The sequence below is a fragment of the Grus americana genome, chromosome 1, assembly GCF_028858705.1.
Source record: "Grus americana isolate bGruAme1 chromosome 1, bGruAme1.mat, whole genome shotgun sequence".
Lineage (NCBI taxonomy): Eukaryota > Metazoa > Chordata > Aves > Gruiformes > Gruidae > Grus > Grus americana.
Genome location: NC_072852.1, coordinates 188,142,877 through 188,208,630, shown reverse-complemented (window position 1 = coordinate 188,208,630; position 65,754 = coordinate 188,142,877). Strand labels below are relative to the sequence as shown.

General features: G+C 41.0%; 3 protein-coding genes across 4 annotated transcripts in view; 2 read left to right on the top strand and 1 right to left on the bottom strand.

Moving 5' to 3' along the window:
- The window catches only part of MED4 (mediator complex subunit 4), a 9,003-nt gene extending 4,214 nt beyond the window's left edge, over nt 1–4,789 (top strand). Inside the window, exons 5-8 of one of the 2 annotated variants that reach the window (XM_054812799.1) lie at nt 183–269; nt 1,031–1,162; nt 4,017–4,189; nt 4,377–4,789. In XM_054812799.1, coding sequence (XP_054668774.1) covers nt 183–269; nt 1,031–1,162; nt 4,017–4,189 — 392 coding nt within the window. In that variant the 3' untranslated portion in view covers nt 4,377–4,789. Of the gene's footprint in view, nt 1–182; nt 270–1,030; nt 1,163–4,016; nt 4,234–4,376 lie in introns of both variants that reach the window. The other variant, XM_054812798.1, reaches the window with a different exon arrangement.
- Nucleotides 4,790–7,431: 2,642 nt separating this feature from the next.
- NUDT15 (nudix hydrolase 15) lies at nt 7,432–13,081 on the bottom strand. The gene is given in 5 exon segments (XM_054823852.1): nt 7,432–9,401; nt 9,805–9,995; nt 10,114–10,361; nt 10,363–10,477; nt 13,077–13,081. Coding segments are annotated over 5 exon segments (705 nt in total). The 3' UTR covers nt 7,432–9,255.
- A 7,976-nt stretch (nt 13,082–21,057) lies between these two features.
- SUCLA2 (succinate-CoA ligase ADP-forming subunit beta) lies at nt 21,058–44,930 on the top strand. Its single transcript, XM_054832856.1, has 11 exons — nt 21,058–21,211; nt 23,206–23,389; nt 33,465–33,564; nt 33,761–33,923; nt 36,641–36,769; nt 37,216–37,354; nt 38,828–38,989; nt 39,071–39,213; nt 41,764–41,884; nt 42,194–42,282; nt 44,133–44,930. Exons 1-11 carry the CDS (start codon nt 21,125–21,127, stop codon nt 44,205–44,207), a joined length of 1,392 nt encoding a protein of 463 aa, XP_054688831.1. The 5' UTR covers nt 21,058–21,124; the 3' UTR covers nt 44,208–44,930.
- Nucleotides 44,931–65,754: the final 20,824 nt, after the last annotated feature.

The window sequence follows — 65,754 nt, the reverse complement described above, 5'->3', positions numbered from 1 at the left end:
CACTGCGAAGCTCATCCTTGCACAATCTAAGAATCCTCTAAGCAGTCATTGCATTTGAAGCATGCTCTTAATGTTTGACAAAATGACATTCCCAATCTTTTCAATGTTAGTGTCCAATATTCTGAAACAATTGAATGATACAGTCTCTTGAAAGTATAGTAACTCTTTGTCCCTTCTTCTAGGTGCTATTTCCTCTGAAGAAATAATTAAATATGCCCATAGGATCAGTGCTAGCAATGCTGTTTGTGCCCCTCTGACGTGGGTACCAGGTAACTTATGTTTATGACAATAGATTTTTTTTTTTTTAATAATAATAAAGCATGGTCAGTATCTGGTCTTGTAATGCTTTTATATAGTGAAAAACAGTGGGGTTTATTAGAGTAACATTTCAGCTGTTAGATCTAATATTGTCAACAAAAATGGATATCCAAAGTTCTGTAGACTTTATATATGTCTTCAAGAGGCTATGAAACTGCATGCTTCCATTAACTGACTGGCCTCCTCTGCTTGCTCTTTTTTTTTTTTTTTTTTTTTTTTACCCTGAATGTTGGCCCCAGTTATAAGTTAGAACCGAGTGTGTTAAAGGCTTTTCTATGTGCTTGCTTGTGTTCCCTCCTGCCCCTTAAAATATTCTTTACAGGGGATGTTAGTCATCAGTGGAGTCAGAAGCAGGGCTTTTATTATGTCAGGTTTCAATTTTGGGAACTATCCTCCTTGTCCAAAATGTGAATGTGTTTTTTCCAATTCCTATCCTTGCTGTTTTGCTGTGAAGTAGCAGGGAGAGTAAAGATATCATCTAAACATGGTTTTTTGTTTTGTTTCTTAAATGTGCTTTTTCTGCCAAATTTGAATGAACAAAGAAAGTCTAAGTGAAAGACACAGACTTGGATTTTAACAAAACAGCTGTGATGCTCATTGCTGATCCAAACAATCACAGTGTGGGCTTTTTTTTGTAAGGAAACTAGGCACTGAAGAAAAAGTTCATGGCTGCAAGACAATTGTTAAATATTTAAAAACATTTATTTTAAAGGGGACCCACGTAGGCCATATCCTACAGATCTGGAAATGAGGAGCGGTCTTTTGGGTCAGATGAACAATCCATCCACCAATGGAGTTAATGGACACTTACCAGGGGATGCGCTTGCAGCGGGCAGACTGCCAGGTAAGAGAAACTGTTTTGCTTTTCTTTATTCCTTGTACAGTCATAGCAATTATACATTTCCCTTAGCAAAGGCAAATCAGAGTTAAAATAATGAAAATGATGGCTGACATTGTTCCCTAGCAGTGAAGATCTAGTAAATAAAGCTAACAATTAGAAATTGTATGATTTCATTTCATGCTAAATCATACTGCAAGCACTGCGACTAAGTCAATATAAACAAAACTCACTCAGTTACCTTAGAATCACTTATTTTAAATTGCTGTAAATAAAGTGATATCAAATCATATTGAAAAGAAGCCTTTTCAAAGCAAACTTTTCTTAGCAGTGATGACAAAGTATGGAATTGTGAAAGCTGTATTCAGAAAAAAAGAGGTTTATTGTCATCCCCTACCTTTCTTTAAGTCTACAGTCTATACAGCAAGACTGTTTGCTTAGTTGTGGATTGAAAAGACATTGCAAAGGACAGCTGGTGAGGTAGTACCTTGAGTGTAGGAATCAAACTTTAACCTCTTAATTGCTTAGTGAAATGGGCACTTCCAGTAATGTTAGTGGGATTCATTTATTCATGCTAAAATGGAATTTAGCTGTAAAATACAGTAACTGAATCAAGAATTTAGTGGTTCTGTACCCATACATCATTAATCTACCATGGTTAGACTAAATTGTGGAAAAGTCCTTAGTTTGGATTCATAGGAGATCTGTAACAGTTCTCACCTGTCTGTTAAGGCTCTTGCAGGTGCTACGGAAAGCTTATCTTCAAAAAATTATACTGAATATATTTAAAACCCCCTGTATTGCGAGAAATAGCAAACTTTGATTTTGTGTTTCCAGTCATCTGTCTAATCCTATTGTCACCTCTTAGGAAGTGACTTAAAGTTCTGCATCATCTCACTTTCTAAACCTCTGGCCTTGAATAAAATGGGTCAGTGAGCTGTATAGATGTGGACCCTCACATCTGTCCATAGCGACCAACCAGGGAAATGCTGAGGATGAACCCATGTATCCTTCCTTTTGAAGTATGGTCAGAGGAGATGTTTTGATTGTGTTTTCCTCTTGGAGTTTGAGCATGTGTTTGCCTAAGTTTTGGTAGAGCCCCTTGTGGTTGCCTCCTCTGCCTTAGCGGGTGCAGAATTGTTCCTTTTACTTTTGAGTGCTGTCTCTGTAAGAACTGAAAGCCCACTTTTTAGGATTTTTCCTTGAGAAGCTGGAAAATGTGGGATTTAAACTCCTCAAGTAAAGTTGTTAACTGAATCTGAGTCTCCTATGTCAGGGGAAATCCTCTAATTACTAAACTGTTGGGTAAAAGGGAAACATCAAAAGAGAAAGTAGAGGCTGCCCCAGCATTTTGTGTAGGGATCCTGAATCTGTTAGTGTGTGGAGGCATGTCCTGAGAATACTAATTATGGGATCTAGTCCTTTTAGAGACTTCTGCAGAGATGTCCAATTACTGAGTCTGCAAGCCAGCCCCTGGTCTGCTTGGTACCCTCAAAAGTTTGAGGCTGCTTAGCACGCACATTCAGCCTGGTTTAATAGTGAACTGGTTCCAGCATTGAAGCATGGCCACAAAATGTAAAACACTGGCTTATGTTCTCAGCTGGTTCAAATAAAGTTGGTTACCTTCACCACAGCTGGGATGAGACCACCTGGTCCTACTGTTGGTCTTCCTAAAGCAGGCACAGAACCGGCATAAAGGCTGCATTACGTTCTTGCATCTGTACAGCTAGGTAATGCATCAGGTATGACTGTGGCTGTAGTTCCTGTGCGGAATCTCAGGTGTCTGCAGACTTAAAGATCAGAAGCTACTATGTGTGTGGAGTTTGTGTGCTTCTGAGTTAGCACCTGAGTGAGAGTAAGTCTACCATAGCTGACTCCCTGCTTAGACAGTGACCTCTTTTTCAGTTCTCAGAGTCCCATGTTGGGGGCTTTTGTTCACTTCTGACTCTGCCTAATTGTTTTTAATTCTTGCTATAAGTGGGAGATAGCTGGTTTCTTCTCTGGGATAGACTAGCTACAGTGCCCGGTAATGAGTGGAGAAGAAGAGCACAGCAGTAGGAGCATAAATTAAAAGGAAGGGAGCAGAAGTGGCATATAGATGTATACTGCAGCTTTGAAATGGGAGCCATTTGGGGTAAGGAAGGGAGGGAGTGGGAAGTGTTGTGGGGGGCGGGTAGGTTGGTAGGGAGTGTAGGGTGAGATGGCTTTGGAAATAGGAGGAGAAGAGAAGAAACAGAGAGAGCTGAGAGAAGTCAGAGGCAACCGAGGCTGGCCTGGCTGAGGCACAGTGGGGCATTCCCACCTCTAAGTATCTCTGTGGCCATGGTTTTGTAGTAGGACACTCTTCTCCATTGCACTTGGTGCACCATATTTGCTGTTGGAAAAATGATAACCGAGGTGTTTGAGCCAAATTTGGATAAAAGCTTTCACTCTGAATTTCTGTGGTCTACCTTAAGGGTTGGGGTGGTTTTTTTGATCTAATGTTTTCATCTATTTTTGCCTACTGACAGAGGGTGACCATTTTCATTACTGCCAGTGGTTGTGAATGTTAAGTCAGTTCAAACTGTGCTTTGAAGATTAAAAGCTCTGTATGAATATATACTGTTTTGAAGTAGAGTGATGAGCGATCAAGAGCTACCTACATAAATAGGCCTCTCCGGCAGAGTAGGCTTTTACAGTGATAGAATGGCTCCATCATGAGATGTTTTCCAGCTGTTACTGGAGGGTTTCATCTGTCCAAAATTCAGGCAGGATTTTAAGATTTGCTTTAATTTTAAATTGGAGTTCTGGTTGAGCTGTCTTGTTAAATTTGTCAATATACAAAGCTGATAGTTTGGTTGATTATGCCCCTTTTTTCCAGATGTGCTCGCTCCTCAGTATCCTTGGCAGTCAAGTGATATGTCAATGAACATGCTACCTCCTAATCACAGTAATGACTTCATGTTGGAGCCTCCAGGACACAATAAAGAGAACGAAGATGATGTAGAAGTTATGTCAACAGACTCCTCAAGCAGCAGCAGTGACTCAGACTAGGTACAAAGGGACAGTATCCCTAGTAGACCTTTCCTGTGGTGAAGGTAGGTTGGATGCTGTTCATCACAAACAGCAATACCCTTTTGTTATGCTGGCAGCCCTGTGTAGGGAGAAGATAACAGCTGACTCAGAAATAGGGTGACTAATTTATAACCATGGACTTCAGAATTTTTTTTTTTCCCATTAGATGTTCAAGTAAAATGACTGGGAGCTTTCTGCTGGAGGAGAGATGCCACACTTCCAGTGATTATGTGAATGTGTATGTTTGCAAGAGATGTGCGTGTGTATATATATATATATTTACTATACATTAGATGACAAAAGTTCCTGGGAAAAAAGGTGTAAGGGGAATCTCCTTGTATGTTTGTTAGTAACTTTACTCTTTTGATGATAGCCTTTTCTATGGCACAGAAATGAGGCATTAAATTTGTAATTTTAATATCTTGTTTTGTTACTGCCTAAATCTGTTCTTGATCATCTCGTGTGTGCTGAGAACAAAAATATGGCAATAAGGTGTGTGTGTGTGTAAAAAAAAAAAAAAGTTTGTAATTATTGTAATATATAACGAATGATTTGTCATAAATAAACTCAGCTTTGATGTAACCCTACGTTTCATTTTGCAAACTTAAATCTTAGATGAGTTACTGTGTAACTTCAATGCTCAGCACATTTTATCCCAGTACGTGGCTGAATTCTGATTGAGTTTCAGAAGTTTGTACTCCATTTTCTCCTCGGCAAAATGCCAAGTCAGTATTAGAAGCAGCTGAGCAGTCAGGAACTGAAAGTCTGTCCTTTCCAGCTTAGCTTTGTGAGGTGCACACATCACTGGGTAGACCCTGAGGCAGTGATGTAAAGCACCCATTCGAAAGGCTTCACCATTACTGTGGTTAAGCATCCTGGGACGCTGGAGATGAGACGCTTGCGGCACGCTGCAGGTTTAGCTCCTTTCGCTTCAAAGTGCTCACAGATTCTTTATTCTTGTCCCCTATAACTTTTTCAGTTCTCTGAACCTGCTAATTGGTTTATTTCAGCAGTTGCATTTTGCATTGGGTCTGGCTGGGATGGAGTTAATTTTCCCCACAGCAGCCCTCGCAGCGCTGTGCTGTGTGTTGGTGGCCAGCAAGGTGTTGGTAACACCCCGGTGTTGTGGCTACTGCTGAGCAGGGCTGGCACAGCACCAAGGCTGTCTCTGAACATCCCCCCTCACCAGTAGGCTGTGGTTGGCAAGATCCTGGGAAGGGACGCAGCCAGGACCCCAGCTGACCAAAGGGATATTCCATACCATGCGATGCCTCAGCAATAAAAGCTAAGAGAAAGGAGGAGGAAGGGGGGGCATTCGTTATTTACAATGTTTTTCTTCCGGAGCAACTGCTATGTGTACTGAAGCCCTGCTTCCCAGGAAGTGGCCGGACATTGCCTGCTGATGGTAAGTAGAGAATAATCTTTTGTTTTCCTTTGTTTCTGCGTATGACCTTTCCTTTTGCTTTATTAAACTGTCTTTATCTTGACCCACAAGTTTTTTTCCATCTTATTTTCTCTTTCCCTGTCTAGCTCAGGAGAGGAGTGATAGAGCAGCTTGGTGGGCACCTGGTGTCCAGCTAAGGTCAACCCACCACACGTTTCCTTCCTCAGCTACAATGTTCTTTCATCTTTCCAAAGACGCTTCCCTTGGCTTTCCTCTCCTTGTTCTGTTTTGCTTAAGGAGTCATTTTATGACAGCTACTTTTATCTTAAGTAACCCTCTGATCAAATCAGAAAACCAATGTGATGTGTTTCTGCCCTGCCATGAGGCTTCCTGAAGCACTGATCACAATCCTCTCCACTTCTCCATTTTGTAGATTCCTTGCAGGAAGTATCCGATAAATCAGGTACTCCCTCATTTGCTCAGTCTTTCAAACATTGCTCTCAGTAATGCTGCCACATATGACCAACAAGTCCCATAAGGATGTAGAAATCAAAAGGACCTCTTCGGTCAGGTTCAATCATATAATGCAGGGCAGTGTTTTTTGTCTTGAGAGACACAGGGAATTTGGTTTTGTCTCAGCTGTTCCTTTTGCAAGTATTTTCAGAGTTACTAAAATTTCACCTCTATTTTTGCCGTCTAAAGTTATTCAGATACATATACATTTTAACCTTTAGTCAGTATTGTCTTTTCCTCTTTGGTGTTTACCCCGTGTCTTTACAGAGAATGGTATTTCCTCTTTAATTCATGTTAATCCCAAGATACCTGCCCTTTCTCAATTGTCCTAGTTGACCTTGCCTAACCCCACTGCAGTTCACACTGCTTTTTCTTAAACATGTGTTTAATACACAATATTGCAAAAGGCAGTTTCCTAATGCTTTGTACCATGGCATTAGTATTTTCTTCCCTAAGCGATCCTCTCAACACATCTTATGACACAGCCACAGCTCACGGGTCTCTGTTTGTCTTCTTATTTATAGGGATGTTATTTTCTTGGAATGAAATACAAATAGAGATAATTAATAGTCATGGAAAGTGTAATGTACAGTCTACCCAAAACTCTTGTATGGCTGGATCATGTGATTTACTAACTGAAATATTGTGGAGGTGGGTGGTTGTTTCCAGACATAAATAAGCATGAACAGAAGCAATGACCACTGCTTTTTCTGGGTTGTTTGCTAGTCAATTAAAGGATTAAGTGGGACCAATGTGTTACATGTAAGAAATAGGTAAGAAAGCTCTGCCCACTGTTCACTTGGTATAAAATCAGACACTGGGTATAAGATGCATCCTAATCAGTTTACATCACTGCTCCAAACCGTATGCTGTTCAGGAGTATTTTTCTCAATTCTGGATAACAATAATGCCATTTTAGGTGAATGCCATTTTAGGTGAATGGTATCTATTGCAAGCAATTTAGCAAACCACAAAGTTTTAACGGCGTGTTTTGTTATTCAGTGGCTTAGATGTGTACATGATAGATTTTCCTATTTAGCAAAAGTACCAAAAATCAAAGTAAACATAACATTTAGTTGAAAGGACTGAGTCTTAGCAACTAAAAACTACTAAGAATCAAATTTTCAGGGGTGGGGGTGTACATATCAAATGCATGTTATTTAAGTTGGGGATTGCCGACAGCTGATTGCAGTAATGCACTGTAGTCATTTAATCAGGCCACTTAGAAAGGATACAGGAACCCTGAGGTATGGAGATACTGTTTGTGTCCTCATTTCAGTAACTACTTGTATATTTACAACAGATAAAATGAATATAACCATTAATGGTAACAAAATATTTATTGCATGACAAACCATTTTACAGTGACCCCTGGTTTTCCATCAAGAGCTAGATGCCTTCTAAAATTTAAAATTGTACTAAATAATTTTAATTTTTTTTCATTATTCTTTGGAACAGATGGGCAGGACATCTGTCAACTCTTCCTACAGTCTCTTTGTTGACAGCTGAATGGAATAATTTTCAGTGTACATATTGCTTTCAGGAACAAAATTCCACTTTTTAATAGAAAAAAGTTTTCTACAAAGATATAGTAGTAAAGGAATTTTCAGTAATATTTCCCATTTCAAAACTGCTTTATAGCATTATCTTCTTTCTTCACTTCAGAGAAAGAATATCTGTCCTAAGGGAAGGTGCACGTAGTTAATACTTCAAATTCTAAGTAGGAGGCTTGAGATCATCAGTAGCATCCTTATACCTCACATCACTCTGCATCTCAGCATAAAAGCCATCTCCATTTAAGAAAATGTATGTGCAAAGTAAGGAAGAGCTTTAAACCCTTCAAACTCATTTCTTTTAAGAACTGACAAGTCAATTTGTAATTTCAGACAATTTGAATCTTTCAATATTTGGCTTACCTTTATTTCTTTTAAATAAAATGTATCTCAGAACATTTTGTACAATGGGTATATCTGAAGGAAACAGACAAAAGAACCTTTTAAAAGAACCCTGAAGAGAAAAAAAAATGAGCCCATTAGTGATTTTTTTAAATGTCATATCCTAAAATTAACTGATGTCCTAATGACTACAGCTGAAAAAGAATCAAATTTGGTTACAGATTCTAGAAAAATTAAAAATAGAAACTTGTTGGTTTTGTACATATTTTGTGTACTGTGACTTCATTCCCTACCAATTCAATCATTTAGTCACATCAAACTGAAAATTAAGTTCTATCAAATCCCAGTAGCCATACAGAATTGCACCCATCTGTGCTGTTTAATACTGACAACCCTCTTTACCCAAAAAGTATGACTGTCTGCTGTAGAGCTACGCCTCTAAATGAGACTAGTTTGTACAGTGTTATTTTTGTCAGCCTAGTAGAACACTGTAGGCAGCTCTTCATGAAAGAGTTTAGTAACGTGATCAGGAATTAAGATCGACTGCAGAGATGTGAAACGCTTCTGCAGTTAGGTTCTAATGTAACTGAGGCTACAAACAGAACTCTGTAACAAAAGGGGTTGGCAAGAAGGGTCAGGGAGTTTTCATTCCCTACAAAAGAGCCACTGCAACCCTTCCATGTTCATATTACCCTGATTTTCAAGTATGTCTGCAGGAGAACGAGGCATTGTCTGGAAAATGTGACTTTTGTTCACAACAGTATCTTAACCGAAGTTATAAGACAAGGCTAAGTTTAAAAATTGGTCCAAGATTTATAATTACAGGAAAGCAGCATGATACATAAAGTAGTTTTACATAGAGAACAGGACAGTGGTTTAAACAAACCTGTTTCTATTGGGCCCGATGCTGCAACTGTTTCCAAGTGAGTAAGCTTCACTGACTAGTTCTGACTTCCAAAGGGCTATTCATCTAGATAAAGATTAACCAAATACTATGGCTTTTCTATAAAAGAAAACATTAATGGTTAACAACTAGAAAATGTTTGTTGTCGCATAAAGCCCCATCTAGCTCTGGAATGGGAGACAAACTGTTGTGTGAAATACGGTGAAAGCACCGAAACATTTGGCATCTTTCTAGCTTTGGGAAGGGTACTATTTTCACGTGGGCAGAGCGAGCATGATATATCCTCTCCTCTTTTACACCAAAAAAGCAGGTCTGGCCTTTAGTTTGTTACATATTATACAGTTAGTTTTTATGCTAGTTGGTGACTTCCTGTGTACCCCTTCAGATGATCGAGCTCTTCTGTAAAGGGATTGTAACCTTGCTCTCTCAAACAGCGTAAGGCCCAGAACAGTTGATCTGCTGGAGGAAATTCATCCCATTTAACCCATTCCCAACCTGTAGGAGAAGAAAAAAAAGAAGCCAGAGTGTAAAATTAATCACATAACAATTCTGCCTCTGCAAGCCTGGGTGGATTGTTCTTGTACAGAAACTGCCAAAGACATATTCAAGTTCTCTGTTGCATACACTGTCATTTTAAATTTATTGTTTTCCTCTCCTTAAGCCTCGACCCTACTGGAAATGAGTGTTTTCTCAGATCTATGGGATAAACGTAGCTGTAGCTACTCCCTGACCTCACTCTGTTAGCGTGTGGCAATAAAGGGAAACAGAAACTTAATGAAGCTCAAACGTGTATTTCGATACAGCCGAGTAAGAGAACGGCCGTACCGGCAGTTCTCCGTGACGAGGAACCCGAGCAGCAGCCCACGGTGACACCCCCGCCACCGCGCACGCTCCTCACCCTCGTTCTTCTCGGGCTCGCGGTTGCGTGGCTCCGCCCCCGGCTCCGCCTCGCCTTTCATGAGGACTGTGACGTAATGGTAGCGCGCTCTGGTGCACACCGAGTTGACGGCTGAGGCGAAGCGTACGTTGTGCAGCCGCAACGCCGCCTCCTCCAGCGTCTCCCGCGCGGCGCACTCCGCCAGGCTCTCCCTGCGGGCGGGGGAAGGCACGGCCGCCTCAGGAGAGGGGAGGGCCGGCCCGCGGCGGGCAGCCAGCTCTCCCGCGCCGCCGGCGTGCGCGGCCCCGGGGGGCGGCTCGGGGTTCCTACCCGAACTCCAGGTGGCCTCCGGGGAGCTGGTAGGTGCCGGCCCCCACCGGGCCTTTCCTTTTGCCCAGGAGGACGCAGTTCGGGTGCGCGGGGCTGGTGATCACCACCCCCACGCCGATGCCCGGCCGCGGGTGCTGCACCGTGTCACCCATGACGGCCGTGGTCGGTCGGGGAGGCTCCGCCCCCCTCAGGCCCGGAGCGCGGCAACGGGCGGGGGCGGCTCCTCCAATCAGGCGCAACACATGCGCGCCCTGGCGGCGGTGACGTCACTTAGGGGCGAGGCCTGTGGCTGAGTGGCGGCAGTCGCTTGGACTCCCCGCGGAGCCGCTGTGGGGAGCCAGCGCGCCTGGCCGTCGCCGAGTAACTAGTTCATCCCAGCTCAGAGACGCAAGACCCGGTATTTGACCACTGTGCTCGCGTCGCTACCAGCAGTATGAGGGCAACAACTGTCGCTTGTGAGGAAAGCAGTGAGCTTCCCAGGCAGGCTGGGAAGAGGGAGAGAGAACCGCCTGCATGGCCAAATGGCTTTGTGTTCTGTAGTTCATTTTGGGTTTGGGGTTTTTTTTTTGGTGTCTGAATACCAAGGGACTAATGAGGTTACCGAGGCTTGGAAATAAATATGTGCAAATGAGGGCACCTAAACCCAAACAAACTAGTTACAAGCTTTCTTTTGCTTTCTTGGACGTCAGGGTGCCAGCTGGTCTCTGACTACAGATTTGTTCAGAACTCAGAAAGTGGCCCCTCTTAATTAGCCCACAGTTCCTGCTGGGTGAAGAGTGTGACTCTGAAGCATCGTTAAGAAATCATTAAAAAAGAAATTGCAGCGTTAGCTAAGCAGAGATCCAGAGGCAGAATAACAGTTCCTGACTGATGAGAAATAAAAATTTCTGCTAACAAGTGTTTACTTTTATTTTCACATTTTTTTATTATAGAAAGATAATTATGTAGAATATAAGATAAAAACTTTAATGTTCCTTATAAACAACTAATACTTGTCAGATTTTCCCCTACTAATTATCAGCCTATTCATCACAACAGGGATATGAAGTAGTATTCCTTTGCAGGACTTTCGAATACCTATTTGATAAGGTTTTAACATACTTGTATACAGATGTTTTCATTTACTTATGAAGGTCATAGGGCCAAATTGGCTTAAAAAATTAATTGCTAGGTTTTCTGGGATTTGTTTTCTGGCATTTAATTGTCTGCACTGGCTTGGTACGGCATCAGATGAGTCCCAGTGTTGGCATGAAGGAAACGTCCAGAGTCCATAGGTGGGTGCGCTAGAAGCAAAGCTGCCCTCTGACAGTAGTTGGCTGTTTTGTTTAGTTGTGATGTCAGCCCACACCCTCAATTACTGGCATTAGTAAATAAAAATAAAATAATCTTGGGCAAATTGTCAAGCTAACTGACTTTTTGTAAACCAAGCTCGTTCATTTATATCTGTCCTCCAGTACAGCTGAAGTATCTCCAGATTAAACATCAGTCAGTTACGGCATTTCTGTATTTACATATTAGGATGACAACCATGTTATAAAAATCTTATCAAAGACTTTTCCTTGCACACTAAGCTGATTCTTTTCCAATACCTCAAAACACCACAAGGCTGTTTACCCGAATGATGAAAACATTCTGCTTTCTGTGTGTATGCCATTTTCCTGTACCTTCTACCAAACAGCATTTACCAAGAAACCTGAAGGTGGCCATCTGTGATTCTACTCATACCTTTTTAAATATAAAAAATATTCATATACTCATTATGCTTGTGAGAATTGTAGGAAGATACAATTTCTTACAAATATTTTATTATATAAAGATAATTATGTAGAATATAAAAACTTTCATATTTCTTACAAACAACTAATAATTGTTAGTAGGCTAAGATTTTCCCTTTCTCTTTTCCAGCCTATTGATGACAACAAGGTCACAAAGTGTTATTCCTTTACAGGACTTTAAAATAGTTTTTTTGGTGATGTTTTGAAATCTGCTTTAATACAGGTGCTTGTATTTAATTGTTTCTATTTCTTCATCTTATGTTTGGGGTCATTAACATAAAGAATACTGTGTGAAAATAAACTACATTTTGTTGACTGAATCTGTTCTAATCAGTTTCTCTTCAGGATTTATTTCGGTTGCAGGCATGTGCTCAGAGGTTTTGCAGATCATGAAAGAAATATAGGCCGGTATTTCTGAGCGTGATGGTGAGCAGACATCCACTGAAGAAAAGAGATGAGAACAAGCAAAGAATGAGAAAGTAAAAATGCATCTTCTACTATGGTAGTATGTTCAAAAGCTTGCAAGGTTATGATTTACATGCTCTTGTAAACTTTATTAATATTTCATCTGAGAAAGTACTTCTGTGAGATAAACAGCTAATACTGTGTATTTAAACAAGTATGCATCCAGGCTGCTATTGAAAGAGAGGCACCTACTTTTCAGGCCCAAGCACTTGTTCCTCATGCTCGCACTGTTATTGAAGTGGCTGTGCAGTGAACTGGATGAGTGAACTTATCTGGCTCAAAAAGCCCCCACTTATTAAATGCATTTGTTTTCTAGCATGCTGTGGGCAGCACAGGGAGGGGATGGAGCAGAGTTAGATCAGATTAAACATAGCATGAAGCCAAGCCTAACTCAGCAAACTGAGAAAAAGATTATTTTTTCAGCAGGATGGGTTCCCCGATGTGGTTTACAGCTCAGGTACATGAGCGATTGAATTGGTACAAGAGAGATGGCGAGTATGAGCAGCTGGGAAGAAGAATGATAGGACTAACCATGTTAGTGACAGGCCAGGTTTATGTCAGATTAAAATGACTATGCAGCCATTCTTTAAGAACACCACACATAGAGAAACCAGGTCAGAAAAGCACAGTGTACAAAAGCTGCTTGAAAAACAGCTACACAACCAGAAAGCACCCGTCTTTCTGAGAATCTCATGCATGCAGTTCCCTTGCTGTGGAATTTACCGCATAGTCGCCTTCTCTTGGCAGAAGTATGAACTGGAAGATTTAAGGATTATGTTTAAATATTTTACATTGCAAAGCTGACATTCAGAAACTGGGTGGAATATGACAGCAGTGCATGGCATCAAAGTCCTGCCAGCAGGCTGGCTGAAATGTGAGCTTGAAAGATGTATGGATTTTCCCTCACTTGCAATCAAGCAGCTGGTTATTATCCTGAGCCCTAATACTGAAAATTTACAATTTAGCATTGTTGACTGTTTCCTCACTTGTATTTCAGCAGAAATATTTCCATGACACCTCATGCTTCTGTTAAATCACCAAGTCTCTTACCATAAATCATCCCTTGCTGTAATGTTACAGCTTAATAGAAATCAGTACCAGAAATTAAGCAATGTATGATATGTTGGTTTTGTGTTGAAATGTAAATAAGCTCTGATCACATGTAAATACTAAAATCCTGCAAGGCTTTTTTTTTTTTTTAACGTAAATCAGTAATATTCTGCTGCAATTTTAGTTGGATGGAAAGTGCATTTCTACCATGATATACTAATATGCAGAGAGCTGAGCCTCACCTAAAAAAAGCAGTGCCAGAACTTCTTTGATTTGGGAGCTGAAGTGAGTCTCCTGGGGACTGACTTGTCACCGCTAGTGCAGTGTTGAGGTAAGAGTCGCAGAGCACTAGAGCTCTGTTCTGGCAGCAGATAAGATTTCTTCTGACAAACTCATGTACTCAGTACTTGCAAAAATACAGAAATCCATTAAAAGATCTGCACCTTTTGATTTAAAGAATGGGTTTTCTTTTTAATTTAATGGAAATGAGTAGCTCCTAACTCTGACACCAGCAGCTGCACTGAGTTGAAGACCATTCATCTCCTTAAAGCCAAAGCTTGTAAGATCACAGAGGGAGGCCTGGATCTGTTAAGTCCTTTGGGATTTCCTGGGATGTACAGTGCTACAGAAATATGAACATGTGTGGATGATTTTTATTTCCTGTGAAGATACCAGGCATAGTTAAACTTGCTTACAAGTTTTTAATTCCTTGGGCTTATTTTTTGTAAGTATACTAAACTGTAAATATTGATACATTTCTGGCATCTCTTCTTAGCGCACCAATTTTTTGGGGAAATTTCAGCAAAGCCAGTTCAGTTATTTCTAAGAGATACATTGGGGAAGTATAATTTGGGTTTGGAAAAAATAAAGCCTTTCAGAAGGAAAAAGACACTCAGTGCTGAGAGGATGAAAAGCTATTCAAGTTAGTGTCAGTAAATCCTCGTGCCATTTGTTCACAGAGCTTTTTAAAGGCTCGCTGTTGTTACCTGAGTGTTTCACCTCACGTGGCATATTCCAGTCCCTTCAGCTTAAATTTATGCACTTAATTTTCCTTGAGATGCTGTCAGTTAGAACTGGGAGGTAGTTTTGCCTCACAGCTGAGAAATCAGGGCTATCTGCCCTTGTCGCGTTCAGTATCAGCGAGTTAAGTCACCAGAAGCGAGTGTTCTGTCAAAAACTGCTCACATAGTGAATAAAGCTGAGGCATGATCTAATGAGCTGTCCTCCACTGCCTCTGAGATGTGGCAATGGCAAAAGAGTATTTGGTCTCCATGTTTCTGGGTGAAAATCCCGGCCTTTTTGCCACAGTAGGATGCTGCACGCTCTTCTCTAGGATGGGAGCTCTTGTTCCCTTTCTCTGCTGGGCTGTTTTATTGATACTCAACTTCAGTTGTGTGCCAGAGTCTTTTCAATGAGGATGGCCAGCCTGCTTTATGCAGCCATGGTTCTGCGTTGACCAGGTAATTGTAGCTAGAGCACCACTCCAGTTATGCCACTTTTAACATTAGGAAAGGTGGTTAATTAGGAGAGGTGGATAATCTGCAGCTTTCTCCTTCTATGGGGATAATATAATTCCATGACTGATATTTTTCCTTTTTTTCTCCTCAAGCTTGCTATCTTAAAAATGTGTGAAATAAAGATACACAACATACTAATAAGGGCACAAAGCTTTACACTTGAAAGCGCCAATGCAAATTTTACCTACCCATTTAATTTGTTGGTGTTTTTTTATATGGCAGTCCAAATGCAAAGAGTAGTTGCTTTAGACAAAACAAGGAGAGAAACCGAATACAATCTTTGGGGTTGCCTTTTCCATTTAGATTCAATCACTAAATTGTCCTGATTCAAGAGGCAGGAATAAATGTTGCTGTGCTTTTAAACAGGTCTTGCATGGAGTTGGTAGCTGTATCTTCTACCAGGATATTGTGCAATAAGTGCTCTGGAGATTTTAGATAAAACAGAATTCTCCAGTAGAGTCTGGTTCTACAACAGTAAAACAGACTTTGCTCTTTGCTCTCACGTAACTTAAGAGAACTTGGATTCTTGCAAGACATGTCTGAATATTTTATATATTCCTATCATGACTTGCATAAAACATCACAGAATAGCTGACAGGAGTTATTTTCTATTCAATAGCTTGTCATGCAATTTGTTAAGTCGAGATGCACTACCATGCAAGTGCATCTACCAAGACAAATGTCTTGTCTTTTAATCCCTAAATCCACTCGCTTTTTCCCCTTATACATAAGTGGCAAACAGCAATTCTCATGATCTTTAGATCTGCTTTAGTTTGCTTTCTTGTAATTTGAGATTGTTTAATTTCCTTAATATTAGTTCTCTGCAATTGCAAATATGCTCTAATACTGATAATTAATATTAATTGCTTGTCAAATTATTTTTTCCCCTTAGTTTATAACAGATTTGGTATTTTGTATGTCTCCATCTAGAATTTTCTAAAGTCCACAAAATGCATTTTAATAGTAATAAAGAAAAAGGAAAGAAGATCAGTGAGAAAACAGCTTTTGTTCCAACTCTTTACAAAACCCCCAACACTAAGTAGTAATACCTTTATTTTTTAGTACTTGTGCAGGTCCTCTGTGATAATGCCTTGCACTGATTCTTACCTGCAAATAGACAGTTTATTTTAGCATGAACAGTAAGCAGTTGAATGTTGACCCTGAGCTATGTACCCCTGATCTCATTTCCAAAGCTTAGACAGGATTCAGGTCTAAAGATGTAGTCAGTGCATTATGATGATAAAGACCAGCTTCATGGTTCAGTGCTGTGATGTTTATCAAAATTTCAGTGCAGGAGAAGAAATGAACTTGATCTGCCTGCCTGAACTTCCTGTGAATTGGAAGAAAAGAAAGACGCATTGACGTGGTGGGGTCACTGGTTAGGTCCCATGTGGCCTCCCTTCCTTTCCAGTCTCTAAACTTGGTCTCTTCCTTTACCATGGCTGTCAAGTAGTATGCTGCTAGAGAAATTCTTAGGAAATCTGTGGATAAAAAGTAGGCAAGGGTTGACAGCATCCCCAGTGTGCTGCTGGCCTGTCTGTCAGGGTAATTAGGGATTTGATGGAGTGCCCAACGATGAAGCTATGGAGAAGACTGAGTAAAAAGAAGAAATTAAGACTGCTCACCTCCAGCTGAAATACTGGAGTTTCCACAAACAATCCTTTTACTTAAGAAAGAGTATCCATATAGCAGAAAGGAAGTTTTGAAGAAGTTAGCCTACTTTACCTTTGCCTATGCCCTGACCTTACCTTTATGATAGATTTATGATCTGCATCATTCTCCACAATCCTGGCTTCACATTAAATTCCAAAGAATGTTTTTTCATTACCTTTTAATATCAGAATTTATGAGATATATAAGATTTTCTACATTATGTAGTTCCTTATCACAGAACAGAAAATCCTCGCTTTTAATATCGTACTTTGGAAAGGGCCTAGCTGAGCAAAAAAAAAAGGTTGATTCCTATATCCTTCACTGACTATCATGAGCTCCTGTACTTTTTTAATACCAGAATATTCTTTTTTATATCAGTGATGGAATTATCATTCACACCTGGTTCCATTAAGAGTATTCTTTGTCATCAAGCTATGCTGTCAGCCCAGAAGTGGTCACAGTCTTCACAACGATTCATAGAGAATCATGGTGTGCATATGCAAGAGCAATAGGACAAATTAGAGCTGTGCTGTGATGAGACAGTTTTACTGTCTTCATTGTTTATTAATTATTCCTTTGCTCTGCTGTATACAGACAAGACTGAGTCATCAAAATGAGTGTAGGTGGTGAGACAATTCTCTTTTTATTTGTAGCTCTGCCATTAACATTTTAAGTGACCTTGGGCAATTCATAGGCTGGCAAAGATAGATTGTGCTCCAGCCCCTGTGAAACTTCTGGGCGTATTCAATCCCAGAGCAGCCTGAGACAGAAGAATATAAAAGTGGCCGTTAGCTCAGGACAAAAATCCATCTAGGACAGTACCTGGTGGTCTAGAGTGTATGTCTGGAATATAATAGGCAAGAAATCATGACAGGGCTTTGGCTACTCTTCTACAGCCATCTGTGGCTCAGTGACTTCTCAAGGCAGAGGTGGTTTCTATGTATTTACTAACCCTTTTCTATGTATTTACTAACCCTCTTCTTGTTTATCTTCTTCAAACCTACCAAGACTCCTCTTGAGCCCAGGTAAACTTCCATCATTTGCAGCATCCATGGCAAGGTGTTCCACAGCGTAGCTATGTGAAGAAGCACTTTTGCAAAAAAAATCCTGTTGCTTACATTGAACCTTTCACCTACCTGCCTTCCCTGGTGTTTCCCAATTCTTGTATTGGGAGAGACGGTGAGCTGGTGCTTAATGTTCATACTGTCCCCAGTAGAAAACTGCACCCATCCAGACCTGAGACTGCATATATTAAATGCCTGTTGCAAGGACAGGTGAAGATGTCAGAATCCTTGCAGGAGAGACACTGGAGCACCTTCACGGAAGGACCCTGGATTGCCTTTTCTGTATGACAGTCATTGGAAGGACAGATGGAATAACCTGCTCATATTGCAAATGGGTACAGTGAATAGTTTCATGGTATTGGATGCTCCTGAGGGTCCCCTTAGCAACCTGCAGTGTGTCCAGAGTCAACCATGACAGTTCTCCTGCAGACAAGCAATGCAGAGGGAATTCACTGGCTGCAAGACGTGCTATGTAAAGCAAGGTACATACCACTGAAAGATTATTCTCACTTTGATTCAAGTGCAGTTTTTTGCTCTGACCTTGGCTGGTCTGGCAGCTAAACCAGTTTGTTCACCTACCATACCGAAAGAGTGGGCTCCTCCCTCCTGCCTTCAACTAAAAGTGTTCTGGAAAGCTCAGTGAGGTTTTCTCCACAGGTACTGGGACACTTTTAAATGCCTTCTTTTGTGCTTGGAAATTTTTTACGCTCTAAACTCATGGCCTTGGCAGAAGTTTTGGCTTTCTCACTCATATGTCCTTCTTTGCAAGACCGTCTGTCCTGATGTTTTTCAACTTAAATAGCAACCACTGGAGCTTACAAGGTCTGGGAAACAAATCAGATTGTACCATTGTCATTAGGTAGATGTGGTAAATCCATAATAAAACAAATTAATATCTATTTCATAATGCCTGAGCCTTCTGGGATGCTTTATTTGAGCTCAAACAGTTGGCTGTTAAAACATCTTTGCTCCTTCTACCTCATTTGCAATGTACCTTTTTCCTCCTTTATAGTTTTAAATACAGCTTCAGAGAGGGCCTCGGTCCTGTGTTAAAAAGCTTATTCTGACTTTAGCAAGAAATCTCACCATTTTAAACTTTGAATAGGAAGGAACCTATATCCAGATTTCTCTGGAGATTTAGCAAAACACCTGGATATCTATTGGAATCATACAGTGCATTTCCCTTTCCTTGCACAATCTCCACGAGTGTAGGTCAGGTATTGAACTAGGCTGAGCCTATGCAAACCTGAGTTAGTTTAACTGGACTCACTAGGAATTTGCCTGGTTGTAGTCAAGATTGTTATCTTTCCCTGTTTCTCTAAGAAAGCAAAGAAAAGGGGAATGCATAATTTCCAAGAACTGATGTTTTTAAGGTTTGAGTTGCATTAACTCCTGACCACCTTGTACTGACAGTCTGTGCCGGACGGTGGCACTGGTGATCAGACAGAAAGCAGATGGAAATTCATGCATTTTTACAATGAATCCCAGTTAGACTAATTCTCACAGCTGAGAAAGAAATCAGACAATGCAACATCCAAATAATTAAAGCCCTCCATACTGCTGGGTATCAGGCTATAAACAATGGCAGCAGCTGCCACAATCTTTCTAGAAGTCCTTCAATATTGTGAGACCATATAACATTTCTTCTTTTGATTTATAAAGTAAAAACCTTCTTCATCTTAAAACTAGAAGAAGTCACTCACAGTGAAAAGAAGATACAATAGTAGTTGTACTCTGAATGTCTTACAGTTCTTTGCTAAGAATGAATTATAAGCCCAGAGAGATTTGTCCAACTTTCTTGCAGTAGCAAACAACTGAGTCAGGATGTAAGTCTGGTTTCCTGACAGGCAGCCAGTACTTGTCTCTGAACAGCAGCTTTGGGCTTCTAAGCTTAAAGTTTTAAGTTTTGCCAAACTTCATCACATCGTCTTTGTAAACTTTGTTGCATACCCTTCTTCCCCTTTCCAGAGGGAGGTCATTTCAGAGAGTCTCCGGGAGTTATGAGATTTCTTGAAGTTTGTGTGTGGAAATGACATATACAAGTACTGTCCTGTGATGGAGCCACTGTCCTGTGATGGAGCCACAGGCAGGTCTGGTGACTAGTGAACAGCCACTGTGTGTACAGAAGAGAGGTATTTTGGTGGAAAAAGAGCACAAAGTTTTACTGCTCCACCCCCCCCCCCCCGCCTCCTTGGCAGAAGGAAGTCTTTTATCAGCTGTGGTGGAAAATTTTGGATGGTCTATCAAAATTTTGCAGCTGCTTATAGGTTCAGTGACATGTACTCCTACCTTGTATGTCTGAACATAAGAGGTGCAGAGCTGAGCACTCTGCTGAGCTTGCTGCAGTGCTGACAGGTGACAATAACACTAGGACAGCAGAGGACCAGAAGCAAAATAACTGAACCATAGTTACTCCATCTTTTGCAATACTTGCCCAAGGAGTGGTGTGTGATAGTGCACTTTCAGTTTCAGAACAAAAAAATGCAACTTGTGTGGTTATTGGATAATTCCAGTTACAAAGCTCAGGAGAATCACAGCTCTGGCATGGCTTTCCTTCAAAGCAGATCTAAATTTGACACTATGCATGGAAATAACTGCATTTTTCCTTATTATTGGTAGAGGACATTTCTCATTCCAGTTCCTCAGGACACTACGCTTTTCCTAATTACTGTTTTCTTTCAGAGGAAAAAGCTTCATCTCCTTGAGACTCACAAGGTCTGCTCATGGGTTTCTACAGAGATGTCTGTCCCCCACGTCGGTTCCTTAGTGATGTGACTCAAGGCAACCACAGTAAACGTACACATACTGAACTGCAAAGGCAGAGGCGCAGCTTCGCGCGGCGTGAGGCAGAAATGGTTTTGTGTGGTGATGGAGGAGCCTGGTATGGGGGCAGTGAGGATGGGCTGCGAAATAAGTACCTAGACATACTGGGTCTTCAGTTCAGTACCCACTGACAGCACAATATTGTGTTTTGAGTTATTGCTCGAAGACACTCTGAAATAGAGAAAAAAAATATAAGAATCCTCAATGTAAAATTAATGACAAATTTTCCATTTTGAAGCAGAACCAGGGCAGGGATGGTAGAAGGGAGCTAGGGCCCTCTCCGCCCGCCTGACATGCACGGCGCCAGCCGGGGCCGACGTGAGCAGGACGGATGAGGGGGGATTACAGCCCTTTTTATGATCTCTGTTGGAAAATAACCTTTTTAAAAAACAAAATCTTTGAAAAACGAGAGCCTGGGAAGGCAGTTAGCTGCCCGCCCGGCTGAGTCCGCCCCGGCAGGGGGCAGCACAGTCCACCCGGGCACGGGCGGGGCCTTCGAAACCATAGAGTCGCCCCTCCCCCCACGCCGCAGGCGGTTGTCATTGAGGGAGAGGAGTCGCGCGAGCGTTTCCTGCTCCACCCCGTTCCCTCTGCCCCCCCGCCCCGTCTCGGTGGTAGCGCATGCGCGCTGAGAGGGGCACCTGAGGGCGCAGGGGGCTCAGCCATGGCGGCCTCCATGATCTGCAGCCGGGTGTCGGCCGGGCTGAGGGGCAACGGTCTCCGCGCCACGCTGGGCACCGCCACGGCGAAGGTAGCGGCCGCTCGGGAGCGGGGGCGGGACGGAGCGGGCAGGGCCGGGCTAGGCCCGGACCGACTGGGGTCGGGGTCGCTCCCTGCAAAGCGGCGGCGGGAGGAGCGGCCGTCTCGTCCCGCTCCCGCCGCCGTCCTGCCCGGCTCTTCTCTGCCCTGCCCTGTCGCAGCGGTGGGGCTCGCAGCCGTGTGTCTTCCTCTGCTGTACGTCCCCCCGCAGCTGCCGTTCTTGCTGGCGGCAAGTCTTCCCGGCGTGGTTCCCTTTTCCTTCCTTTCCAAGGCTCCCTTCCCTAACTTGCTTGGAAATCCCAGTGTTTCCATCTTCGCCGTCACCTTACTCATACGAGGGGTCGCGCTGTGCCAGTAAACTCTTCTTCCAGCTCGCAGCTCCTAAGTCTCTGCTCTTGTTACCTGTGAATGCCTTTTCGGGCTAGGATCTTGTTTTTGTCCGCGGAACCCCTGGAAAGCAATGCAAACGGAAGAGCTAGGGAGTAGCTGTCTGGAGTGTGTAACTCTCTGTGCGACATACTTCTCCTTCTACATATGGAGGAAGGTCGCTTTGAGTTCCCCTCTCGTGTTACTGTGAACCTCCTAGGGCCTGGCCGGTCAGTCAGCGCCAGAAACAGCAGCGATAGCGGTCAGCACCTCTTGCTTGGGTTTTGTGCCAAGGAAAGGGCCTGCAGTTTGCCGAAGGAATCCTTTGGAGGTTAAATAGGCTCTGTGGATTCACTGGCTTGAAATGCCCTACTGACGCTCTTGTTTGTGTGCTTACTTTAGTTAAAATGAAAAGAATCTTAAAACCCCAGTCTACTAGAAACTTCCTAACACAGACTGATTTTTGTGGTGCTTGTCCCAATGGTACATACTAAAAAAAATACATCAAAATTTTGCCAGTATCCAAGTTTGTTTTGTAGTCTTTTTGGCTTGAATCTTTCAGTGCTAATCTATGTACATGGATTAGCTGAATTCAGTAGGTTTGCCTTTTTGTACATGTATAAAGTTGAGGTCTTGTTCCTATATAACGAAATATGAAAAAATGCTGCAAACATTTTTGACTTTTGTGGTTGATAATTTTCTTATTATGAAATACGGTTACTTTACAAGGTACGCTTTGTAAACCTATGTCGTCTTAAAAGTCTGTAAGGTAGCTGTTCTTTTTTAAAAAGCACTGCTCATGCAGTACCAGTTCTGATGTTTTATAATCAAAATAGTTTTCTCCCTTTTTTGCTTTATACAAAATATCTATCAGAAATTCTTGGGGTTCTGTACAGTACTTTTGCAGATGAAATTAAGACTCATTCCATACTGGAATTTCCAGGACTTAGCATTAAGCATGTTTTATTTTACTTAGCATTTGAAATTTTGAAGTTACTTCGTGCTTTTGGCAACCCTCTGATTCAGAGTAGATGTTTGACATGGGTCATAGCTAGTTTGTTTTCTGTTTCATGATAGTCATATGAAGGCTAAATAGTTGTTCTGTAGCAAATTAAATTTGCTGTGTACAACCATTGAAGGTGATGTAAATTAGTGGCTGCTGACCTTCCTTTGCAAGGCTTAGTTCTTAGTTTGGCAGAAGGAGGCAATTTACCAAAACTTTTGAATGAACCTATTTTGCATGCTTTTCTTATGCTTCCAAACTTCCTCAAGGTTCTTTTCCCTACAGCTATATTTCTTAAAGTACTTAATGCTAATTAAATATTCAAGAGTGTTTTAACCCTGCCAGTCCTTGTCACTGCTAGCAACTTCCCCAGCTCTTTCCCAGTGCCCCAGTAAAACCTCCCCAAACCAGACCTGACATGATTGACTAATATGGAGGGGTAATGTACAAGTATAGGATTGAGTGTTCAGCTGTTTGCATTGGTACACTCAACTGTATTTGTTTAATATGTAGACTTTTTTTATCCTAAACAAAGAGGGCAATTTTTTTCAAAACACAGTCATGTTCTCTTTTGTTTGTTTTCTCTTTCTTTTTTTTTTTTTCCTCTTTTCCTTCAGGTACTTGGTGGAAGTCCCGGAATACTCAACAATCATGGGTTTCAGGTGCAACAACAGCAACAGAGGCGGCTGTCCCTACATGAATACCTGAGCATGGGACTGTTGCAGGAGGCTGGCATTTCTGTTCCACACGGACTAGTTGCCAAGACACCAGATGAAGCTTACAAAATAGCAAAAGAAATAGGTATAATATTAAAGAGAACATATACAATATAGGCATGGGATTGATACAAGGTGTAACTACTTTTTCTGTCTTTCCTGGTAAGACATTTCTTGGAGTTCTGAATATACAATCTCTTTAAGAGAGCCTTTCCTGTGAAGCAACGTTCTTGCAGATTTGAGTATTTGCTTTGGAGCGGATATTTTCCTAATATGAAGTTTTCTAATGTTTAAGATTGTTCAGTGCAGAAGCACACAGTGATATCAATTAAGTGACGTAGTTGTAAAGACACTTGGTTGTGTATTGAGACTGGATTATGAAGCTAAACCGTGTCCCTGAAATTCTAAGGGGGAAGGACTTGACCCTACTTCTAGTGAAGGCTATGAATGTCTATTTCAGGCATCATCTTTCCCATATCCCAAATGCTGCAGATACTTTTCCTGTAACCCATGAGTCTTGTTTAAAAGGAACGGAGCAGGTATAAACTGTATTTGCCTAGACTAATACAACTACCTCAACTTCTTTGAGATGAGTAATAGGCTCTACTGTGTGCAAATCTTGGATTTCTTTTCACTCACAAGAGAGGTTAGAGGAAATCTTGCGTGAAGAATTTCAGTGGTGGTGGCAGGTAAGGCTTCTGTAGTCCGAGATCTCCTATAGAGCAGAAGATGAAAAGAAGGATACGTACCTTTAGGCTGTAGAAGAAGGGTAAAATCCTCTTCCTTTGTGAACATTCTGTTTTGGCAGAATGCAGCTACTTCATGCAGGAGGGGAGGACTTTCATGGCTTGTAGTTATACACTAAATTCCTGGCTTGCTGATGGAAAAAGCATCCAATCTCCTTTGCCTGGGGCTTAAATACTTATATATTCCACTCTCATATGCAAATTCCTATATCTCTCTTCACCTCCAAATGGATACATTTGTAGTGATTCCTGAGGTTATAGTTTTTGTCAGATTCATTTCAGTTTCATGTGTAGATTGAGTGTAAGAAATGAGATCTGAAAAAGAACATAATTTTTTTTCTAGAGCAGGTTATGCTGCTTCATAATGTAGAAAGGAATTGAAAAGCTGCTTTTCCTTTAAATCTGGTGTCCTAGAAATTCAGATATTTTCTGCCTGCCTTCTTTGTCTTTTGGTACAAAATTATAGCTTCATTAGTATGAAAGAAAGGTGTTAAATACTTCTGAGAATGGTTTAAAATTCAGCCCCTCGCCTTCAAGTTAGGTGTGAGCTTGTAGCATGATCTAAACTTCATAAATTGGGGATACCCTTCTGCTTACATTAGTATCTGCACAGACCTGCTAGTGGCAAACGAGACAACCGTTGCGTGTGGTTCTTTGATAGACAGTAGAGGAACTTGCAGGTCAGGATTTCTTTGTTTTGTTCCTTGTTCAGAGAGGAGACCTGTAGCAAAGTAGGCATGTCTACTGGTTTATAGCTCTGTCCCATCCATGTGGCTTCATAGGTATGCCTTTCGTCTGGAGTATGCGACCCTGTGCAATTTCTTGGGGGTCAGAAAAAGGAAGTTGTGAAGTGTACGTGTTAGCATCCTTTAGTAAGCAAGAATTAAGTAATTCAGGACTTCTGATTGTCAGCCATATACTTTAAGTTGGTGTGTATTTGATACTATGGCTTTGCTTGATACTAGAGATGAGAAAGGGTAGACTTCCCAAAAGGAGAATGCACTGAAGGAGCTTGAGTTTTCGAGGCATTGCTCAAACATTGTCCAGAACTCATCCTGAGTGACAGATTATCCTTTGCTCCAGTGTTTTGGATTGCTTTGTTATTGTACCCATTTCCCCACTAGTTTTCATTTAGTATGTACTTTAAAAAGCCCAAACAGCCCAAAATCAAATGGAATCTCTAGCAGAATGAAAAAAACCTCACTTTTTCTTTGTCCACCTGCTCATTGTTTATTTTTGTTGTGTAAGAGTTGTTGCTGGTAGATAGGAGGTAATCTTTTGCTTTTTTATGTGTTAAACTTTTTTTTCAAATGTTTGTCTAAACTGTTACAAAGATAGCCGGTAACACCGGTTGCTCGGTTGCTCTGTCTCCCTAGTGCTGATCCACATGTTCCCGATAACCTTTAGTCAGAAACCTGCTCTCTGTAAACTTGAGTTTGGCATTGGATTTCTTTCCTTTTGCAGATATCTCACTCCATTTAGAAATGGGTAACTTTTTATCCCAGTGTGTAATAAATAGAACCTTCTCATTAACAGAGATTATCATACTTTAGCTGTGACTGTAGCTAAATCAGTGTAACGCTGTTGTGTGAACAAAGCTAAAGCTTAACCATACGGATGATTATTATTACTGCAAAGTAACTAGTGTGTGGTAGAGTCAAGCTGAGGCATACGAAAGTTGCAGTTTGTCTTAGAGCCTAGGTAGAAGAGTGCCCTAAGTATTCTTTAAATAACAAAAATAATGAAATTTATTAGAATTTAATTTTAAGTTATGCTTATCTTGAGGTCTGAAGTTAGATGAAATAGTGTGGAAGCCAGAAAGGTTGCTTCCTCTCCAGCCCTCCTCCCCCTTCTGCTAAAGACCAAAGTGTCCTAAAGAGGACAACTGGTTTACCTATATGGGAAGTAATTTTGAAACATATGTGAAGTAGAATACAGTATTTGAGCTCGCATTGCTTTCTTCCCTTTAACATTTTTCAAATATTTTCAAAGGAAACTGAAATGAAACTATATGCTGTGGGCAACTTTTGAGCAATGATGACAGATCACTTATGGTTTGAGACTTTTTCTGTGCTATTTTTTAAAAATGCGATTGCTGCTGCAGCTATTAGATTTTTTAAAAGTACTGTTTTCAACTAAGATTTCTGTTCTAGCTGGATTCTGCAAATTATTATTGTTTTACTTCTATTTTTGAGATCTCTTCTGTTGTGCATGGGAAGGTTGGCCATTGTAATTACTGCAACGTTGGTTTGCATATAGCTTTTTCTTTCCATGTTTGTCTCATTGTTGAGAGTCATCATTGGAATTTGTTACTTATCACAAGCAGCTTTTCCTTATAAGGAGACCTCCATCTCAGGTAAATTGTTATCACATATGGTTTGTGAAACTATTATTCTTTTAAAATAATTACTACTGAGTAATTCAGTCCCTGGGAGTAGGTTTGGACCTCCCGTAAATGTCACTGCTCACTTACTTTCCCTCCAGCAGTTCAGTGTCTCCATTCAAGACAGATCTTATTTGTGCCACTGAAAGAATGCATTCTACTCAGAGCTGAGAAGACATGTATCTGATCAAGTCTTTAAAGACTTTATTGATTTAAAAAAACCAACAATGTAGTATTTTTAGTTATTTGTGGGCTTTGCAATATGCGGCTCTTCATATGTTACATAAGCATCTCACTTAAATTTTGAAAAAGTGAGCTGAGTAAATTCTGTTCCAGAGTGTTGATAAGCGGCTGCAGTATGTCTCGATGACTGCCTCTGAGTTTATGGTTTACTCAGCCTGTGCATGCATTCCAGCTAGCACTGTGACCCGTGCTGATGTAGAAGCTGATACGCATTTGTTATCAAGAGCATGACTAATGAACCTAAAGACTATTTCTTAAAGAACAGATGCTTCATAAATGTGATAGCAGTTAGCTCAGCAGAACATGCTCTTTGAAATGCATAGTATTGCTGTTTGCTAAGACAGCACCTCTGGAAGTCTATGTATTGCTGTGACTGAAGTTTTGATGTTTCCTGACACCTTCCTCTGTTAACAATTGTTTGGAAGGGAGTGACATATTGTACGCCTGTAGAAAAGACTGCTTTTCTTTTATGTAAAGTGTATATTTCTATTCATGATGATTTGAGAGGTAAGACTTCTGAAGTGATTAATATCTTGAAGCAGCTTCTGTGTTATGCTAGTTTTGTAAGATTTTGTAAGATAGTGAATCCCATGCCTTTATTCTCATGACAGACTGTCACATTTTAGTAAAATAGAAAGCTATACAGAATAGGTGGTGTTGAGTGCATAACATTTCACCTTTTATGCCAGAATTCTTGAAAGGAGACTGAAAGCAATGGGCTTTTCTCTGCTGCTATTTCTGCTATTGCAGTTTAAGAAATCTAGGCCATCTCCTTATCAGTGTGGTTTGTAAGGAATGCTCTTTTTTGGTACGCTTTCTACAGAATGACTCAAGTGATTGACTCGGCTGTATTGCTGCAGACAGTTATGTGATTAATAGAGGTTTCTTTTCAGACCTTTTAAGTTCTTTTCAATGTTATTATTTTATTTTTCTGTCTATTGCTTAAACATGCAAGTTGTATCTGTTTTAAAAAAAAAATGTAATGTGTAAACCTGGGAAGATTTATAATTAGATTTGTTGATCTCAGGCTTGATTGAGCTGGAAACTAAAGTATAGTACAATGTGTGCAATGATTTTCTTAGGTAAAGTACTAGCTTTTTCTTTATTAGCTCTTCAAAAGAGTAGGTATTCCAGGCACAGCGGCACAAAAGCTAGGGTGGTTTTCTCCTTAGTGTATGCCACACCTTCCTTGGTAGTCTGTGGTTAAGTGTGTTTTTTATTGTTCTGTGTCACACTGAAAGCTCACATCTAGTTTTTGTTCCCTAATACTTTTTGTTTATTTCGCCCTTATCACTTTCCTTGTTTGTGAATTACCTGCTTGATTATGTTAACTGATGTCTTTTAGGTTGTCTGTAGAGTCTGAAGCTCCACAGTGCTTGTCAGATGCTGTAGGACATGGATGATGATCTAAGGTGGCAAACTTGTGCAGAAATCCCCCAGGTGTTAAAAAAAACCTGCTGTAGTGGTCAGTGCTAAGTAGTTTTTTTTCCCCGTGATGTTCCTGCTTACCTGGTCAAAATTTCTAGATAACCATCATTAGTAATCTAGAAACCAAACATTTACTTGAATTCTGGCAAACACTGCTTTTTTTGGGCATCCGAAGCTTACATTTTGCTTCAGCCTTTGCTTTCTTTTGTAGCGCTTCACTCCTTTGAAGTTCTAATATCAAAGCATGTTGTTGATAATAATTCATTAATTCAAATAGCTTGTCTAATCAGCAGATTCAAATTTTGACCGCTGTCTTTTAATTGCCTAACTTACACTATTGCCAAAACCAAACCTGTTTTGTGAGTTAATGAAAAACTTGATACAGTTGATTAATGTCAGGAAGTATTTGTGTAGAAAATAATATTTTATAATAGATGTGAAACATCTTGTTTGCTCTTCTGACTGGTATGGTTCTTTCAGTGACATTATGAAGATTTCTGGCACACAATTATTTCAGTAATTGTACTTTAGATTTGCGTGAAATGATTCGTCTAACACTCAAAGGTTTCAAATGCTGAAAAAATGCAATTTTGAAGTTAATTTCTAAATAACTATATTTATTGACAAAACACAGACGGTATACTCTAAAGACATTCTCTGCCTGTGTTGGCACAGTTAGGGTTGGCATATTCTTTATGTTGAGACTTCTGTTGACAATACATAGTTACAGGCCCATCTTTTCCCTCCCTAATTCCAGTAAATATAACAACATTGTTTAAACTTAGTATCTGTGCAACAAGAAAAAAAATGGTTTGCATTATAAATGGAGAGGTATTCTTCCCAGAACTAAAAACTTTTAAATTCAGACTGAGGCAAAAGTTATGGGTCTCTCTCTCTCTCTCTCTCTCCCCCAGGCTAAGTTTGCAGTTGAATGGTAGTTGAGAACTTGATTGGCACTTGTGTTATTAACCTATCTCCACCTGTTTTGTCAGAACACATTAGACTTGTATAGTTATCACGAAGGTGTTTATAATATGTGGAAAGCAGTACTGCTGCTACAGTCAATACTGGGCAGAGAAGTGGTAATTAAAGTGATTTGACAAAAGTCAGAATGGAAACTTGTAAAGCAGAACACTTCAATAAAGGTTGTCTGCCCTAATCATCAGACTTTCTGCTTGCATGGAAAACTTCAGAAATACAATGGAACAACAAACCTTCTTGCCTCTTAATAACTTATCTTAAAACTGTATTGTACCTCTGTGCATGCCTGTGAGGAGAAAGGGACCTTTCTCCCACTTTGAAAGCTTAGGTTGTGGAATCAGAAATTATTCCTTCCAATCAATAAATATCAGTATTGCTAGAAATAAAGATTATGCTGTTTCCTGACTCTCTCACTGTCTAGTTAATAAACCATTGCTGAACATGAAACCTGTAGTGTTAGTACTGCATAGATTTTGTTTTCCTGAACAGATGCTAACTCGATGTTCTGCTGATCTTAGGCACCTGTTCTCATTGGTATCTACTCTTAATTTTCTGCGCATTTCCTGTTTCATTTCATGTTCTTTTACTTACATGTGCTTTTAGTGCTAACTGCCATTAATATGGAAATGCAGCTCTTAGAACAAACATTTATTCTGAGTTTTATGCATTGGTCTGTAGGTTACTTGCCTAGAGACATTAGCTGTACTAAAGGTTTGTTCTTTTGTTCTAGTGCCCTTTAGAGTTTGTTACTGCTGCTGAAAGCAGCCTGCTTTCTGTCCCGCTCACTTCAGTGTCCCTGTGCTTGTCATATGGCGTGCAGGCTTGCAAAAGTACCGTCCGCTGGATTAACTTTTGCTTTCAGCAGATTCACTTTCCTGATATGCTTCAAGGCGTGATCACGCAAATGCTTATGCTGGTACAGGAAGGGAGACTGGTGTGAAAAGCTGAGGACAGGAGGCAGGGCAGGACTGCTGCTGTTGTGTAGTGTTGGTTGTCAGAGACTGTCCTAACTTTGTATGTGGATACCTGTGGTAGGGCAGAAACTGCTATTTTTCCTTGAAACAAAAGGTTATCAGTATTTCAAAGCAGTGTAAGCAAAACAGGAGGGTGCAACTGTTAATACTGAGTAGAAAATTGTTAGCTGCTGGTTTCCAAATTTTTTCCTTGGGTTACTATGTATCAGCAGTTCTCTGCTGTATCAGGTTATGTGATCATGCTGCGGCTGTAACACTGCAGATGAGGTGTGTGACCAAACATTTCTGTCCTTTAGTTTTAGTCACTCTAAATAGGAACTATAGGAAAAAATGTTTATTGAACAATAAACTCTGCATGGGTCAAGTTAAGGTTTCTTAGGACATGTTATCTTTAATTTTGTTTCAGGTATATCTGTCCAGCTTAACTGCTTGTACACAAAGCTGGTAAAATAACCCTTGAAGTTTTACATGTTTATGCAATCAAGCAGCTAGTTTGCTTGCAGTGCTGTAGGAAAACAAATTACAAATTGTTAATATCCTGCTCATTTAATGCCATAATTGTTGCATTCTGTTGCATAAGGGACAGTCCAATGATGACTTTGTTATGGCCAAAACTGATCGTGAAAAAATTTAAACTTGTTTCTCACACATTTTTTTGGGATGTCTTTATATGTTACCAAAGTGTAATCATGCATAATACTTAAATTTTTAAGAAATATCCTATGAGATCAGGCCAGTGGTGCATCTAGCCCAATATTCTGCCTCTCATGATGGCAAACGTACATGCTATTTAGGGAGATTGTTAGCCTGGGTAGTTTCTGCAATCTGTGCCCCTCATTTTCCCCCAGCATTCACAATTGTTGTCTTAGGAATATCAGAGGGAAGATCTCTGCCCATTTCCTTTTGAATCTCTTATTCTACCTTCTTGTCTCCTGGCAGACTTCACTATCTTCTCATAAAGAAGTATCTTTTTTTTCTTGCACCTTTCAAAAACTGACTTCCCTTGGTATGTGGCTTTTGTTTTCAGCTGGTGTAGAGCATGAAATGGAATGTATGATGTGCTCATGTGTTCTTGCTCTGTCCCTCAGCAGGTATGGCTAAAGACCATAATAATGTTCCCGATTTGTTCTCCTTTGATAGATTTTAAGTGCCAAGCTCTTTTAGTCCCTTCTTGTAAGGGAAGCTCTTTGTTTCAGTGATCATCCTAGTAACTAGTCTTTCCCATTAAAAATTACTTTTATGATCATGCCCAGAGCTAAACATAATGTTCCAGCTGAGATTTTACCAGAGCTTTAGTTGGCATCTGCTTCTGACTTGTTCAGATTCTGGTCTTTATTGTCAGGAGGAGTAATTGCTACAAAGGAGGTGCCTGTGGATGAACTTCACAGTTTTCCTGAAAACCTCTCTGTAGAATCAGCTTTTGCTTTCTAGACTTTGTGTAGAAGATGAAAAGTAGGGTGGAGAAATAGGACGCTGTCTTCTCAACTTCTTAGTGGACTGTAAGTTAAATCTCTTAGTCTTGATTACTAAGTATATCAGTTCTGAATCTTTGTCAGATACAAAACTTCTGCAGAAAGCTCAAAACAGTAAATTAAATAATGTTGTGACAATTTTAAATCTGAAATATTTGAGTTGCTTCAGATCTGTGTAAAAGAGCCCAGATGGGTCCTCTGTAAGCAAGGGAGCAAGTGTGTGTGTTTGTTTTTTAATCTCTTCACAGAGAAGAAAGTATTTTCCTCTCTCTCATGCTATCACTAAGAAGTCATGCTCCTCCAAATTTTGTGTTTGTCTGTATGTACAAGATAAATTGTGTTCAATTGGATGGAACTTTATTTTTAAGCTCACGTGTTGGAGTATGCAGCTTCATTTATCCATGAAGCTACTATTTATAGTCTTAATCATACATGAGGCTTAGTGTTTCCTAAAGCAAGCTTTGCACTTAAAGTAATTGCGTAGAAGTTGGTCTTATGAATAAAAAAGTCCAAAGTCTTGTTTTGCATGGCTTCTATAAAGGATGTTAACTTACTTGATTGCCAGTACTTAGTAGCTATAAAAAGGTAGTTATCTTCAGGAACTGAATTTAATATTAGATAATAGACTATAGTAAGTCAGCATATACTCGTGTGTTTATAACCTTCATGCTTCTTGTGCCAAAGAACTTCATATCAGTTGTGAATTCCAAGACCTGTTGTTAGGTAGACAGTCAAGAAATAAAATCTACAAGTAGATAGAGCTTGAGCATTCCCTTTGCTTATAGCCACCCCAGCTTGTGACATTAGCATGTTTAATTTTATCTGGCCAGGCAGCATGCAGGTCAAAATAGGAATCAACAAATTTTTTTTTTTTCCTGCTGTAATCTTTTTTCAATATGCATAGTGGTTAGTTTTGCTTGAGTACTGTAATTTTTCTTACGCTGTTCCGTGGCTGCCTTTTCACATCCAAGAGAACAGCAAGTTTGTTCTTTGTTCAGAAAGACCAGAGTGGCTCAGCTAATGGTGACATGAAAGAAATGGGATGTGCCACACAAACGTGAATGGAGAAGCTCTTACACCTTGCAGTCTAGTCTGCAGTGTATTCAGTGTAATTGAACATGAATAACAACTCAGGGCTTTGTTTTTCTGTCTTTATCACCTTAAATGACTTGATGAACTTTTTTCTTTGCTTTTTGTCTTTCACTGACACCTCAGAGTATCTCAGTTGATTTTGATTATCTTCTCATATTTTACTTTTTAAACCCAAATGCACAGTCTCCCCTACCTAGAAGAATATTTTGGAAAGGAATCTTAAAACAGTTAAAGGCAACTAAAGGGCTTACTCTGCCTACTCTGGGAAAAACAGTGAATTTGCACAGGTCTCTGACTTCTGCAGAGCACTCAAGCTTATGCATCAGTGCTCTGCTGAATGGAAGCCATAGTGGACCTGCAAGTTGACTTGGGTAAGTGCCATAGTTATGTATCATTACTGAGAAGGTAGTAGTTACAGGTATAGGATATTTGTACTTGATTGGGGAGAATCTTAGATTATGGTGTGTCAGATATTCAGTTTCATCTTGTTAATAGTCTGTGAGATACTAACGATTTCTTACTGGGTGCTTAATCATTTATGATTCAAACACGTCTTCAAGATATATCAGAACACTCAAAGTATCAACACTTTTGGATACTAACTCACCAAGGCTTGTTCATGGAACAGCCTAAAACTGCAATTTGTGGATGGTTTGAGACTGTTGGAATAACCTATGTGAGCTGCAATACAGTTTTTGATTTGCATATTTGTGTTTTGAATTGGGGCGGGGGATTGGGTGGAAAAGGGGGGATAAAATGAAAACAGTCTTTATTATTCTACCTGGGGCAAATTCATTTTAGTAGTCACAGATGACAAATTTTGGGTTTTCTTTCATTCTAGGTTCAAAGGATCTTGTGGTAAAAGCACAGGTTTTAGCTGGTGGTAGAGGAAAAGGAACATTTGAAGGTGGCCTCAAGGGAGGAGTGAAAATAGTTTTTTCGTAAGTTGTTTCTAAATTATCCAACCAAGTGGAAAAACTTCAAAGTTTCACATTATGAACTGAACCTGTTGCTTAGTTTAAAATCAATATTTTAATTATTAACCTTAAAATAACAAAAATTAGATAAGATTTTTTTAATGCTACTTCTGTTTTTCCAGCAGTTTCTTTGTCACATTTTGAGCTTCTTTTATTCTAGTCCAGAAGAAGCAAAAGATATCTCCTCCAAAATGATTGGAAAGAAGTTGTTTACCAAGCAGACAGGAGAAAAGGGCAGGATATGCAATCAAGTATTTATCTGTGAGCGCAGATATCCCAGGAGAGAATACTATTTTGCAATAACAATGGAAAGGTCGTTTCAAGTGAGTAATATTAGAAATAGAAGTAAACTAATTAACTTGTTATAGCTGAATTAAAAAACAAAACCCAAAAAACCCAAACCAAAAACCAAAACCCCAACAAAACTGTTTACTGTACTAGTCACTTGCTTTAGAAAATCAGGAATATACATGAGTCAAATTGTCTTTCCTAGTAGCTCTGACTATATGTTTGCCTTAGTGTTTAAATGCTTTAAAAATGTGATGTCACAATTTAAATTTAAGGAATGAGTATTGGTAGCCCCAAATGAAGTTCAGAGTCATACGGCTGAAGGGGAGATGAGTGGAATTAGGGGGTTATTTTCATTTTGGTTTTAGTTTGCACTTATCTGTCAGATACTCATAGTAGAGTTTAGTTTAAAAATACAGCTCTGTGTGTGCATGTACATTTACACACTATTTAAGAATATCAGGAACAAATAAGTAAAAGTATTTTGGAAGAGCCAATGGTTCTGGATAAATCAAACATCTATTTTCTCCAATATGTGAAGGTGTGCAGGTGCGTCCCTCAATTTTGAGAGTGCTGGTAGCTTTCTTATGCCAATACTCCTCAGGAAGAGTAAGAAGATTTGGGCCTAGCGGTCTGTCTTCAGAGCTTTCAGGAAGATGAAAGCCATAGTCTCTCCTGCTTGTATGTTCTGTATATGTGTGTGTGTGTGTATGTAGTTTTTTAGACTACATTTCAAACCCAGTTACTGAAACGTGTCAGTGTATTTTGACAGGCTAGTGTTCCATTATGGAGCATAGAGCATGAATTACTACATAACTTCAGCAAAGCCAGGGTAAAGGAGATCTTAAACTTTATTTTCTGAAGCTCAACAAAAACTGAGTTTAGTCTATCTAGATGCTTAGGAGTTTGCAAAGACACTGTTCTTGGTAATTAGAGGAGTATCTCTGGGATGAGTATGAAATAATTTTCTGTGGAGGAACGAGGAAACTAGTCTTAGTTTTTTATTGCAAAATTAGGAGTTAAATATTGTATTTGTTCCTTCCTCTTCCTCTGTAGTGTTCTTTCTGGTAGGAAAGTATCAGTTGTGTTGGATTTTAGTAGAGTTACGTGACTTGGGCACCTACATTCTGTTGTACTCTATAATAAAGCTTGGAAGATCCAAATGTTACAGTACATGCCCCGGATTTACCACAAGGTGGCATTAAAATATCGTAAATGGCTGGATTTTATAATCTTAAAATTGTCTACTATTCAAGTAAGCATCCTTATGGAAATAAAATTTACTGTAACTGATTTAAGCAAATTAGATAAAGAAAGGAAACATTTTTCTAACTTGTTCTTGCTCTTGTATAAAAATAAATTAAGCTTATTAGTGTATATTGAGCATAACTGTGTGGATATTGTCTTGATAGGGATATGCTTTGTTTTTACTGCTGACTTTAAAAGTCATGTTTTTAAATGTGCTTGTAATTGCTGTAACTTTTCTAGGATGCTGATGATGAGGAAATGCTTTTCAAAAGAAGGAAGTGTGAAGGTTGAATAGCACACAGTGTGTATTCCTGATGTTACTGCAAACCTCTTCCTTTACGGGGGGAAAAAGTCTGTAAAATAGTCAGATGAAAGTGGAACTTGATGTCTTGGGTGTTATTTCGCAATAGGGGCAAGACTTATGCTTTAAGCAAAACTGTTCATTTTGATCAATTCCATGGAACAATGAGTTACTTTTATGTGTTTGTAGCTTCCTGCCTTTGCTCAGGATATGAATATCCAGAAATGTTCATTGTGTTGAACCTTGCTATTAGGTGTAGGATAATTCACCATCTATATGTTTCCATTTGGAAGGATGGTAATGAGAGGGGAGTGGTGTGGTTATTGTTCTCTGAACCAGTGTCACACTGTCTGTAATTAATTGTCAACAGTTATAGGGCTGTTTAACGTTTAAGACCTGTGCTGATATGAAACGCTGCCTTAGTACACCAGCTGTCATAATCCATGCATGGGTGGTGCTAAGGGAAGGCAGGTTGAGATGGTGCAAGTGAGGTTGTCTTTACTGTAAACTGGAGAACTGTTCCCATGGGGAGAAATTTTTAGGTTCTGTGGTAGTGTGTCCTTGATGTTTTTGTTGAGATTTAGATTTGCAGCAGAGATTTTTTTAAAAAAGCTATCAATTCTGGTTTCTTAATTTCTTTTATTACTGAATAATTGAGAGCTGTTTTGTCAGAACTCTGTGACTTACTTTCAGTGATGGCCATAGTTGCTGAGCTTTCTGATCCTACTGAACAGGAATAGTTTGCCATAATTTGTCACTAGGTTCTGCAAACCTAGATTTGTCCTTGGAGTTGGAGCATGGTGCAATGAATAAAGGAGTTCCTGGCATTCGATGTGTGTTTTGTGTAGGGCTGAGTGGAAAAGGGGGAGATGAGAAAGCTGTGCTTTTTCTGGTGACAACCTGCAATGTAAAATGCATATGATTACTAAGTTGAGTCATTCTATCAAAATTTAAAGCTAATATGTCTGTGTAAATTGCTCTGTTGCTACAGTGTATACAAAAAGTTTTCCTTGTTAAAAAAAATTGGCCCCAATAGATAGTAACATTTTCCTCAGTAAAAGCATACAAGTAAAATGCCCAAATAAAAAAATTTGCAACTAACAACAAGGTTTTGTTGCTGTGAGGTATCTTATGGGAAGAACTGAGTTTCAATTGTGTGGTATAAAATCACTTACACTTTTTTTTTCCCCCTTTTTGTTCTAGGGTCCTGTGCTGATAGGCAGTTCTCAGGGTGGTGTTAATATTGAAGATGTTGCTGCAGAGAATCCTGATGCGATAATTAAGGAACCCATTGATATAGTAGAAGGCATAAAAAAGGAGCAAGCTGTTAGGGTAATTGTTAATGTGGAAAAGTACACATTAGCGAGGATGGGAGGGTTGCTTCTAAATTTTGTAAAGTGTGCATGCATTCAACCTGCTGAGTTGTCTTAAACCCTTTTGACATTTTGAAACAGATTTGAACTAGGTATTTAAGTATTCTTAGGTGATCATCAATGTAAATCCAACTCTGCATGGTAGTGCTTTATCTAGCTTTTATGTAGCTTTGTAAAGGCATATGATGATGACTTTAGTAGTTCTTTTTTGGATAAGGGCAGTGTTTTGTATTGAAAACAATCTTTTCAAACCCAAGAGTTACTTTTTTTCCAGGAAGACAGGAGAGGTTCTACATCTATAAATTCAGTTAACAGTGAAGTAATAGCTAAACTGGGACGTTCCTACTTTGTAACTAAATCAAACCTCAAACATCAGTTAACTAATAACAAATCTTTTACTTTCAGCTTGCCCAAAAAATGGGATTTCCTCCTAATCTGGTGGATGAAGCAGCTGAAAATATGATCAAACTATATAATCTCTTTCTGAAATATGATGCTACCATGATAGAAATAAATCCTATGGTGGAAGATGCGTCAGGAGTTGGTAATGTTTTTTCTTCATATTCTTCATGTAACTTTGACATTTTTGTAAATCTAAGTTAGTTGCTTTGCACTGCTAAAACTTCAGCTGGATACAGCAAGACGACTTAGTGTTAACATCGTATGTTGAAAAATTAATTTAATAAAGCATAAATTTGAGAATCTAAGCATTGTAGATATCTGCTCTTAATTGCTTAGTAGGATCTTAAGTTTAAATAGCTTGCTTTTAATTTTTATTTATTTAAAAATAACACATCTTCTACTCTTGAGTGTTTGTCTACCCAGTGTAAGGCATTTTCTTTTCAAAATTCATGAATTGAAACTTGAGACATCTTGTGTATTCAGAGTTGGTACTGAAAAGGTAACGAGGATAGTAGCACCTTCTAGAAATCTCCTACCTTTACTACTCGGGCATCAGAATGACTGATTGAGTTTGATGTATTGAAAGACTATAGTTGTTTAAGTGATATCTTGACGTTTATTAGGTTTTTAGTATATCCAGTAGCAGAATAGTTAGTTAATATTCAATCACAGCCAATTCCGCTGTCACCAAAAAATAAATCTGTGGAGCATATTTGTACCTGAACTTAGGTACAACAGTTTTAAATTTAAACATGAATGTAGCTCCTTCATCGAAGCTTATAATTACTCTGCTGTTTGTTTTTTGTTTGTGTGTTTTTGTTTGTGTGTTTTTGTTTGTGTGTTTTTGTTTGTGTGTTTTTGTTTGTGTGTTTTTGTTTGTGTGTTTTTGTTTGTGTGTTTTTGTTTGTGTGTTTTTGTTTGTGTGTTTTTGTTTGTGTGTTTTTGTTTGTGTGTTTTTGTTTGTTTTAAAGAACACTGCTTAAATGAACAATATGGAGCAGTCTCTCCCATGTTTCTTGTGCCTTGTCATTTTTATATCATTTATAGTGAGGGGTAGAAATGAAGTCTTACGTTTGTACAGACAGAAACTTAGTTCTGATGTAAAGAATACTCTAGGTTTTCCATGTCACTTGCTACATCTAAATGAAATTTACTTTTGTGTGTATTCTTCTGAGACCTTTTCTTCCAACTCAGATGTTTTTTCATTGTGTTTCTGTGTGCTTACATGCACATACACACACTATATTTAATCTAAAAGCGAAAAAACTTAGAGGGGTTAAAAAAAACCCCAAACCAGACACCTTCTGTAGGGATTAATTTTATGCTAATTATGTAATTTGCCCAGATTTATCAAACAGTTTGTAAGCTGATTTGTTCTTAGAGTGTCTCAAGAAATACTTCCCTTTTTGTGCAGTTAAAGGGACTTAACTGATTGTGTGGGTAAACTGGAGAGAATCTTGTATTTGCATACAGCGCTAAGTGCGTCTTTTCAGCAAAACTTTGTTTGGACTGCATGAGCTAGCTGCCTAGTTTGACTTAAAATATTTATCATATTCATGTAGCAGTTGAGCTATTATTCTAGTATTAAATGTGGGGTGTTTTTTTTTCCTTTCAGTGATGTGTATGGATGCAAAGATAAACTTTGACAGTAATTCAGCCTATCGTCAGAAGAAGATCTTTGATATGCAGGATTGGACGCAGGAAGATCAAAGAGACAGGGATGCTGCAAAAGCAGATCTTAACTATATAGGGTTGGATGGAAACATAGGCTGCTTAGGTATGTTCTATTTAAGGACTTTTGAATGACCTAATGGATTTATAAACCGAATTCCTAAATCTTATCTTTATTTTCATATAGTCAATGGTGCTGGTTTAGCTATGGCCACAATGGATATAATTAAACTTCACGGTGGAACTCCAGCAAACTTCCTTGATGTTGGTGGTGGTGCTACAGTGCAGCAAGTGACAGAAGCCTTTAAGCTTATTACCTCTGATAAAAAGGTGAGGGAAGAGTTGGCATATCAAGGTCCTACACAGCAGTAAAACAGGCAATGATTTGAAAGACAACGCTTAGTGCATGTTCTTCAGAAAATGTGGTCCTATATGCATAGAATTAAAAAGGCAAGAAAATGGAGATGTTAGCTTAATCTTGGTGCGAATGAAGGAGGCCTGAAAACCTGTTGAATTTTTTTCCTTTTTTAAAAGTAGGTTCTTTGGCTGTATACTGAGTAGGCAGTTTTATGTCCTCTGGTTGAAGTTACAGCTGTATTTGAATCTTTCCAGAAATCTTTGAGTCGGAAGCTCCCCTGTCTGCTGTTTAAACAGACGCCAGTATTCAGATGGCTTTCTTTTCCTTTCTTTTTTTTTCTTTCTTCTTTTGGGCCTGTTTTACAGCTGGGTCTGTTTTGTGCATAGAGTTGTAGAGATGAATATTGACTGTGTTATGCACAGATAAGTTTCTAAGGTATTGATTATATCTAATAAAAGATAAAATAACTTTTTCATGGGCTTGGAAGAGCATTAATGTTTTATCTTATCAAAAGTTTATTAGAAATGTTTGAATATTATTAAAATAATAAATTGGCTGAAACTAGAGAGAGAGCTTTACCATCCCAGAAAGACAATGTGAGGACTGGATTGATGGTCTACATAGAGGTGATTATCCCAATGGGAACTTGATGGCAGTTTGGGACTTTTTTAAAAAGAAAGAAAAATATGAAAAAGAGGTAACCGAAAAAGGTGGGAGTGACTTGCAGGACCTGGTAATGGTATGCCACTTTTGCACCAGAATTTTATGCACTACTTGCTCATCTTTGGAAACGGCCAGAAACAAATAGTGCGTGATGTTACAGAGCAGCTTAGTCTCTTCCCCATTGTAAAGATTTTCGTTAGCAAATACAGGGCCTGACACACTCTCCAAGAGTGTTACAGAATCATTGAGGTTGGAAAAGACCTTTGAGATTGAGTCCATCTGTAAACCTGGCACTGCCAACTCCACCACTAAACCACATCCCTAAGCACCACATCTATGCATGTTTTAAATACCTCCAGGGACGGTGACTCAACCACTTCCCTGGGCAGCCTCTTCCAGTGCTTGACAACCCTTTCAGTGAAGAAATTTTTCCTAATATCCAAGCTAAACCTCCCCTGGCACAACCTGAGGCCGTTTCCTCTTGTCCTGTCACTTGTTACTTGGGAGAAGAGACCGACCCCCACCTGGCTACAGCCTCCTTTCAGGTAGTTGTAGAGAGCGATAAGGTCTCCCCTCAGCTTTCTTTTCTCTAGGCTAAACAACCCCAGTTCCCTCAGCCACTCCTCATAAGACTTGTTCTTTCTTCGCATTCTTTCAGCAAACTGGGGGAAAAGTGAGGGACACAGGCACAGAGCACCTGAATTACAGAGAGAAGAGGAGAAGAAACAAGGAAGAATTTGGGGGTTGTCGATTTGGGACAAGTTCTTGTAATACCAATTCTCTGCAAGGACAGAGGGTGTCCAAACAAACTTCTTAATGTATCTTTCCCTTTCTGCCTATTTTATCAGAAAACAGTAACTGTAGCTGGGATTCCTGGTGCTGAAAGTCAAACGGCAGTACAGCCTGCTGGTGTCATGGAGTGCACTCTGGCTGGCACTCTGGGGTCAGTTCAGGGGTTGTTTGGAACAGCCTTTGGGGGTGCCAGTCTGGTTCTAGTTGCTTCTACCCATTAGGAGCAGGAGCAATGTCACACAGAGATGAGCTAGTCTAACTGCAAGATAATGAGAACCAATCTACTGTTTATTAACCAGTTGTACATTAATGTTTTGTCTCGTTAAGTTCTGGCCTCCAAGGCTGTCTACTCTTTTTTGCTCCTACTTTATTCCATCTTTCACCATTGACTGCAATCTTTTTATCCCTCCTTTCTACCACTTGAATTGGAAAAGATTTTCCCTTAACCTCAGGCTCAGTCCTCCTGAATACAATATATTTCAAACCTCTATGCATGCTAGTTTTTAAGTAAACACTAAATGATGTCCTGTGTATGAGTTTTGTAAATTTTCTGTGTTCTTTAGCATGGCTTCAGTATGTGGAGGTACTAGTGTGGGAGGTACCTCTGTTGGAGCAATGTTAGAAATGAAAAGATAAACAGTTTGACAAATGAAGTGGTTAAATGATTTTGATTTGCTTGAAGAAAATCAGTAAACATGATGAAACTTCAAACAGCTCTATTAATCATGCTCAGAATATTCTGAAGTAAAGTACAGTGTTGGCTTTGTACAGAAAATGGTTGTGTGGCTTTTGAAGTACGCACTGTAAGAGAAATGGCTATTGCATGCAACTCATGCTGGATTGAAGGATAATGTGAATGTTTCCTGGGACAGGGTTTTCCTGAAGTTACCATTCTGGTGTATGTGAGTATAGAACTGTACTTTTGTTGCTGATGTTCCATATCTTTCACAGAGTCCCTTATTACACTTATGGAGCTTGAATTTTCCTTAGGCTGAAAGGCTGAGTGGTGCTTTTATCTGATGTGTCTCTGGCCATTTTTAATGTGAATGTTGTCATTGATTCTGTAGGTACTTGCTATTCTGGTAAATATTTTTGGTGGCATTATGCGATGTGATGTGATAGCACAAGGCATCGTTATGGCAGTAAAGGATTTGGACCTAAAAATACCTATTGTGGTACGGTTGCAAGGTGAGTGTGCTTCAGTACATGTTAAATATATTTCTGCCTATATGGACAAATGTTCTTGAGCTTATATATTGCGTAGCAAGTTGCCTGTAAGCTGAAGACTATGGGGGGGAAAAAAGGCAAACCTTGAATTTAGATGGTGAGGATTGGCAAGTTAATAAAAAGAGATTTCCTGCTTTTATAACTGCTAAAGTTGTTTTCTAGATTTATTCACTAACTTACTTTAGGAACAAGCTTCCTAGAAAATCTGAGAATACTCTGGAAGTAGTAGTCCCCTGTTCAGTAAGAGTGGCATTTTATCTGTTTCTTAAGGTACACGAGTTGATGATGCCAAAGCTTTAATAACAGCTAGTGGCCTCAAAATCCTTGCGTGTGATGACTTGGATGAAGCTGCCAAAATGGTAAGATAGCTGTCTATGAATATTCTTTTCAGAATGTAGCATCTGTTGCAGAATATTGAAAAGCTGAATTCTGTTCAATCAACTAAAGGTAGCTTAGGATAAATCACAGTGCCAGTTATGAAGGCCTGAAGCAAATGTTTTACAAATTAGTAAGTACGTATTTTGTAAGGAGAACAACTACGCAGTCAGAAGCTGTTATACCCCAGACATTTCTGTGTTTAGGACTTTTATTCCCCCTTCCCCAACAGGTTAAAGAATAGGTTTGAAAAAAAACCAAAACAACCAGGTAAATGACCACATCAGTCATAGAATCATAGAATGGTTTGGGTTGGAAGGGACGTTAAAGATCATCTAGTTCCACCCCCCTGCCATGGGCAGGGACACCCTCCACTAGACCACGTTGCCCAAAGCCTCATCAGTCCCTCCCCTTAGTAGGGGAATGGCTAAGAGCTTAGCTTTATTAATTGGAAGACAATACTTTATTAATTGGAAGACAATACTTAAATTGAGATAGCTGAAAAATGCAATGTAACACTTCCTTTGATAGAGCACCATATTTCAGTATGCATGATCAAAACCAAACATAGTTGATTGTCTTGTTGCCTCATAAGGCAATTAGATATTCAGACAGCTTGTTAGTGATATTTTTGTGTGTGTGTTTTGTTTTGCTTTGTTTCCTGGGGTTGAAGCTCTAGAAGTAGCTGTGGATTGCTTGGAGGAAGAACTTGCTTAGCCTGACAGTATGACCCTCTGTTTTAAGGAATAGTACCAAGTCCTGCTAGGCTGATCAGGCTTTGGTTAGGTCAATGGAACCTTCCCTAGCAGTATGTATGGGTCTTTAAGCTATATTGCATCTACATAATACATCTTCTAAAGCTGCTGCTGAATCTAAAGTTCTCGGCTGAATCATGGAGCCATGCAAATGGAGTTAAAATTAGTTTTGTATTCTTAAATTACCTGAAGAATACAAATATGCTTCTATCTGTAGAAGCACTTTTTGAAAGTGTTATAGTTGGTTTTGTATATTGCCCATAGGTAATTCCTTAAACAGGTTTGTGTAAGATGACGCTGTGAGTGGGATAAACAAATGGATGAGGATAGATCAGAGTAATAAGCTGAGCATTCGAAGCAGTGATTATAACCAGTGATGTTAAAAGTATTTTTTCTACCTAAATATTCAAGCGATGTCTGTAAATTATTTAGCTAACTATTATTTTATGTGCTTTTGAAGTTAGGTAATGTGGGCAGGAAAAACATGTTACAAGTGTTTAGCAATAGTGAAGATGAAAATTTCTGATCTGCAAAAAATTAGAGGGCATCTGGTGGATTTTGTATCATGTAGAAACTTACAGTTCTGAATTTTTTTTCCTCTAAAAACCCCCACTTAGTTATAATATTTGATTCTAAGCAGGAAATAATTCATAGAGGTCTTGAGTTATTATGCAAGAGAATTTGAAGCTCCATAAGGTACCAAATAAGATGCAGAAATACTTGCAACAAAAACTCAGAGGAGAACTAGCTTCTAGATATATAGAATCTCTTGTGAATGGGTAGCCCAACACCTCCCAAGAAAATAATGTGGCACACAAAGCTGAAAACTTGTAGCACTTGATCAAGATTCTTGGTTGTAAATGAGAACCAGATATTGTATAGCTCTGTGAGATGTTTTCTGAAAGACTTGATTCATCTTTCATTTGAAGGTGATTAAGAAGCACTGGACTATGTAATGACATCCCCCTTCTTTAAGATCTTGCTGATGATTCTCTGGCGTTACTTTGATTAAAAAGATTGGTCTGGTTCACTCAAGTTAGAATTCTTTTGAAATTAAGTCTCTATTTTCTGTTTTTCAGGTGGTGAAACTCTCTGAAATAGTAAGCTTAGCAAAACAAGCTCAGGTGGATGTCAAATTTCAGTTGCCAATTTGAACTGAGAAATGTCATGCCTGTGTCTAACGTTCTCTGAAATACTGTGTTCTGTGGGATACTTTTCATTTTTTTTGTGTGGAGGTTTTGATTCTGACAGGCGCACAAACCGAAGTACCTGGTCTTTAATGTTAACATTCAAAATGGTCAGAGTTCTTATAAAAGCATGTATTGCTGATATTTAGTCCTTCTTAGTTGTTGTTCTCAAGCCTCCAGCTTCTGCTGCAGAATGTCACTTGCAATATACTTCTGCGTTGTCCAAAGTAAAGCTTCTGGTTGGAAAATAATTATTCTGAATAAATTCTAAAGTTACTTTACTTGTAAATTTGTATTAGCCTTGGTTAAAAGTAAATATGACTAGATTATCTAGTTGTCCATGTGGAGAAATGTATTGAAACGGTATTTTATATTGGAGACAGTTGTACTTAGCAGTATAATGGACATGAGCAAACCAATCATTATTTATGAACAGGTGCATTTCAACTTGATCAGAAACATTTTTAGAAGTGCTCCACTGAAGTGGCTGGTAACTCTTCTGGACAACGTGTTTAATCACTACAAAATATACTGTAGCACTTAGATTTTCACGATTTCCGGTCTTTACAGGAAAAAAAAGCATCGTGTAGTTTTATATATGAACAAGCATTTACCAAACTTCAAGGAGATGGAATACATAAAGAATTACATCGCTAATAAAATTGTACATTAATAAAATGTCTCCCAAAACTTCTACTGTCTTTTTCTTATATGTTGCTATTTTGATGAATTGCATTAACTCATACATTAAACCATAATTTAAGCTAGCAAGCTAAAAGCTTTTTAGGAATAAATTTACAATAGCACATTGTCGTGGTTTAACCTCAGTTGGTAACTGAGCACCACGTGGCAGCATCGGTCACTCCCGCCTCCCCCAAGGGGCTGGGAAGGAGGATGGGAAAAAAAAAAACTTGTGGGATGAGATAAAGGCAGGTTAATAGGATAACAAAGGAAGAGAATAATATTAACAATAATAATAAAACAAGTGTTGCATAAATGCAATTGCTCGCCACATGCAGAAGGAAGAAAAAAACCTAACCAAACAGCCCAAGGCCCAGTCTGTTTCCGAGCAGTGATCCTGGCTTGCCTCCCCAGTTCTGTCCGGAGCATGATGCTCTGTGGTGGGGAATGTCCCTTTGGCCAGGCTGGGTCAGCTGTCCTGGCTGTGCTCTCCCAGCTCCCTGTGCACCTGGCAGGGCCTGGGGAGCTGGAAAGTCCTCGACTGGGTGTAGACACTACAACTACCCAGCAACAGCTAAAAACATCTGTGTGTTATCAACGTTTTCAATGTTCTAAATCCAAACCACAGCACTGTACCTACTGCTAGAAAGAAAATTAACCCTGTATTAACTGAAACCAGGACACACCTGTTCTTTTTTCCCTCCTTGAATTGCATTGCATGATTAAAAACGTGAACTCATGCTGTGTTGAAAAGCTTGGACAGATATCATACATGCACCATCTTACTAAAGTGGCCTTAACTGATCTCTGCACAAACGGTTATGGGGGAAAATGTTGCTTTTTGGAGAAATGTTGCTTCTACTAACAAATTTAGTATTAACCACTCCTTTTTGTCACCTTACAATGCTGTTGATTTTGGCATTACGTAGAACTTGCAAATTGACTGATGATACATTTACCACTCAGTTTCCGAAAGATGTTCAATTACTATTACTCTTTTTTTTTGTTTGTATTTTGTAGGGTTTTTTTGTTTAAAATCCTATTTTTTTGGGCTAATGATACTGTAGTTTTATCAGGAAATAATGAAGACTTGTCTACAGTGGGATTTCAAAATGGGAAATCCTATAATCGTGAACTAAGGACTTAAAAGGATTATATGAAATGTAGGGAAACTTACAGTCAATCATACATGGTTTTGAGGTAGGTAGAGTGATAAATGAAGAAACTTTAAACTAGCATGGTGTATTTCAGTAGTTTTTTTGGCAGTACTAAAGAAAACCAGCAGAAATTAAACTCGCTCTGAATTTAAACTGGCTTATTTTCAATCCTAGTTTGTCTCTCAGCACTGACTGTGCTGCTGATCCAGTGTGCTGCATGGGGCTGGTGGGTATGCTTGGGATGGCTTTTATTCAACGGCCTTGAATGGCTTTGCAGAGATAATGAGGTTGAATAGATTTGTTGAGCATTGAATAATTGAGAGAATATAATTTAGTTCTAGCATGTGGGTTTGCTTCTAGCCTTTTTTACTTTGAAAATCTGTGTGGAATGATAATATTCCAGGTTCATGAGGAGGTAATTTTTTCTTTTTTTGAACATACCTAAACATACCAGCCTAATTTTTTCTAAATTGGAGGGAGGAACAATAAGAAAAAAGTGACTTGACGTTGCCAAAAATGAATGGAAATGGTCTTTTAGTACAAATACCAGACTAGAGTGGAGGCAAAACTAGATCCTGCTGTTAGTTCAGAATTTCCTTATACCCTATTTGAACTGTTAAATGTAGTTGAATAGGGGAGAGGGAGCCAAGGCAAAGTCATTTCTGTCTTTGAGAGGAATGTAAAATACCGATACTCTCAGTATCATGTTCACAAGTAACAGACTTGACAGAAAGCCGTGTTTCGCCGTTAGGGTAATTCTAAAGCCCATTGTATTCCTTTTACAAAGGATGAAGAATAGGTGTGGGATAGGAAGGTGGCTGCCTACAATTTGCTAAGCAGAGTGTTCAGAATGTACCAAATCACTCTTAACTCTAAAACAACAATCCGTAGAGTTGAAGATAGTTGCTTTAAGTTACTTGTGATGCTTATGTCTTTGTAATCCAAATATTTCCTAATTGGAAAAAATCCAATTGCCCTTTGGAAACAGCAGTGTGTAAGGGGTTGAAGGTGGTGTCCCAGGTAGGGCAGGAGGTGTGTGAGCAGTAACGTGAAGAACTGTGACCAGGATGGTGGATATAGGTGGTGTATATAGGTGGCAGGCATGCCCATTTCCAAAGATAGGGGTCTGGAAATGTTATTTATCGTTACTTCACTTGATGAAGAAACAGATTTAGTGACTGACTGATTTGTGCTAAGTATCTTGAAAGTGGGTAGGCATATGGAGATTGCTTTAATTAATAAGGTACTAGAGTGCTATGGGACCTTTTAATTACGTGTATGTTTTAATCGTATTTCAGACTGTTTCGCCTAAATCCAAGTATGTTACAAGCAAGGAATGTTAACTGGTGTGTAGTTGATAATTTAAAGGCCCAAAACTGATGTTGGACTTCTCTGAATCTACTTAAAGCCTTATAAACCGCCTTCTTACCTATACTGTATTGCAATATTAATAATCAAAGATGTGTAAGAATGGAAACTTACTAAAATTAGTCTATACAGCCAAAAGCAAAATTTCCAACAAAGTAAACAAAACATGGAAAATGTGTAAACAACTTCGTACAGAAAAGAGCGTCAAAGGAGCAGGAATTTTAATGGCAGGAGAAGGAGCTCGTGTTAGATAACTCGCTGCCTTTTGATGCAGTTGTTATCAATGCAGAGTTTTGTGACTGTTTTGAGATACCATAAAAGGAAATGCCTTTTTGTATGAATAGCGTAACCACTACCAGCCTTGAAATTCAGAAATTAGCTGTTCTCGTGTTCCACAGCCACGTCAAGTGTTAGACTTGTGGCGCGTTGTGGCCAATGTGCTTGAAGACAGCCCTGGTGGACATTAAGGGTGAATCTTATTCTGTAAGTATTCAAAAAGATTGTCTCATAGTTTTTATTGTTTTTTAATGTGTTATCTACTGAACCAATTTCTATTTAATGTATTAAACCACTTTCTACTGCGGTACTTCAGTGAAATAATTGACCTTCATGGAAAATCAGACAATAGGATTCTAAGTAGTATTACTATAGATACCATTGGTAGACATAGACAGATTTGGTTACAACAATTCTTATGCTAGAATTCCAATGTTGAACAGTTTGAAAGAAAAGTAAAAAAATGAAGCTCTGAAGGAACTGGGAATAAAATTGCATTTCAAATGACAGGTCTAATGCCTTTAATGTGGAGAAGGCCTCTATAGTAACCCCTTGAAGAACTCCCAGCAGTAAGGAGACCAACTCCAGTTTCACAAGAGTGAAACCGCTAGATTTCAAGTAGCTAGCTAGCTTCTTCCCTTGTGCAGATGAAAGAGTAGCCCTGGATTTAATGGAGGCTTAACTGCAAGCTAGTAGTACTGTTGTAAAACAAGTATTTAAATTCAAATATCAAGCTGACATGAACGAAAGAAAAGGTTGATGTAGGATGTGCATGAAGCAATAGCTCACCTTCGAGCTGTGCAGGGATTGTAGGCAGGAGGTAGTGAATTACCACTATTTTGTAGTGGGGAACCCGTGCATCGGCGTACCAAGGCTTGCTCCTAAATTCATGATGTCAATCTGCCTGGTTAACCTCTTTGCCTGGCAGAGACTATCACCGCAGGTGGTATTTTTACTATCTGCTATATCCCAATTATGGCAAGCTGCAGTGCAAGAAAACTTCTATACTGACCAGTGTTTGGTGAAAGATGTGTCATACGGTTTTTATCTTGTGAAAGGAGGTAGGGAAGAGGAAAAAGTGCAGCTTGACCTCCCTAGTGAACAGAGACTGGGGCTGAGGAAAAGGAGAAGACATCAACTATCTGTTCTTCCTAGCAAGTTACCTGGCAGCCAGTTGAAGTACCAAGTGCCTGAGGAAGAAAGAGAAGACTTTATTACTGGAGTTAATTTGAAGTCTTGCTGTTCCAGCCAGTCTGGACAGACATCAGCAGCCTTGGTGTGTACTTAGAATCACAGAATCATAGAATCATAGAATGGTTTGGGTTGGAAGGGACCTTAAAGGTCATCTAGTTCCAACCCCCCTGCCATGGGCAGGGACACCCTCCACTAGACCATGTTGCCCCAAAGCCTCATCCAACCTGGCCTTGAACACCCCCAGGGATGGGGCATCCACAACCTCTCTGGGCAACCTGTTCCAGTGCCTCACCACCCTCACAGTAAAGAATTTCTTTCTAACATCTAATCTAAATCGACCTTCCTTCAGCTTAAAGCCATTACCCCTTGTCCTGTCACTACACTCCCTCATAAACAGTCCCTCTCCATCTTTCCTGTAGGCCCCTTCAGGTACTGGAAGGCCGCAATTAGATCTCCCCGGAGCCTTCTCTTCTCCAGGCTGAACAACCCCAACTCTCTCAGCCTCTCCTCACAGGAGAGGTGCTCCAGCCCTCTGATCAGCTTCGTGGCCCTCCTCTGCACTCGCTCCAACAGCTCCATGTCTCTCCTGTACTGTGGCCCCCAGAGCTGGATGCAGTACTCCAGGTGGGGTCTCACAAGAGCAGAGTAGAGGGGCAGGATCACCTCCCTCGACCTGCTGGTCACACTGCTTTTGATGCAGCCCAGGACACAGTTGGCTTTCTGGCTTTACTTGCTGCAAAACTTTTAATACATCTGATATTATATCTATAAAATTATATTTATAAATAAATATATATATTTTCAGTGACGCAAATATCGCTGAAAGTCAGTTACTGCTGGTCTGCATGACAGGGACTGACTGCAAGGGTCAGATACGGAGATGGGTCTCGTAGGAGATGCCTGGGAAAGGTGTTAGCTCTGGCTAAGTAATAGTGATGCCTTGCAAATATACTCTCCCAGTCAGCAGCAATTTGGGGTTCGGAGTATTGTGAGTCAGAGGTGGACGCAACTGAGGCAAAACTATTCAAAACTGGCAATGGCTGTGCCCTGCGCTTCCTATGCTGCAGGGGAGCTTTAGCACATCAAGTGCATTTTCATTGGAGCTGAATAGCTGGAACACCCTCTGCAAACTAAACTACTTTTTTTTTTTTTTTTTTTAGTCATTTGAAATAATTAGTTTTGTAAGATGGTATGTCATAATTAAGCAATCCTTAAAATGTAATGAAAGATTTTCTTCAAGTGTGTGTTAAAGTGCAAGAAACCTAATGAAGAGCTTATACGCACAGGTGTTCAACTGCTCTGTTTGTGGTCTTTTTTCCTCTCCCATTTACAACCAGTGGCAACCTACTCCCATAAGCAGGGAATGATGAGGCAGTCGGGTGGTTTTTCCCATGAAGAACAGGGAACAGAGGGGTAAAGTCACTCAGGTGTGGTGGACAGTATGAGGTCAGTAAATATTTTTGCTCACAAAAATAAAATCCAAAAGACAGACCTTACTGAGAATTGATTTCTTGACAAAGTGGTGTGGTTTTTTTTTTACCTGACTCCAAATTTTATGTGTTAAAACACAAGAAAATCTACAGATGTCTACAGAAACAGAGGGAATGGTGGTCACCCCCCTGGTCTCCCCAGCGTGTCCTCAACCTGTCATTGCCATGGCAGCTCTATTGCAGTTTGGAGCAGCCCCATGACCGGTGTCTGCAGTGATCAGGCATGATTACCTCTGAGACCTGCCGTTCCCTTTCCTCTGAGAGCAGTTGTGACCATGGCCTCCTATCAGACAGGGTCCTTGAAACACCAGACCACTTGGAGCAAACACATTTCAAAGAAAATGGGTGTAAAGCAGCTCCTATGCTTGGTGCTTTTGGAAGGAAACTCATGTCAGTATAGCAGTTCTCTGTTGGACACTCTTCCTGACATCTTGATACGACTCTTCTTTAAAAAAACAAAACCAAGAAAAGCCTCCCTGTTCCTCCCCCTCCTAGCTCCATCAAAAAACCAGACTTTTTAACTACATATTACTATTTTCTGGTGTTAGTTCCTTGCATGTAGAGCAGCTTAGCTGCATGTTCTGTGTGTTTAAAGCCAACTCTTCTCCTTTACTTATCCTTTTACTCCTCTTCCGCTGCTTCTTGGGAGCTTGCCTATACACATCCGCTGGGTCACTTTGCTGGGTGATTGTTTTCGCCCCGCAACTGTCTGCCAAGCAATGCTTTCGTGCAAAGAGTCTAGTACAAGTCATGCCACAACCCCACTTTCCTAATCTATGCATTGTTTGCCATTTAGGGAATCCTTGCATACATATTCTTGGGTAGTACCTAATTTATTACTGTCTTTTGTTTTTTAATCTAAAATTCCTGCTATCACGATATACTGGATCTGGCAGGGATGGAGTTAACTCTCTTCAGAGTAGCCCGGTGGTGCGGTGCTTTGGATTTGTGATTAAAACCAATATTGCTGAGCAGTGTTTGCACAGTGTGGAGACTTTCTCTGTTTCTCACTCCAATGACAAGAGGTTGGGAGAGGAAACAGTCTGCACAGCTGACCCCAGCTGACCAAAGGGATATTCTGTCATGCTTGGCAATAAAACCAGGGATTTTGTCTTCCAAACTGGCTGTTGCTCTGAGGCTGGCTGGGCATTGGTCTGCTTGTGGGAGGTGATGAGTGGCTGCATTTGCATCACTTGTTTTCTTTTCCCTCTTTCCCCTACTTATTAAACTGTCTCTATCTTGACCCACAAGTTTTCTTACTTTTTTCTTTTTCTTATTCTCTCCCTCATCCTGCTGGGGATGTGTGCAGCAAGTGAGTGGCTGCATAGGTGTTTGGGGTGCTTGCAGGTGTGATAAGGGCCTCCTTGCAATGCATCGCTCCACCCATCAGAAAGACTGGTTTTTCAAACATCACTTGGAGTAGGTGTCTTGTGAAGAGCTAGTTAAGTCTAAATTAAAAGATGCTTTCTCCTTCATCTGCATGGCTATGTCTTATGGCAAAGGTTCCCAGGGGAAAAAAAATAAGTGTTAGGCTATTTCAGTGAGTGCTGGATTGATCCTGAGGTCCGTTTCCTACCTAGCTTCTTTTTTCTTTTCTCCTCCTTTCTTTTCTCTTTTCTCCTCCTTTCTTTTTTTTCCCCAGAAAAAATGGGGAAATGATCACCTAACTCCCCTCACCTCGCACTTGGCACACAGAGGGCCATTGAGATCTGAATTGCTTATTTTTATAGCAACTGCCCCACTCTTGAACGTGACCTGCCTATCTCAGCGTGTGCCTGGGTTTTGCAAACCTAGACAGCATGGTGTCAGCGGAGTGTTTGCTCTCTCCTTTTTCATATGCTTGACCTCACCATCACATACTAATTTCTTTGATATCTTTGTGATGAAGATGTTTGGGTGTCGTCATTGCAATCAGGGCTCTGTATTACTTGAACCATAACACATGGGTGAGAATACACAGTTCCTGCGCAATAAAGGAGGAGGAAAAGATATGTATCCCACAGATCGATGGGCTGTGAATATAACACAGTGAAATACGCTGGAAAATAAGCACTGATGGGTTTCGATAGCCTTGGATGACTTGCATCAAACCATCCACTTTCCTTCCATAGCAGAGTAATAGGTCTTGTAGATAAAAGGGAAGCCGTACATGTCACATTGCTCGAGGTTTTGTGAGGCTTCTGGCACTATCCAATGCAGCATTTTCCTACGCAAGCTGGAGAACTTATTTGATGAAACCATTAGCAGCTGGGCAGGCCCACAGTTGGGGAGCAGCAGTCACTGCAGTGTGGAAGGACTTGGGGAGCGAGATCCTGCTGTGGTCCGTCCTGGGTCTGACTCTAGCTGGTGTTTTCCTTAATAGCATTTGTGATGGGAGAATAAGCTCATTAAATTTATAGATGGCATAAAGCTAGGAGGGGCTGCATGTGCACTTGAAGACAAGAACAAAATTAAAAATTAATTTACATAGTGAAATTTAGAGACAAAACATGTGGTATTTCACCTGGACCGTGGTAACAAACACCAGCAGTTGCAGAAAGGGATCTAAGGAGGACAGGAAGATAGCTAGGGCCTACTATTGCAGAAAAGGAATATGTCTTAAAGGGATGAATAAAGAGAAGGATTGCTCTACTCGGTATCTTCAATGGAACAACAAAGACAATTTTCAGCATATCTGGAAAGATGTAGCTCAGTGGGAGAGAGTGCAGAGGAGGCCAGCATGAATGATCCAAGGTCTAGAAAACCTGACCTTGGAGAAGAGAGACAAAAATACCGGCACTCTTTAGGTTAGAGAAGAGATGGCTGAGGGCAGACAAAGTTTACAAAAGGCTGTTAGAAAGAGGGTTAAGGAATAATCCATCCTCCATGTTTGTGGGAGATAGGATGAGGAGCACCAGGCTTAAAGAGTGGCCTCTTTGGTTGTGGTTAGATACTAGGAAGAGGTTTTAACAGTAAGGACTGCAAAGCACTGGAACAGCTTGGCTGGGACACTGCTGGGTCTTCCCTGCAGAGGCCTTTAGGAACAGGGTAGAGGGGAGGAGGGTTAGACCTCACCAAATTCCCTTCAGCCCTGTTTTTCTGTGTTTAACCACAATGAGGAACTGTTTCCTTGCTGCTGGTGGTGAGGTGATCCCTACTGTTCCTTAGCTCCCTTCTTTATGGGACATGAGCAATGTTCATAGCTCTTGGGGTGGATTTGTCCCCATCCTCAAGCCTTTGGCACAGGTGCATCTTCATGGTCCTGGGGCTGAGAGGTTGCTGAGAAGCCTCCTGATGAAATGGCATTTATTGCATACTGGACTGGCGTTGCTGAAGAAACATTGGTCTCCATGGTTATGTCTGTGCTCATAATTAAAAGTCAGGAATAGATTCCCATTGACCCTTCTTTGGGCTACCAAAGGCAGATATATCTTGGAGAAAGCTGGTTGGAGCAGTCCAAAACAGAAAGGCAGTGATCTAAAAAGTAATCAGGGTGGGCAACGAGGGTTCCTCAGCCTTATTTGGTTTAGCAGAGCAGATGTGCATTAGATCTCACTTCTCCCCTGAAGCACATCCCTCCTTGTTCGAAAATGCCTCCTTGTCCCTAGCTGGGAAGTAAGCCCACTGCCTCCCTCAAATTTTCAGCCTCTTTGACAGCAGAAATTAAATTCCTTCAAGTGCCCTGAGACTGCTGCTCTCAAGACCCCAGTCTGCACTCCCTAATTACAGGGGATTTAAAGGGAGAGAGAACCATTATGATGTAAAAAGAAAATAATGCAGAAAAAATGGAGGAGAGCAGGCTGGAACTACAGCTCGATGACCCTTGGGTGTAGCGTTGATTTGCATTTTCCAAATGTTTTACTGAAGTCTTTCCTGCTTTCCCAGCTCGTGTTGCTCTCTTGTCCTTCACTGTGGGCAGCTGTGACCTTGTCAGAGGGCTGCTGGCTCTGCCCTAGCACTCTACCTCTCCCGTCAGCTCTCTCTGGCCACGTACCCCTCTGGAGAGCCCAGCACAGCACCGCTGCTGAGCTCAGGTTTCCCTCGTTCAAGTAGCGTGCCTGGCAGCAAAGCGTGGGCATGTTGCATGCAAGCAAGAGCAGGGGCAGGGAGAACGTGACATCATTTTCTGTCAGTCCAACAGTCTATATGGTGCTGTCCTGTATCATCCATTTGCTGTCTCATTGCTTTGCATACTTCACACAGGCTTACGTGGCTTCCTACAGGTCTACCCATTTACGTTTCTCTGAAAAGCACAAGTCGGTTGGAAGTATCCTGGTTTTACTAGTCCCTGTCTGTAATTACACAGCTTCATCAGTATTATTAGTGTTAGCACAGCTTCTCGTACCAGATCTGAAGTTTTCTGCATTTAAGGATTCTCACCAGTTTATATGCATACTGAGGGAGTTAAATCAGCCCAAACCTGCTGGAGCGGTGTGACTTTGTGTTTAATGCTCAGAAGTACCTTATAATTATCTCACTCATTAGATTAATACACAGAAATTTAATTGAGGATCTTATCTATTTTCAGAGTTCATTTTCCTCCACCTTCACAACCTTTTCATGTCTTCTTTTAATTTGGACAAGTCCATATTTGACCATTCTGAGGAATTTTACCAATTTCAAGAGGAGCAGGGGATGCAGGACTTGGTGGTGGCTGTTTAGTAGGGAGTCTATGACAATGGTTCCTTGGAATAAGTGGAACTGCCTTGCTTTTCATCTGGATGCAGCCTGGAAAGTCAACAAAGTATTTGCCAGGTGGAAACCAGGCTTCAGAGAACAGTTTTGACAGTCCCAGTCAAAACCTGTTCCTTGTAGGAGGTCTGTGCCACCAACCCACATCTGTTCGCAGCATCAGCCTGCTGGGAAGGTGACCATCCTGCAGGTTCTGCCTGCCAGTGTCCCATACCTCCTGCACATGAAGGTCCTACATGCCCTGCACACCAAGGTGAAGTGGCCGAGCAGCATCGTGGCTGCATGCCGATCTCCTGGGCGCCTTCAGGAACTGGAAGTTCATCCTGAAGGAATGGAGTAGGCTGTGAAGGGAGAGTCTCTGTCCTCAAGGCTAGAGTTGAGATGAGATGATGCCAAGTGACTCAAAACACAGCGCTGCCCAGATGAATTTTTAATCTGTTAGCAAATATAAGTGTTTGAACTGATTAAGGCCAGAAGCAGTAAAGTTTTGACATTTACCTTCTTCTTTGCATCTTTTTGTCTTGCTCAAATATCTGAAGCCCTGACTGAATTCAAAACTGACCTTCTGGTCACCTTCCAAAGTCAGATTTTTGTCAGCAACTGCCTTTTCTTGGTATTATACATTTGTAGCATGCATAGAGACATGCACATGCTGAGCAAATGGACTATGTTTGGGAGTGATAATGAAAATAAACCAAATGCCCCAGCTTCACACAGCTGCTAGGCAGCAACTGAACAAGTGCAGACATGTCTTGTCCCCTTGTTTGCGGTATCTGAAGAGCACTCAGGTACAACACACAGCTATGTCTGCTCCAGGAAAACTCCCCTACAGCACCCCCCTACAGCAAACCTCTGTGGCCACGTACATGCCAGCCAATGAAATGTGCACGGGACCTCTCTCCAGCTTTGGGGCTGACTGATGTGGGATGGCCTCTGTCCATGCTGTTTGAGCCTCTTACCTGCCAAAATGGTGAAGAAATCACGCCCGACCAAACATTGCCTTCTGCAATGAAATGACAAAATTACTAGCTCAGAGGGGAGAGCAGTGGGTATTGTTTATCTCGACTTTAGCAAGGCTGTCAACGCTGTCTCTCGTAACATCCTCAAAGAGAAAGGGACTAAGTGCAGGCTAGGTAAATGAACAGTGAGATGGATCCAAAACTGACTGACAACTGAGCACAAGGGGTTGTGATCAGCAGCACAAAGACCAGCTGGAGGCCAGTCACTAGCAGTGTACCCCAGGGGTCCACAATGGGGCCAATACTCTAACATCTTTGTTAATGACCAGGATGACAGAGTGCACCCTTAGCAAGTTTGTTGATGACACAAAGCTGGGAGGAGCGGTTGATAGACCAGATGATTGTACTGTCATCCAGAGGGACCTCAACAGGCTGGAGAAATGGGCTGACAGGAACCTCGTGAAGTTCAGTGGTGGGAAATGTGAAGTCCTGCATCTGGGGAGGAACAGCTCCACTCACCAGTACACACTGGAGGACAACTGACTGGAAAGCATCTCTGCAGAGGAGGACCTGGGGCTCCTGTTGGGCAACAAACTGGCCATGAGCCAGCAATGTGCCCTTGCAGCAAAGAATGCCAACAGCCTCCTGGGCTGCATTACACAGAGGGTCACCAGCAGGTCGAGGGAGCTGATCCTTCCCCTCTGTTCAGCACTGGTGAGGCACATCTGGAGTGCTAGGTCCAGTGCTGGGCTCCCCAGTACAAGAGAGATGTGTGCTTACTATAGTGAGTCCAGTGCAGGGCCATGAAGATGATGGAGGGACTGGAGCATTTCTCATTTAAGGAGAGGCTGAGAGAGCTGGGACTGTTCATCCTGGAGAAGAGAAGGCTCAGGGAATCTTATCCGTGTGGATGAATGCCTGATGGGAGGAGTAAAGAAGATGGAGCCGGGCTCTTCTCATTGGTACCTAGGGACAGGACAAGAGGCAATGAGCACAAACTGAAACAGCAAATTCTGTTTGAATATAAGCCTTTTTTATTGTGAGGGTGGTCAAACACTGGCACAGGTTGTCCAGAGAAGCTGTAGAGTCTCCAGCCTTGGAGGTATTACAAACTTGCCAGGACACATCCCTGAGCAATCTCTAGGGTTGTTGGGTGTAAGGAGTCTTTGTGAAAAAGAGTTATTGGCATGCTGGTAAATTCAGCTTGAAATGAAGAATACCTTTCTAATGAGACGAATAGCATTTCTCAGCAGTATTTATTATTTGTCATATATATTTTATCAATATTTTCTACCAGACCAAGAAGGCTTAGCTTGATGCATGGAATTCTCACACCACTCATGTCTGTAATGTCACTTTTCACAGGATGAAAGCTTCCAAAATGAAACACAGAAAAATTCCTAGAGGTTGTTTTTCTTTTTTTTTTTTATTTTCCTACTTAGACACCTACTCTTCTTCTCCAAACTTCCAGATTTTTGGATGAGCATTTTCCCCATTTTTATTTCACTTAAAGAGGAGGGAGGGAAAATCTGCACCTTGGATGGTAATTGCTTTCCTGGGCTATGTTTTTAATACATATTCCAGCTGCTGGGTCATAAGGAGCAGTCTGAATTGCAGAACAGACAGAAGGATTCCCAAGGGAGGTGTCAGCTCTACTTTTCCATCGGATGAGGGACTGAATGGGGCACTTGAGGGAGCTATTCACCTTCCCATGGAAGCAGTGAGGAGAAGGAAAATCTACCAGCCTCTAGAAAAAGCAACTGAATGAAAAGAAGAAATTTTTTAAAAAACTGGCAACAATTTGATTGAAGGGAAACCTATGCTATTATAACTCTGCAAATACGATAGTTTGAAATACATAAAACAAAATTATGGTATAAGTAGATTTAGATTTTCTCTTGCTTGTGGTGGAGTAAACCTAAATGTTGTTGAGTTAAAATATATTCACTGTAGATTTTGAAAGTCTCCTTTCAAGATGTGAGGGCTTTTTGCACAGAACTGTAGTGCATATAGCTCTCTATACCTGCAAGTAGATGCCGCACTGGGAGGAGGAAGGGATAAAAGCTAATTTCAGTGGCAGGAGGCCAGTATCTGTTCTTTCGATAATCAGAGGGGAAAACTGAGCTTGATCAAAGGGAGCAGCAGCCTCACTACAGGTTTTCCAAAGGTGCCTTATATCTCCCAAGTCAGGCCCTTGTCCTAAGTCTGTGCTTAAGAAGAGCCTGTCTCTATTGATGATATGAGTGGCCATCAGCATTAGGCTTAGCGAATGCCTCTCTTTAATTCCAGAAGCTACAAGTGCCTGGCAGCTTATTTGGGTAGCTAAGTGTCTTTAACAGCCAGGCCCTTTGCTCTTTCATGGTTTCGCTGTGAGCCCACTCAATTACTGAAGAAATGCCTGGTACTTCCTGGGGGTTGGGAACACCGAATACCAGGACCAGAGGTAAGCCCTACAGATTGTCTAGCCAGGTGGTGATGTAATGGGTGCCCTTGGATGCCTGGGAGAGACCTCAAGGGCTTTGCATGAACACCCTCAAAATGCCAGTCCTTCCGCTAGTGAAAACTGAATGAAATCCCCCCGAAGTCAAGCCAGGTTCTGCTTAAAGCAAATGAAAATAGCTAGTTAATGGACCTAAACTAGAGAAGTCTGTCATACAGGTTTACAAAGATATGTTAGGAAAACAAAAGAAAACTACATTTTGCTGATTTATTTTAAGATCATCTCCTTGCTCTGCACTTCTCCATGCTTTCTTGCTCAGTTCACACTTTGCATTCTGAGACTGATTAAATATGCTTGTATTTAAACCTTTCTTTGAGGTCTTCATGGACCCTTTGGATTTAAATTTTCCCCAGGTCCCTCTTTCAGCCCCAATTCTGGTGGATTTTAAACCATGGTAAAGGTCATGCCTCCTCCACACGGGAAGCACTCATACTGCTGTGGCAGATCAGATGTCCTGATTTCAGCTGGGATACAGTTAATTTTCTTCTAGCAGCTGGTATAGTGCTGTATTTTGCATTTAGGATGAGAATAATGTTGATAACACACTGATGTTTTAGTTGTTGCCAAGCAGTCAAGGACTTTTCAGCTTCTCACACTGCCCTACCAGTGGGAAGGCAGGGGGCCCAAGAAGCTGGGAGGGGACACAGCCAGGACAGCTGACCCAAACTGGCCAGATGTCATGGTCAGTATGTAACTGGGAGAGTTGGCTGGGAGGCAGCATGGCTCAGGAACTAGCTGAGCATTGATTCCAGGTGGTGAGTAACTGTGCTGTGCATCCCTTGTTTTGCACATTATTATTATTATTATTATTATTATTATTATTATCATCATCATCATCATCATCATCATCTTCCTTATCTTTTTCTTTTTGATTCTCTTCCCCATTCCACTGCGGGAGGGGAGTGAGTGAACGGCTATGTGGTTGTTTTAGCTGCCGGTCGGGTTAAACCATGACAGGTGTTCTCTTAGGTTCTTGATGAGATCATGAACAAATCATTAATCCACCAAGACCTGAAAGGTTCTTCTTTCCCTGAGAAGGCAAGGTGGAAATAGCAAAGTGAAACATGTCTAAGCTCTCAACCTTATATTTCCTATTACTGTACAAGCTGTCAGTCATACCTGATACAAGAAATTAATGTGAGTGGTTTGTTACTAGTTTCTGGCTGAGACCAAGCACATTGGCATCCTCTTGCCTCATGGAAGTAGCAACCAGCTGGGGGTATGTGACTTCTTGTCAGGCCATCTCTGTCTCAGAGGGATATATACCATGCCAGAGGGGAACAGGGAGAGGGTTGTGGTGGCTTTTCTCCTTTGCAATGCAGCCCCAGTCTTGGGAGGACCTGGGAGACAAGGGGGGACCAAGGGACCAAGCATCTTTGTTGTGATGTTGGAAGGATGAAGGCTGGGAATCAAAACCCACCAAGGCAAATGTGCATGAGGATGCTGGAATCATGCTCCACTGGCATGGAAAACCAGGGCAAAAAGGTTGGTTCCTCAAAGAGCCAAATGTGCTGTTTTCTAGACAAAAGTAATTTCTCGGCTGTCAGTGACAGCTCCTATTTAGGAGGATCCTGTTTTGTAGCTACAAATGAAAAGAGCCACTTGGCAGCCAGCCAGCAGCACAGCTACTTAATTTACAAATGAAAACTTTGAGGAAATGGGGAAAGTTTGCTAGAAAGCAGGTCTGCAGTACAGCGGACTGTGTTTCTCCTTCATGCAACAGAAAATCCAAGAAAAAATTGAAGGATCACAGAAATATATTTCGTGTACCCAGATTTACTGAACCATACAAGATCTAGCTGCTAAAGTAACTAGAGTAGACTGAGTAACTCTGCATTTACCTTGTTCCCACCTATCCTGAGTGCCTTTGCCCATGACTGACAGCCCTTGGACCACCTTGGACCTCCTCGGCTTTAAGGCAGTCAGGCTCTTGCCCTTTGTGTAAGGGTAGACTGGTTCTAGCCTGCTACGCCTGGAGCCCTGCCAAAGAAATATATAGATAAAAGGCAATTTCCTGAATGTTTCCTCTTGGGATGCATCTCACTGCCTTGAGAGTGAGTGAAAAATCTTCCCTACAGCAGGTCTGTAGTGGCTGGATGTAAGTACACAGTGCCAGCTGCAGGATTGCAACTGCAGCCCTGTGGGCAAATCCTCCAGGAGATAAAACCTGCCAGATCACGGCATTGCTGAGAGCTCAGAGCCACATCAGTGGGACACTCACATCCAAGCAGCTGAGAAGAGACCATTTTATTAAAGGTGGTCCTTGCTACTAGGGCATGTTTTCTTTTGGAAATTCTCTTCATAAAAAAATCCCCTTCACACTGCCTGCTGACACCTGCCAGCTTTATGGACTTTGTGATGAGTCAGCCACCGAACTGGGCTCAGAAATGTAAATTTTCATTAGAACAATCATCATTATGCGATTCCAATGACATACATCTCAGTCAGCAACCATCCTTAAGCATAGACTCATGGGGCACTCCATATCCCCCCAATCTACCTCAGTTTACCCCAGCTGGTGGAAGAAATAAATTCAGTGGGTGTCTTTTCCCCACAGCATTAGCCTTGCATGTTGTTTAATTACTGGTGATTTTGGAAGACCCAGGTACCAAAGTTTGTGCTCCACTCTCCTGCACAGTCACCCATGACTTACATCCCCAACAACTCCAGCTGTCTCCTCTTCACCCACACCGATACCCGGCGATATCTCTAAAACTTCTGTAATGCCCTTTGGCATTTAAAGACTGAGATTCTGCAGCAGAAGGAAAATTAAAATTTAGGGCAGCATTAAGTTAATTAAACTTACCATCAAATTAATAACACAAGGAATACTGTGCAGACTACATTATTCATTTTCATGTTTTATTCAGTAAAAGCTCAATTTTTAATGCACTTAGTGTTACTGGAGGATTTCTACCCTGCTCTGCTAGAGTTTCATGGCACATAGGGTTTCTGGGGTCCTGTATATAAAGTCAATGTAATTTTCATTCAAGTGGTAAAAGATTCACAATTAATAGAAGAAATGAGAAATCTCTACTTTCTGGGAAAGAAAAAAATAGTCAAATATGGGGGATCAAATTCCTATATGATTAAATGAATTAATTTTAATTAATCACCTTTCTTGTTATCTCATTTCCTAGAACTCCTACTATCCTTCCCATCACCAGTTTTGTCCATCGACAAAGTGCCAGTTCACCTCTTAAAGTTTTTTCTAAGGGTCTCGGTGCTGAAGCCTCCCTGTACCACTATGTCACATCCCAGTGTTATCTGTACAGCTCTGCTCCTGACCACACTGCAGGAGGCTGTTGTTTGTGAATAATGCAATGAAATACCTCATGGTATAAGGTTAGGACAGTGAGGCTGTGTGCTCCTTCAGTTTGATTTTTTCTTTAAGTGCAGCCAAGCAATAGCTAAATAACATTGTTCAAAGAGCTATGTCTCTTCCGGTCCAAGGGGACTGTGGATTATGGTCTGAAAGAATTAGCGCAAATTAAAATTATGGCCACAATAACCCCATGCATGCTCTGGAAAGAGGCAGTGGGAATGTAACTTCCCTCGGAGAAAGGAAGGAAATTAATGAAAACTGAAACCATGACACAGAGACAGCATTATTAAGAAGGAAGGCAAAAGGAAGGAATCATTAGGAAATGTGCAGCTATTGCTGGAACAGAGCACAAGGGAGAAAGAGAGATCGAATGAGCATATTAGATGCTTCCTTGCTTAACTGCTACTTTTATTAAAGGTTATTGTTGATACAGGAACGAGTAGACCTTCAACAAAAAGCTGCTGCTGGATGACAATGTTGAGGTTCAAACTTAGTGTCTTGCCTGGTGCAATGTGCAGAGGTGTGATCAAACTAGCAAAGCCTTCTGCTTTCTAAATCCCTCTGCTCAGAGGAAGAAGGGACCACGTAGCTCAGCCTCTGTGGAAAAGCATTCACCCAAACTCCTCAGGATTGCTGTATCTGCCTATGAGCCTTGAGAATTTCTTGTATGTGAACCTTCATCCACTCGTCTGAGTTTTTCTAGGTTTGACAGCAGGAGAAAAAAATATCACTCATTTAATAGTGCTAGAAATTTTCCGATGCCTTACTGTAAAAAGAGAAGTATTATGAAAGACAGCATGCACACCCAGCATGCCGAGTCTCTGGGTCAGTGCTGAACTTCCTGGGGAACAGGTGGCTGTGGGGAAAGATGCCCAGCATCTCTGGTGGGTGAGGCTGGAAAAGGAGGAGCAACTCTGCAGTTGCTGTAGTTGGCTTCCCCTTACCTGGCTGCCTGTGCATTTGGGAACCTGCAGCTGGTATCAGTGTGGCCGAGGAACTGTGATGGCACCCAAAGAGCCTCAGGCACAGTGGAGACCCTTCCCTACAACCCTGTTCAAGATGAAAAGTGAAGAGGGGCTCTTGCAATACTGTTCTTTTGCCTTCAATCTACTCTCTCCATGGGGGCTAGAGCTCCCAGATTATGGGCCATTTTGTCTGTCAAGTGCAAAGGTGCTGTGGACAGTCCAGCAGGGTTGGATGGTTCTAGGGGTGAGACTGCAGCAGATGTTGGGTTTGCCAGAGCTGGAGAAGGGCTTTTTCCTGCAATACATGTCCATGTGTGTGCTTATGCTTGGACCCTGCTCGATCAAGGACAAGAAGAGATCATGATCACCTCTACTCTCCATCTTTTTCTCCCTTTCTTCCCTCCTCTATCTCCTCCTGCCATCTGCCCCCAGTCATGTTCAGCAAAATCTTTGCATTTGCAATATTATTTTCCTGACACTTGGAAATAATGTTTAAAATCTTCATTTAAAAAAAAAAATGCAGCAAGAACCCACCCACCTAGGATTGCTAGAGGTAGTCTTCTAGACCAGCTTCTTTATTTCCTTTTAAAGCAGAGTCTTTTCTAGTTCTCAGCCACCTCATGAATTTTTATCTTCTATACCGGCATCCCTGTAGCATGAAGGTTGGTAGACCTTGCCAATATGTTTCGAGCCAGAAGCCTGGGGAGCATCTTTAGCATCAAAAATAAAACTCTGTTCCTGTGGCTGTTTGAAGAAAAGTGTGAAAAGCGGACTTTCGTAGTGTGATATTCAAGTGCTGCAGTGCCCAGAACAGAGCTGCTGTCTCCAGGAGGGGAATTCATAAGGCTGAGTGACACCTAACCAGTGAAGGAGGGAGAGCTGGGTGTCTTAGCGTGGGATTAGCATCCATCCTTCATCAGTATGAATGGGGAAATGAGAAAGAACCAAGGGTATTTCTGAAATAACTGTCTACCTGCTACCCTGGTATTTATACCTACTCCTTGATACGCATCAGTTGGGACCTTCTCCTATTCTCTTTAGAAGAGAGGGTGTGAGAAACGATTGAATTCTTTTTAATAACTTATTCAGTTTCTTGCTTAGGAAATAAGAAACCTGATTTCTATGTCCTCTTTAACCTGAAAAGGCTTGAATTTATGTTGTCCCTTTCTCATTTTTGCTAAAACTTGCGGACAAAAATAGCTAACAAAAAAATAAAAAAAATCCATTCAAGGCTAGCCATTTACCCCATGGAAAAAGCTGTCTCCAAAGGCTGCATTATGATAATGTTGCAACTACAAAGATATTTCAGGAGATGGAAACCATGATAGCAGCAGACAGACCCAGCAAGCTAGGAGGTGCCTTCAAGAGATCTCCCCTGTCTTGTGTTCTCAGCCATGTTTAGACCTTCCTCAACATCTACCTCCATCAGGATGTTTAACCCAAAACCTGAGGGCTCTCAGTCCTGAGGGGATAGGACAGGATGACTAAGCCACAGAACACGGTACAGGGTACAGTGCTGGAAGGAGGGTTTTACTCAGGAGCTGCTGGGGTGTGAGCAGGAGCGGTTGCCTTGTATGTAATGACTGAAAGCTGGACCCCTGCACAGAGGGAGCATACTGCTGACAGCTGCTTGGAGGCGTTGACACTGACACAGGTACCTGCTGGGGTCAGGAAAGAGCAGGAGCTGGAAGTTTCTCCTGCATTTGCAGCTCCTGTGCCCTTTGCTGGTTGCTCAGGTTTGCAAGGCGCCCATCTACAGGGCAACTCCTGTCTTCCCCAAGTACTGACCTCCCTCTGAGCAGAGAGCACCAGCCACATGCCGTGGTGAGAATATTTGCCTAAAAGCAGCAACCTGGCCATGGGTAATACAAAGAAGTGGTGGTAGAGCATAGAATCATAGAATGGTCTGGATTGGAAGGGACCTTAAAGATCATCCAGTTCCAACCCCCCTGCCATAGGCAGGGACACCCTCCACTAGACCACATTGCCCAAAGCCTCATCCAACCTGGCCTTAAACACTTCCAGGGATGGGGCATCCACAGCTTCTCTGGGCAACCTGTGCCAGTGCCTCACCACCCTCACACTGAAAAATTTCTTCCTAATATCTAATCTAAATCTACCCTCTCTCAGTTTAAAGCCATTAGCCCTTGTCCTGTCACTCCATGCCCTTGTCAACACTCCCTCTCCAGCTTTCCTGTAGGCCCCTTCAGGTACTGGAAGGTTGCTATAAGGTCTTCCTGGAGCCTTCTCTTCTCCAGGCTGAACAATCCCAACTCTCTCAGCCTGTCCTCATAGGAGAGGTGCTTCAGCCCTCTGATCATCTTCATGGCCCTCCTCTGGACTCGCTCCAACAGCTCCATGTCTCTCTTGTGCTGGTGACCCCAGAGCTGGGCGCAGTACTGCAGGTGGGGTCTCACAAGAGTGGAGTAGAGGGGCAGAATCACCTTCCCTGACCTGCTGGTCACACTGCTTTTGATGCAGGCCAGGATAAGGTTGGCTTTCTGGGCTGCAAGTGCACATCGATGGCTCCTGTTGAGCTTTTCATCCACCAACACCCCCAAGTCCTTCTCCTCGGGGCTGCTCTCAATCCATTCTCTGTCCAGCCTGTAGTTGTGCTTGGGATTGCCCTGACCCATGTGCAGGACCTTGTACTTGGCCTTGTTGAACTTCATGCAGTTGGCATAGACCCACCTCTCATGCCTGTCAAGGTCCCTCTGCATGGCACGCAGCCATACACTGGCCTACTTTGAGCACTACTTACACAGACAGAAAATTTGCCACTGAAAGGTAAGATGAACGTAGCTTATGACACACTGGTGTAGTGCCCAGGGCTTCTCAGCATCTTGTGCTTGAAAGCATTTGCATGACCATGCCTTCAAAACAGAGACATATTACCAATGACAACTCAAAAGGAGTATAAAACCTGGT

Excerpts from the sequence above, each read along its gene's own strand:
- SUCLA2 (XM_054832856.1), top strand. The coding sequence starts at position 21,125 with ATGGCGGCCTCCATGATCTGCAGCCGGGTGTCGGCCGGGCTGAGGGGC. Across the intron at positions 39,214-41,763 it reads TTATTACCTCTGATAAAAAG|GTACTTGCTATTCTGGTAAA; the intron begins GTGAGGGAAGAG and ends TTGATTCTGTAG. Across the intron at positions 42,283-44,132 it reads TGGATGAAGCTGCCAAAATG|GTGGTGAAACTCTCTGAAAT; the intron begins GTAAGATAGCTG and ends TCTGTTTTTCAG.